This window comes from Notamacropus eugenii, chromosome 2 (genome assembly GCF_028372415.1).
Source record: "Notamacropus eugenii isolate mMacEug1 chromosome 2, mMacEug1.pri_v2, whole genome shotgun sequence".
Taxonomy (NCBI): Eukaryota; Metazoa; Chordata; class Mammalia; order Diprotodontia; family Macropodidae; genus Notamacropus; species Notamacropus eugenii.
In genome coordinates, this window is record NC_092873.1 from 349,716,787 (window position 1) to 349,788,875 (window position 72,089).

A 72,089-nucleotide genomic window follows, 5' to 3' on the forward strand; every position below is an offset into this window, starting at 1 on the left:
CCTCCAGGTGCTAGCCCTCTCACCCTCCCCCAGGCACACATTTCTTTACAAATGTACATGTTATTGGTTTTCTTCCTATAAAACGTAAACTCCTTGAGTTCTTTCTTTTTTCCTTCCTTCCTTCCTTCCTTCCTTCCTTCCTTCCTTCCTTCCTTCCTTCTTTTCTTCCTTCCTTCCTTCCTTCCTTCCTTCCTTCCTTCCTTCCTTAATTCCTTCCTTCCTTCCTTCCTTTCTTCCTTCCTTCCTTCCCTCCTTCTTCCATCCGTACCTCTCTACCTTCCTTCCTTTCTTCCTTCCTTCCTTCCTTCCTTTCTCCAGGATCTAGTGCAGTACCTGGTACCCAGTAAGCATTTTTAAAATAAATGTTTATTGAATGTTTTGCATGACTGTACATACACAATCTGTATCAAATTGCTTATTGTTTCAGGGAGGGGTGAGGTGAGGAAGGGAGAGAGAAAACTGGGAACTCAAATTTTTTTAAATGAATGTTAAAAATTGTCTTTACATGTAATTGGGGGAAATATTATTTTAAAAATACAAAATTTTTTAAATGTTGAATGAATAAGTAGAAAGTTGAGATTCTTTACTCAGAATTCCCTATTTCTTGGAGCCTCCCCACCTTGCCCCACCATCTCCAAGACTCTGTCTCCTGAAATATACTCCCCTAGATGGGGAGTATATGGGAACTTGGGCAAGTTACTTAACAGCTGTGTACGTGGGATGGTAGAGAAAGAGCTGAAGACTCAGGAGTTCCATCTCCCAGTTCTGGTGAAGTACAGTTGACTCCTTTGGTCTCCTGATGTAGCTGGAAAATCAATGAGCTTGTTACTTCTCCTAGTCCTTAGGTCATGGAGCCATAGAACATAAAAACTGAAAGAGATCTCAGTCTAACCCATTCCCTGTCCCATTTTATAGATGAGAAGACTGAGACCCAAGATCACACAGTCAATGGCAGAGACCTGACAAGAATTTAGGTCTTCTAGTTTGTCTCACTCTCAGAGTGGGGAAAGGGCATCAGATTTGATGAATTCTTGGGTTGATATTCTAGGTTCTGTCACTTAGTCACTGTTACCCTCTCTGTCTGCTTTAAAATGAGGATGTTGGACTAGACCATTTCTAAGGTCCTTTCTAGCTTTAAATGCTATGATTCCATCACTCCTAGAGTTAGGCTTTTCCTACCATAATATGGTGTGTAAGAAGCCAAGAAAATGGAAAAGGAGGAAACTGCTTGAGAGTTAAAGAGGGAGAAGCATTTCTTTAGAACCCACCCTCAACCCAGGGAGATGGGATACACTTATGTTCAGTCACATGCAGTCACACTCACACATGATCCTGATCCGCACATTGTAACACATTTCCACATACATGACACAAGGTCCCACCACCCACATGTCTACACACACACACACATGTGCATATACTCAGAACCATTTCCTTTCTTTTTTTCCCCAGGGAAGAATAGTCTTTTATTTTTTCTCCATTTTTATAATTAATTTATTTGTTTCCAGTTTTCAACAATCACTTCCATAAGTTTTAAATTTTCTCCCACTCCCTCCCCAAGACAGCATGCAATCTTTTAGGGGTTCTACACATACATTTTTATTAAACACACTTTCACATTAGTCATGTCACATGAATTAAAACCAATGGAAGAAACCATGAGAAAAATCAAATCAAAACATAACAAAAGAGAAAATAGTCTGCTTCATTCTGCATTCCAATTCCATAGTTCTTTTTCTGGATGTGGATGGCATTTTGCATCATGAGTCCTTTGGAAATGTTTTAGGTCTTTGCATTGCTGTGAAGGGCTAAGTTTATCAGACACAGTCCTCGAACACTGTATACTGTGCTCAGAACCATTTCTTGGCTTAATGACAAATTCCTCTCACCTACAGCCAGCTGTGGGGCCCCTAACAAACATATGGTGCAGGAGATAGGAGTTGCTGAGGGGGACTAGCCCTGTTTAGACTTAAGGACTGGGCTGTCCTCTCAGGCCAGGCCCTGAACCTGTGCTCTCTCTCTGTTTCCTGCCCATCTACCTTAAGACTGAGGACTTTTCCAATTTTTCCAGTTGGAAGGAATGGGTTGTCTCCATCTCTACCAACCAAGCCAAGTTATCTAATGCCTGGATCAGGGATTAGAGAGGGAAGATCCCGTCTAGACTTTGACTCTCAAGGGACTAGATCCAGAAGTCCATCTCACTTCTATTAAACATTTCATTAAATTAAATTAAATTCTCAATAATAGAATAATACTATTGTGCTATAAAAAATGATGAACAGACTTCTGAGACGCCTGGAAAAACTTGTATGAACTAATGCCGAGTGCTGAATGAAAGGAGCAGAACCAAGAGAACTTTGTACACACCAACAGCTACGGTGTGGGAGGAATTTTTCTGGTAGACTTAGTACTTCATAAACATGCAAGGACTTAAAAAATTCCCAATGGACTCTTGAGGCAAAACGCCTTCCACATCCAGAGAAAGAACTATGGAATTGGATCCCAAATTGAAGCAGACCATTTTCTTTGGGATTTAATCAGTTTTATGGTTTCTCCCATTCACTAAGGTGAAAATGCATTTAATGGGAATGTATGTGTAGAACCTATATAAGGTTGTACCCTGTCTCAAGGAGGGAGTGGAGAGAGAGGGGAGAAGGAGGAGGAGAGAGGGGAAAAAATCTAAGATATATGGAAGTGACTGTAGAACACTGAAAGCAAAATAATTTAATAAAATTTTTAAAAAAGAAATGACAAACAGGCAGATTTCAAAAAAATCTGGAAAGATTTACCTGAACTGGTGCTGAGTGAAGTAAGCAGAACAGTAACGTTGTGTGATGGTCAACTATGATGGACTTAGCTTTTCTCAACAAAGTGATGACCCAAGACAATTCAAAAAGACTCATAAGGAAAAATGCTATCCAAATCCAGAGAAAGAGAAAGAAGTGATGGAGTCTGAATGCAGATCAAATCATATTATTTTCACTTTTGGGGGATTTTTCAGTCACATGCAGTCACATGCAGTCACACTCATATATGACCCTGGTCCGCAAGGTCCCTTTTGTTCTGTTTCTTTTGTTCTGTTTCTTCTAACACAACATGATTAATGTGGAAATATGTTTTACATAATTGCACTTGTATAACCTACATCAGATTGTTTGCCATCTTTGGAAAGAGGGAGAGAAGGGAGGAAGAAAACTTTGGAACTCAAAACCTTTCAAAAAATGAATGTTGAAAATTGTCTTTACATGTACTTGGAAAAATAAAGAACTATTAAATAAAACTGTAATAATAAAAAAGAAATTAAATTCACTTCAATTAAATATTTCATTCTATTTAGAGCAGCGGTGTATCACTACTATTAGGGCATACAAAGATAAACTAGGGTCGTACTTGGTCCCAAAAACCAAGAAGCTCACTATGCAGAAAGTCAAAGAACTGTCATATAAGAGAGTATAGATGTCCCTTAACAAGATGAAGTTGGAAAAAATAATTGGAGCCAACCCAATACAAGAGAAATCTGTACTGGAGATGACACAGTTTTGAAAGGCTCTTGGGATCTGATTCTCAATAGATCTCAAATTGGGATCTATTCCAATTAGCATTTATGATCTTTTTACTATATGCAAGGCACTGGGGATACAAAGACAAAACAAAAAACAATCCCTACCCTCAGGGAGCTTACATTCTACTGAGAGGAAAAAACACATAAAGAAATAATTGAGACTGGTGAATTCATCAGTATGAGGAGCTCCATTCCATAAGGAAAGGAAAGATCACTTTACTTTTTACTTTAAAAAAAAAAAAAGATAATAGAGAAGATAGCAATTCTAGTCCCAAATGACTACCTTCTTGTGTCCGTGAAGCCTTTATGAGAACGATCTGCGTACACAGGATGGGTATCCGATAAAAGCTGCAAAGGGAAGGAAAAGGCAGCTTTCACAGATGGTTTCCACAGAAGATGACATCTTCCCAGGCATACAACTGACTGAGACCTATAGAAAATAAATCTTGTCACCATCTTTTTTCTTTAAAAATTTTAAGAAAACATTTGACTCAGTAGAATTTTTAAAACACAGTACTGAAAGTTTTCTTCTCAGACACGGTAAATCCCATGAACAGATTATAGGATTTGGCTCTAGGAGTCCACTCCCTTCATTTTACAGATGAGGAAACTGAGGCCCAGAAAGACGAAGTGATTTGCCCCAAATCGTACAGCCAATAAATAGCAGAGCTTATATTTAGAACTGAGCCCTTTTGACTTCAAATCCAGTGTTCTTCTCCATTTATTGTTGTTGTTCAGTCATTTTTTAGTCATGTCTGACTCTCCATGACTACTTTGGGGTTTTCTTGGCAAAAATGCTGGAGTGGTTTGTCATGACCTTCTCCAGCTCATTTTACAGATGAGGAAAATGACTTGCCCAAGGTCACACAGCTAGTAAGTATCTGAGGCCAGTTTTGAACTCAGGTCTTCCTGACTCCAGGCCTAGCACTCTATCCATTGTGTCACATCATGCCATTTTCCCATTGAATTACTCTATTATATGATTTTAAAATAACTGTCCTATGTTTCATCATAGAAGGACATGAAGTGACATATAAAACAGAGAAGCAGATATTCACCTAGGATATTTGACCCTCAGCATTTTTTTTTGAAAGATGGACTACCCTGTTCCTATTAACTGAAAACCATTTATTAAGTGTCTACTATATGGAGGTCACTAAAGACAAAACAAAACAAAAAAAACAAATTAATATTCTCAAGGAGATTTCATTCTACCATGAGGAAAAACTCATGCACAGATAGTTGGTCTGGATCTATGATAAACTCCTGTGCAAAAACTCAATCAATCAGCCTTTTTTTTTAAAGACCAACTATACGCCAAGCACTGAGTCAGACACTCAGGATACAAATACAAAGAATGAAACAATCATTATTCTCAAGAAGTTTGTTAATGGGGGAAATAACAAGGACAACCATAAGTCTATAAAGAATAAACTTAAGGAAATAAATGCAAATAAATACAAAGCAGTTCAGTACAAAGTAGCTAAGGAGAGAGGGCATTAGCTCTCAAGAAAGACTTCATATAGAAGATGGAGCTTGAGCTGCTGTCTGGAAGGAAAAGAGGGATTTTCTTCCTCCCTCTGCTGATGGACATCAGGAATTGTTACTAATGTTGTCTTAGAGAGTTGAGTGGGTCACTGAGAAGTTATTTAACATCAGTTACTAACTTATTAGTTATTAATACTTAGTTATAATATCTAGAGGTAGAATTTGAACTCAAGTCTTGCTGCCATTAGGGCTAGCCTCCATTACTTCATAAGATTCGGGATTGTTGAATGAATAAGTAGAACTCAGAATTTCCTATTCCTTGGAACCTCCCCATTTTGCCCCACCATTCTCATCATTCTCTGTCTCCTGAACTATAAGGTAACACAATATGGTATAATATGATACATGATATGACATAAATACATGATATAACATATGATTTGACATGATATGACATGATATGATAATAAAGGCAGCTAGGTGGCACTGCAGTGGATAGGATGCTGGGCCTGGAGTCAAGAAGACTCATCTTCCTGAGTTCAAATCCAGCTTCAGATACTTACTAGGTGTGTGACCCTGAGCAAGTCACTTAACCCTGTTTGCCTCAGTTTTCTCATCTGTAAAATGAGCTGGAGAAGGAAAAGGCAGACCATTCCAATCTCTTTGCCAAGAAAACTCCAAATGCAGTCAGGAAGAGTCAGACACGATTGAAAATTGACACAGAAACTAATAATATAATGTCATCTAATGCAACGTAATTTAGTATTATGATATTATATGATATAATACATATAATTTCTCAGGATAATCCAAGGAGTCAACAAACATTTATCAAGCACCTACCATGTGCAGACACTGTGTTAAGCACTGGAAAGGAGGTGATAGCACTAATAGCCAGGAAGATCAGAAAAGAATTCTCATGGGAGCCTTGAAGTAAGTCAGGCATTCCAAGAGTCAGAAATGAGGAGAGAGTGCATTTCAGATATTAATGACAGACTGTTCAAAGGTGTGGAGGTGAGAGCGAAAGGGAGAGTTTGGAGAAAAACAAGCTGGCCGGTTTGGTTGGAATGTAGTGTTCTACATCGCAAACTTCAAGCCCAGTGGCCTTTTCTTAGGCCTTCTTCTCCTTGATGTCTCTGGGGTATCCACCACTGTCAGCTACCCCATTACTTTCCTGCAACTTTTTCCTCCTTTAACTTTCATGGTTTCTTGATCCTTCCACTATCAGTAATAATCTCATTGTTACTTCTATCTTCTCTACTGGTCCCTCTTCCCGCTCTGGCTCCATTAGTTAACCAGAGTTTTGCCCTCAACCTTCTCCTCTGTCTCTGCACTCTGTCCTTTACTAATTTTGTCTTCTCCCTCAGCCTTAGCTATCACTTCTTTGCAGATGAGTCTCAAATTCATATCTACTACTGTCATCTCTCTACAGAGCTTCAGGCGCCTGTGACCAATTGCCTATTGGATAGCTCCACCTGCATGTCCCACCAGTATGTCATACATCTCTGTAAAGGAGGTCTTCATTTTCCTCCCTCTTTTCAACATCCCTATTCTCAAATCATTTTAAATCTTCCACTTCTCAACTCCAGACACTTTCTTTCAGAATATTCTGGAATAATGCACAGTTGGGGTCTCTGGCAGGCACTGCCTATTCTCTCCTTATGCTTTGTTGTACTGGTTGTACTGGTTGTGCTGGCCCCTTTCCTTTTGGAGCTGTTTTTCTCAGTGTCTGGCCAGCGCCTAGGATGAGGAAACGGTTCCAGGAGAAGTTATTGGTGGATGCAATTCTTCAGGATTTGCTGGCCATTTCTCAGCAATCTTGCCTATCCAGCCTCTGGGTCCAGATCTTTTATGATCCATTAGAGCAATTTCCCTGAAATTCCCTCAAAAGTTGGCAGGGGGATGGTTGATGTAAAAGAAGAATTTTTCATACTTTTGTCTGTGCAGTTGGCTGGTTCATATAGGCAATGAACCTACAGTCTTGGCCTCATGGTATTTTTTTTTATCATTAATAATAATTATTGTAGTATGATGTAGTGAATAGAGAGGTAGCCTCCAAAGAAGGAAGACTTTGCCTCTGATACACACTGTGTGGTTCTCTCTTAAACTTCTTTCAGCTGAAATTTATTCATCTGTAAAATGGGACCAAGGGCAGTGAGGTGGCACAGTAGATAAGAGTGCAGACTTGAGTTCGTATCTAGCCTCAGATATTACTAGCTGTGTGACCCTGGGCAAATCACTTAACCTTGTTGGTCTCAATTTCCTCATCTATAAAATGAGCTGGAGAAGGAAATGGCAAACCATTCTAGTATCTTTGTCAAGAAAACTCCACTTTTTTTCTTTTGCTCTATTTCTTTCACAACATGACTAATATGGAAACATGTTTTACATGATTGCATATATATAAAACCTAGGTCAATTTGTTTATCATCTTAGGGAAGGGGGGAAGTAAGGGAGGGAGAGAGAAAAATTGGAACTAACTTTTTTTTGATGAACATTAAAGCTTATCTTTACATGTAATTGGAAGAAATAAAATATTATTTAAAAAAAGAAAACCCCAAAAAGGGGTCATGAAGAGTCAGACAACTGAAAAACAACTAAATAACAACCAAAAAACTGAGACTAATAATAGTAACTACCTCCTAGAATCTTTGTGGGGATAAAATGAGATAATATTTGCAAACCACTTTGCAAAATCTTGAAGTCCTACATACATGCCAGCTATTATTATTAAATAAGGGAGTTATAAATGGAGGAACCACACCTCCTTCATATCCATCCTCCAGTCACCAGCACAGAATTCTACCCGCAGTGGCAGCTTGATTCCTTCCTTCTGACTGCATTATTTTAAAATTATCAGGTCAGAATCAACCATGGAAGACTTAGGTACTCTGATTAATCCAATGACCCAAGACAATTCTAAAGGACTCATGATGAAAAATGCTATCCACTTCCAGAGGGAGAACTGATGAAATCTGAGTGCAAAGTGAAGTATAATTTTTTCACTTACTTTATTTCTCTTGCTGTTTTTGGCAACATGGCTAATAGGGAAATTTGTTTTGCATGATTCCACACATAAAATTGATATCACATTACTTCCCTTCTCAATGGAGTTAGGGGTAGGGGAAGGAACTGGAGGGAGGGAGAGAATTTGAAACTCAAAAAAATTTTTTAAATCTTTAAAATAGAATGGCTGAACAAGTTGTGGTATGTGAATGTAATGGAATACTATTGTGCTATAAGAAATGATGAACAGGAGGACTTCAGAGAAGCCTGGAAGGACCATACGAACTGATGCTGAGTGAAATGAGCAGAACCAGGAGAACATTGTACATAGTAACAGCCACAGTGTGCGAGGACTGTTTCTGATAGACTTAGCCCTTCGCAACAATGCAAGGACTTAAAATATTCCCAAAGGACTCTTGAGGCAAAATGCCATCCACTGCCAGAGAAAGAACTATGGAACTGGAATGCAGAATGAAGCAGACTATTTTCTCTTTGTGTTATATTTTGTTTTACTTTGTTTTTTCTCATGGTTTCTCCCATTCATTTTAATTCCTCTATGCAACATGACTAATGTGAAAAAATTAAATTACCAGGTCCCTTGAAATCTATAAACCTTCCCACAATCAGGCATGTCAATCTATGAACCACATTGCACCAAGAAGAGCTAGAACTCAGTAAAGACAGAAACCTCTGGGGCCAATGATGTGGCCACTCTCCAAGGAAGGAAGATGAAGGAGATACTAGGAGGAAAAACCAAGTGGAAATGAGTAATCAATTCAGGGACTCAGACACAGTTAACTGGTGCTAACCAGTTGAAATCGGCAATATAGAATATGGAAATCATATCAACTCAAATCAAATCAAAAAGTTTCTTTTTTTTCTTTTACAAAGGAATATTTGCTGCAAAGATTTAGCAAGAACAGAATTAGAAAGTTCCCATACACACACACACACACACACACACACACACACACACACACATATATACACTCCCCTCTACTACCTTAGTTTCTGGGGAGGGTGGATTCAATCAATCAATGAAGATTTAATAAGCATCTACTCTGTGCCAGGCACATAAAGCAGTTTCTACACAGCATTAGTTCTACCAAGTTTACTTACACATGTGGCATCCAGAAAATCCTAGCATGCACCCTAGTTCCTTGACTTATGAAGGCTTACTCTCCTGATCTTTTGAAGAACACAAGATCGTGGCCATCTCCAATACCCATCACCTACAATCATGAAGGAATACACATACCAGGCAGAAGCAGCAGGAGGGATCATACACTTACAAGCCATATAATACCTATGGGGAAATAAAGGCCTGAGACCTTCTCCCTCCCTCTAGTGAGAATTTAGTCCTTGCCTCCTCATATGATCATAACTAAGCTAGAATGAGGACCACAAAGTTTCCCAAATTAGAAATAATTCTCCTCTATTGTTCCAAATTCTATCTGCTCTTAGGCCCACCTCCTTCCTGAAGCCTTCACTGATTCCCTGAACGCACTGGCATCTCTCATCCGAACACCATTGTGCTCACTGCTTTGAATCCCCCTGGGCCACTCCCAGACTCCCATTGCTTCTCTGCAGTAGTGTCCTCTCCCCAACTATGCTGAGAGCTCTTGGAAGGCCCACACCATGTACAAAGCCTGCTTGGTACCTACAGCACCAAGATGATTTTGTTCATTGACTTCTCAGGACAGTGGCATGGTCTCAGACCAACATTTCTCTTTGAGGGCACTGTGAAAACTCCCTTACTTTAGGTTCCATGACACATGAAGGGACAGATAGAAGAGAGAGGCAAAACTGAGACTGACTCAGCTTTGAAAACGTTTTTCACTGTCTTCCTGCATTCTGAATATTTTTGTCCTTGAGTGAAGCCTATTTTCTAATTCCTAGCTCCCTAAGCAGTCTGTGGGATTTTTTTTGGTCTCTCCATGTCTCTGTTTCTCTCTCTCTTTTGTATCTTTACGTCTCTATCTCTGTCTCTCTGTCTCTCTCCATCTCTCTCTTTCTCTGCATGGGTTGGGAGGGATCTCTGACTCTCTACATAAAATCTTTCCTTGGGTCTACATCTCTCAGTATCTCTGCCTGTATCTCTTCTTCCAATGTCTCTCTTTGTACCTCTGGCCCTGTCTTGTCTCTCTTTGTTTTGGTTTTTCTGTATTTCTATTTATTTGTTTCTGTCTTTCTCTGATTCTCTATTTCTCTTTTCCTGTCTTTGTCTTTCTCTGTTTCTCCTTAAATTCCTGTCTTTTCTCTGTGTTTTCCTCTTTCTCTTTTTTCTATTTGTCTCTCGTATTTATGGAGAACTTAGGTTTGCCTGAGGGTACTATATTGCCATACTCTCTTCCTTAAAGGACTTTCAGAGAAGGTTCTTGTCCACTCTTTCCATCCTATGCCTCAGCTCAAGCTGAAGCAGGGACAGCAACCATTTCTTTAAAAGCATCAAAACCTCTTATCAAATCTCTACGCTTGCCATAATTAACCACAGGGTTGTAGGCCAGGCCTGACTCAGGCTAGTCCAGTGTTTCAGAGTTGAGACTGGAACAAATGAGATACTCATACCATCCAGCAGTTCACAAAAGAAGGTTTACTTAGCCGTAGCGTGGAAAGATTGTTCAGCAAAGATACAGCATTGACACAGTTGAGCACAGACAGCTGCCCTGACTTTGACTCTCATTCTGCGTTACTAAGTCTTTCACAGTTGATTATCTTTACAATATTGCTGTTCATGTATAAATTGTTCTCCTGGTTCTGCTCATTTCACTTTGCATCAGTTCATACAAGTCTTCTCAGGTTATTCTGAAACCATTCTTTTCAGCATTGACTCTGGCACAATAACATATCGTAACTCACTTAGCCATTCTCCAATGTGATGGGCGTCCTCTCAGTTTCTAGTTCTTTGCCACCACAAAAAGAGTTTATATATGTGTGTGTATGTGTACATATTTATTTATTTACATCTGGATCTTTTTCTTCTTTCTTTGCTATCTGTAGGTTATGTGCCTAACAGCAGTATCAATGGATCTAAAGGTATGTACAGTTTAATAGCGTTTGCAATTTAGTTCCAAATTTCTTTCCAGAATGGTTAGACTAGTTCACAGCTTCATCAGTAGTGCACTAATATACTTGTTTTCCCACTCCCAGTATTTCTCTTTTTCCCTTTTTCTTATCTTAGCCAAACTGATGGGTATGAGGTGGTACCTCAGAGGTGTTCTCATTTACATTTCTTCCTCTGAAAACTGCCTGTTCCTATACTTTGACCATTCATCAATTGGGAAATGACTTTTTATAAATTTTACTCAATTTCCTACATATTTTAGAAATAAGACCTTTATCAGAGAAACGATGCAAAGATATTTTCTCAGTCTCCTGCTTTTCCTCTCATTTTAGCCATATTGGGTTTGTTAATGCAAAACCTTTTTCAATTTTATGTGGTCAGAATCATCCATTTTGTTTCCTGTAAACCTCTCCAACTCTTGTTTCGTCATAAACTTTTCCCTTATCCTTATCTGATAGATAATTTCTTCCCTGCTCCGCTAATATGCTTATAATACCACCCTTTATGTCTAAATAATGTGTCCATTTCAAGCTTATCTTGGTACACAGTGTGAGATGCTGGGCTGCCAGACTACTCATGAGCAATTAAGATTTCTCCAGTTATTTTACGCTATCTTTATTTGTGTGAAGAGCGTTGTGTAATTGTGTTCATAAAGCTCCTGTTTATGTCTTGACACGTAGATTCCCAAATATTTCATATTGTCTAGTTATTTTAACTACTGTCTAGTTTTACTTTATTTATGGAATTTTTCCTTCTATCTCTTCCTACTGAAATTTGTTGGTAACATACAAAAATGCTGAAGATTTATATGAGTTCATTTTACATCCTGCAATTTTGCTGAAGCTGTTCATTGCTTTGATTAATTTTTTAGTTGATTCTGTAGGGTATTCTAAATAAACCATCACATTATTTGCAAAGAACAGTAATTTTTTTTCTCATTGCCTTAATCCTTTAATATCTCTTTCTTTTCTTATTGCTAATACTTAGCATTTCTAATATAGTATTGGACACTAACACTGATAACAGTCTTATTTCACACATGATCTTATTGGGAAGGTTTTTAGCTAATGCTTGCTTTTAAATTCAGATAGATGCTACCTGTCATTTTAAGGAAATTCCACTTGTTTCTGAGTTTTCTAGTGTTTTTAACAGGAAAGGATGCTATATTTTGTGAAAATCTTTTTTCTGTATGTATTGAAATAACCCTATGCTTTTTGTTGTTAATGTGATCAATCATGCTTATAGTTTTCCTAATATTGAACCAGACCTGCATTCCTGGTATAAATCCAACCTGATCATAGTATATGAACTTTGTGATATATTACTATGACCTCTTTGCTAAAATTTTATTTATATTTTTGCATCAACATTTATTACAGAAATTGATCTAAAGTCTCCTTTTTGTTTTGACTCTCCCTGGTTTAGGCATCAAGAGCATATTTGTATTATAGAATGAATTTGTTAGAATTCTTTCTTTACCTATATTTTCAGTTTGTGTAGTATTGGAATTAATTGCTCTCTAAATGTTTGGTAGAATTATTTTTGCAAATTCATCCAGTCCTGAGCTTTTTATGCATTTAGGGCTTGTTTGATTTCTTTTTCTGATATAGGATTATTTAAGTATTTAAAACATGTCACCAACATGTCAAGAAGGCAGCTAGGTGGCTCAGTGGATAGACCACTGGGACTGGGAGTCAGGAAGACCTAAGTTCAAATCTGGCCTCAGACACTTACTAATTGTATGACCCTGGGCAAGTCACTTAACCTCTGTTTGCCTCAGTTTCCTTTACTATAAAATGGGGATTAATAATAATACCTATCTCATAGGGTTGTTTTGAGGATGAAATAAGATAATATCTGTAAAGCACTTAGCACAGTACCTGTCATATAGTAGGGTCTTAGTAAATTTTTCCTGTTTTAGTCCCCTTCTCCTTCCCCTTCCCTTTCCCCATGCATGTTGTCTTCCAAGCTGACACTCTCTCAATACTTCTTTCTCTCTCGATTCCCACAACTCTGAATTCTCTGAATTATAACAACAATCCCCAAAGTCTCCAAGGGAGACAGAAGGAAAGCAGCAGGTGTCTGGGACAGATTCAGTATACACCTTGCCTGTTCTTCTTACTTCCACAAGTTCAAAAAGTCTTCTGGCTTTCTCTTCCCAAAATCAATCAATCAACAAGTATTTGTTACTTACTCTGGGCAAGGCGCTGTGTCAAAAAGGAACTGTGATAAGAAATACAATAAAAAAATCCCCACCCTCAAGGGGCTTATATTCTAATGGGGAACACCAGATGTACAGAATTTGGTGCATACAGGGTAAAATACAGAGTGGACTGAAGTTAGAGGAAGGCACTAGCGGTCAATAAAGGCAGGCTGTAGAAGGTAGGATTTGAGCTGACTTTTGAAACTCGTATCCTAAGAGTTAAGTTAGGAGTGAGAACATTCCAGATGGAGATGGAACTTTATGTATGAGGAACATCGAGTAAGCCTATATGAGTGGACTATAAAGTGTGTGGATGAGAGAAATGTGTTAGAAGACTCTAAAGAAATGACATGGTCAGATCATGAAGAACTTTACATGCTAAATAGATAAGCTTACATTTGACCTTGGAGGTCATAGAAAGACGTTGTAGTTTATGGAGTAGGTAAATGACATCATGAGGTCTATGCTTTATGAAAATCATTTTGTTAATTGAGTAGAGGATGAATTAGAGTATAAAAGAGGCTTGAAGCAAGGGGTTCAGTTTTGTAATTAATTTTTTTCCAATTAGCAAAAATTTGCCTTCCTTCCTCCTTCCCCACTCCAATTGAGAAAGTAAGAAAAATAAAACCCCAGTTACATGTATGTGCAGTCAAGCAAAACAAATTTCTGTGTTGGTCACATCAAAAAAACACCATTTTTTATATGTTGTATATATATGCACACACATACACACATATGAGTGTACATGTATGTGCATGTGCATATGTGTGTATGTATATATTTACATGCATACATATGTGTGCATATATACACAGATGTCTCATTTTTTTTATTCTCAGTACAGCACTTTACTTCTCTATCAGGAGATAGGTATTTCATCATTAGTCCCCTGGAATTGTGGTTGGTCATTATGATGATCAGAGTTCCCAATCTTTCAAAGTTGTTTCTCTTTACAATATTACTGTAATCGAATAAATTGTTTCCCTGATTCTGTTCATTTCACGCTATATTAGTTCGCACAAATCTTCCCAAGTTTCTCTGAATCTGTACCCTTCATCATATCTTACAGCACAACAGTATTGCATCACATTTATATGCCATAAGTTTTTCAGCTGTTCTCCAAATGATGAGTGTTTTCTCAGATTCCCAATCTTGGCCACCTCAAAAAGAGTTATAAATATTTTTGCACATGCTTTATTTGTTTGTTTTGCTTAAGACTAATCCTTTCCTTAGGGAAGCTAAGTGGGGCAATAGTACCACACTGGCCCCTGGAGTCAGGAGGATCTAAGTTTAAATCTGGCCTCAGACACTTACTAGCTGTATGACACTGGGCAAGTCACTTAGCCCTGTTTGGCTTAGTTTCTGTAAAATCTGTAAATTGTAAAATGAACTAGAGAAGGAAATGGCAAACTATTCCAGTATCTTTGCCAAGAAAACCCCAAAGGGGGTCATAGAGAGTTAGACACAACTGAAATGACTCAACAAAAACAATCCCTCCCTTAACCTACCCTACCTCTAATTCCCTCACTTCTCATTTCTCCCTTTTCCTTCCTATTTCCTTGTTGAGAAAAGTATATTTCTGTACCCCATTGTGTGTGTGCACACGTGTGTGTGTGTAATTTTCCCTCATTTGACCCATACAGATGATAACAAGATTAAAATATCAGCAACTTGAACAAATGCTATCAAGTGTAATGTAAAATCCATAGCATGAATCCTGGTGGAGCAACCTTATGTGCTAGATATGTTAGACGTTGTTTCCACTGAGATTTTAATTGTGACCTCAGAGCTCCTCACACGTTTAACTGTGTGCAGCCAAAACACTACAGCTGCCGATGGTAAAGGTTCATTCTCGATGCCTTAATACCTGCCAAAGTTTGCCTTTCCTTGAATAACTTCTTCTCAAAGTCTCTGCCTCAGTTACAATGGATTTTGGGAAGGACTCCATATGCAAAGGAGTAGTACCCCAGCCCCAGCCCCTAAACTTTAGATGCTTCCTCACTGCTGGTTGGAGATTTGTGTAAAATAATCAGTCTTCCCTAAGACTTACATTCTTGCGAGGGATGCTTCTTCTAGAGATTTAAAAAAAGGTCAATGCAATTTAATCCCAAAGGTTTGTTAATGCTTATATCCCACAAGTATGTAACCTAAGTTGGCATTGTTTGTGTTTACACTTCTTAGTGATATCTGCTTCCATCTTCGACTAGCAAAATCTATTTTTTTTAGTAGTTCCTTTCTTGACTCATATGGCCAAAGTTATCGCGTAGGGCTTTCATAGCCATAGAGTAATATGCTATGGATAATCAATCAATTGATCAATCAATAAGCATATATCAAGTGCTTCTAATGTGCCAGACTTCCAGATCTTGCCAGGGTCACACCATGCAGATGCTTCTAGAGCCACAACTCAGCCAGGCCCTGTAACAGGTTGGAATGGGAGGTGTCGAGACAATGGCGTATGGGGGGCCAGCAATAGAGAGACCTGTGAAACAGTGGGCACCCCAATGCCTGACCACTGAGAAACCTCCATGGACTCCCACATCGCCAGGGTATGAGTCAAACTCTGGCTCCCCTCAACCTATTGCAGGGAGGAGGGCTGATTAGGGAGCATCCAATCAAGACTGGGGCACACCATGGTCCGAACTGCCTACTTTCTTCCTCCAGCAGAGCTTTTCCTGTATGGCTTGTGACCAGGGCCACCATCAACACTGGGAAGGGACAGGTGCCACTGAAAAATCATCTGGTATAGAGGGGAGGCAAAGAGGCCAAGAGACCCAGTGCTCTTACTGTGCCCAGACCCACCCTCACACTCATTCAGTGACAAAAATCTCCATTCTGCCATTCACCTCCAAGTGGGAATGTAAATTTTCTATGTTAATCTCATTGTTATTCATTTTGATTTGAACTTTGTTTGAGGGGTGGGAGAGTGAATGCATTTATGTAGGAATTATACTGGAAAATATCCATTAATTTTGGACACTACTTCATGTTCCCAGGATGATCTCATGCCCTTCTGTGGGGCCACATCCTGAAGTTTGGGGAACTCTGCTGCAAACCTATCATCTATTCCTAGTCATCAGGTAACACCCAAGTAGAATCAGTTGATTGACAGCTAGGAGCAAAACTAGGATATAGGAAAAGATCATAGAAAGGGGGAGGTACGCCATGGGGCAGGATAAGGTGACTTAGGAAGAAAAAGATTCCTGAAAGAGGAGCTGACTTCACCATCTCAGCAAATTTGTTTGACAAGCCCTTCCACCAAATATTTATCCAGTTCTTATATTACACCTAGCCCTAAGCCCAGAGGAGAAATGGTCATGAAGAAGGAAAGGATGGGATCTCTAGTTGGGGACTCCTAGGAAAAATCAAATTCACTGGACTGGGAATCAGGATACCTGGGTTCTAGCCCCAGCTTGGCTACTCAGCTGCAAAGTGAGTCACTCTCTTTTTCAACTAACTATTTTATTGGAAAGTTAATACTGAACATCGATACAACCATTCAAACTTGTTTTGTAAACCAATTGCTGTTTAATTTATCTCAATGAATAAAATATTATGACTTTTTTGTCTATTAAACTCTCAACCGACCATTCCTGCCCCTTGCTCCCAAAACCTCATGTAGATGTGTTCTACTACAAAACAGCATTTGCCTTACTTGAGAATTCATGTCTGGTTCTGTGCCTCATCATCTCTTTGCCAAGGAACAAAAGATACATTTCTTCCTCAGTCTTTTGAACTCATGAATGATTGCTGAGATCAGCTTCCCCTCACGTTATTGTGGTGGTAATCATGTAAATTGTTTTCCTGGTTCTGATAACCTAACTATTTATCAGTTCGTGTCAGTCCCTCTATACTTTTCTGAAGTGCAAAGGAATAGTTCCCCACCCCATTCCCTGTATTTTTCTGAATGTCTCATATTCTTCATTACTTGGGGCACAGTCACATTCTTTTATTTGTACCCCAATTTGTTCAGCCTTTCCCTAATAAATGGAGATGTATTTTGTTTCCAGTTCGTTGCTGTGAGTGTGTACACACACACACACACACACACACACACACAAATATATCATGTATATATATATGTATATATATACACAATATATACACAACAATATACGTATATGCATATAAGGGTTGTGTATATATATATGCATATATGTATCTCACAACTCCTTGGACCATGTGCTTAAAACCAGTATAACTAGAGTGTGCACATTTTAATGACTTTTGGGGTATAATTCCAAATTGTTTTCTAGAATTGCTGATTCAATTCACAGCCTCCCCAGAAATGAGCTGGTGTGTCTGTCTTCCCACAACCATTCCAACAATTGCTATTTTTTTGTCATCTTTGCCAATCTGATGGATATGAGGTGGAACCTCAGAGTTGTTTTAATTTGCATTTCTCTTATTAATGATTTAAAAATTTTTCAAATGGCTGTTGCTTTTTTTCATAAGAGAACTACCTGGTTACATCCTTTGACCACTTATCTATTAGGGAATGAATCTTATTCTTATATACTTGTATCAGTTCCTTAACTCCTGATATAGCTTGGACTTTAATTAGTAAAACTTAACATAAAGATTTTTTCTAAATTGTGATTCTAACTTTATTTATTGTTTATTTTGTCTTTTATGATCAAATATGTCCATTGTTTAGGCAAGAATTCTGCCCCTTCCCCATAGTTGCTATTTCTTTTCTCAGTACTTCAATTTTTAAAGATGTTGTAAACTTTTATGTTTAGGTCTTATATCCATTTAGAGCTTATTGTAGCATATGGCATAAGATGCTAGCCTAAATTTAAATACTGTCAAATTGATTTCCAGTTTTCCTGGAAATTTTAATCTTAGAAGTCTTTACCCCAGTAATTGGTGCCCTTGAGGTTATTAAATACAATATTACTATGTTCAGTTGCTTCTGGGTCTTATTTACCTATCCTATTCTATTGATTCACTTTTGTATTGCTTAAGTAGTACCAAATGATGCTGACATTGATACTTTACAGCATAATTTGGCATTACTAGGTCTCCTTCATTCCTACTTTTAAACATTATTTGCCTTGAGATCCTTGACCTTTTTGTCATACTATCATAACACTAATGAATTTTTTATTATTTTGTTTTGATTTATAAAATAGTCTTTTGTGGTTTGATTGATATCAAATTAAATCCGTAAAATAATTTAGGCAGTATTAAAGTTTTTGTTGTATTCATTTGTGGACTTTAAAGAGTTATTCAACGATTTCTATCCACTCTTCCTTACTGTGCAACTAATTCATTTGCCTAGAGAGGCTTCCTTTCTTCTCTTTCTCTGCTCTGGAAAGTTATATCAAAGAATATATAATTCTCTCTCTTTTTTTTTAACCTCTGAGACTCCATTTAAGTGTAGGGCTTCTGACAAAACACTTCAAAGTTAGATCTTTGTCTCTCCTTAAAGGGGATGGCTTCCCCTTCAATTGCTTCCTCTCAAAAGCATTTCCAACAAATATACAGAGGTATTAATATAAGCAAAAGAAGCTTTTGACAAAAGGCATCATTCATTAATACTAAAAACAGGAGGAAGCATAGGACTAAATGATTTGCTTTAAAGTGGTTAATAATACCTACTAAAAATGAAGAATTAGCTTATTTGTAACAGAGAAACATAAAAGGCCTTTCCACAGGAATTAAGCAAGGTTGTCCATTACCACCATTATCACAGTTTTAAAAATGTTAGTTATTACAATAAGACAAGAAAAAGAAATTGGGGAAATAAACATTAAAAAGTAACAAAATTATCACTAATTGCAGATGACATGTTGCTTTATCCAAATGATCCTCAAGATTTTACTTAAAAATTAGCCAAACAAATTACAAATCAAAATAGCAGAATGTAAATCCACAAAATCAAATTATTCCTAGTTGTAATGCTTTTTCTTTTGCCTTTTGGTATCTCATATTGCAAGATTTCCTTTCCTTTATGTGAATTTCACCAAAGTCTTATATGATCCTTTTGTGATTCCTTGGTACTTAATCTTTCTAATCCTTTTGCAATATTTTTTCTTATCTTGAAAACTCTGAGTTTTGATTATGATGTTTCTGTGTCCAATTTGAGGTTTCTTTTGGGAGGGGACCAATTAATTCTTTCATTTTGTACTCCAGTTCTAATAGCTCTGGTCAATTTTCTCTCATCATTTTTTGAAATTTGGTATCTTGTTTTTGGGTTGAGGGGATTTTTTGTGTCAGTTTTAAAGAAATTCAGTGGTTCTTAAATTTCCTCACCCCAGTCTTTTTTCCAGAGAAATTATCTTTTTACAAAAATTATTGATGTCAAGGTGGAGCCAAGATGGTGGAGTAAAGGCAGAGACTTGCTTGGACTCTCCCCCAAACCCCACCAAATACCTTTAAATGATGACTCTAAACAAATTCTAGAGCAACAGAACCCACAAAAAGACAGAGTGAATCAATTTTCCAGCTCAAGACAACTTGGAAGGTCAGCAGGAAAGGTCTGTTGCATCAGGTTGAGAGAGGAGCATAGTCCTACACAGATTGTTCTAGCACACACCCAGCTCCAACAAATCAGGGGCAAGCCTTGGGAGCCACTGAATTAGCAATAGCAGTGGCTACTTCCAGAGCTCTCAGCCCACAGACGGTAAGGGGGTGGAACAACTTGTCAGAAGATTACAGGGATCTCTTTGCTAGCAGTGGGAGCAAGTCTCTGTTGCTTTGCCTATACTCAGATCTAGGTCACAGTCCTGGGGGTAGTCCTAGGGCAAGGAGGAGTAATAGCGTAGCAGAGCTTGTGGTCACAGTGGAGCAGAGACTCTCATCACAGTTCCAGGACAAAAACGAGTACCTGTGGTCACTCACAAACCAGTCCAGGAAAGTAGTAAACACCTCTATTTATATCATACCACCTTGGAAGAACTGAAATCTTAACAGGTTCCTAGAAGTATCTCTGAAAACAGTTACACAAAACCCCTGAAGTTTAGGACAGTGTCCCTTCCACCCTGGAAGCAGAACCCTACTTTCACAAAGAGTTTAAAAGTCAAAAAATGGGTTGGAAAAATGAGCAAACAAGATAAAAATTCTGAGTATGGAAAGTTACTATGGTTACAAGGAAGATCAAAACACACACTCAAAAGAAGATAACAAAGTCAAAGCTCCAACATTCAAAACCTCCAAGAAAAATAGTGGATTGGTCTTTGGCCATGGAAGAGCCCAAAAAAGATTTTGAAAATCAAACAAGAGAGGTAGAGGAAAAAATGGGGAGAAAAATGAAAGTGATGCAAGAAAATCATGAAAAATGAGTCAACACATTGGTAAAGGAGACACACACACAAAAAAAATCCTGAAGAAAATAGCTATTTAGAAAACAAACCAGGCCAAATGACTAAAAAAAAAAAAGAAAAGTCAAAAAAGCTCATGAGAAGAATTGGCCAAATGGAAAAAGAGGCACAAAAATTCACTGAAGAAAAATACTCCTTAAAAAGTAGAATTGGCCAAATGGAAAAGGAGATACAAAAGCTTACAGGAGAAAAATTAATGATGTCCTTTGTTTTTATATCACCTAAATTTCTCCTGGTATTCTCTCCCCTCCAGAGAGTTATCCCATATAACAAGGAATATTTTTAAAGAAAAAAGAAGAAAAAAAATCAACAAAACTTAACAATGTATCAGAAAATTCTGAAAGTACATGTAATATTCCATTGGATATTCTTACAAAAGAGTGGAAGGAAGTGTCTTCTTGTATAAAATTTGTTCTGTAAAAGTTTGTAGTGCTCCCTTTCAATTCTTTTGTGGTTGTTATCTTTTCCATTTACATTGTTCTACTCATGGTGTATATTACTTTCTTGGCTCTATATCAGATTATGTAAGTCTTTCCAAGCTTTTTCTTTTATTCATCGTATTCATCATTTCTTACAACATGGAAATATTTCACTATATTCCACATATATACCACAATTTTACTATATTCATATACCACAATTTGCTTAGCAATTTCCCAACCAATGAGCATCTGTTTCCAGTTCTTTGCTACCACAAAAAGCAATACTATAAATATTTTGGTGAATATAGAACCTTTCTTTCTATCTTTGATTTCCTTGTAGCATAAACCCTGGCAGCAGGATCTCTGAGTCAAAAGTCATGGGTATTTTGTTTTATTTTTTTAAAAACCACATTCATTTACTTTTTCCTACAGAAATAAAATAATTTATTGATAAGAATTATCTTCATTTCATATTCTAAACTACAAAAAGTGCATCTGATTTAATTGTATTTAATTGGACTGAATTCCAATTAGTTATATTAAATTATTTAATATACTTAAATGTAATACTAAGTAACAATATATATTGAATATATAACCAGTATATTGTTACTGATGCCCAATTCTCAATTTATTTTCAATGAATACTTCTTTCAAAATTTAAAAATTAATATCTTTTGTTTTTACATCATCTATATTTCTCAATGTATCCCTACCTTCTTCCCCTTCTAGATAGCCATGCCTTATAACAAAGAATATAAAAGGGAAGAAAAACTATTTCAGCAAAACTAACACTTACTTTACCTCTGTTGCTATCTTTTGTTTCCCATCTATAGAAAATGTTTCCTTCTTCTCCATCTGTATTCCAGACCATAATATGTCGGGGGAGGGAAATCTGACATTTCACACTCATAATCCCTAATACGTGCAAAGATGTGGGGAAAAGTGTCTTCTAATAATTCTTCTTTAAAGTCAAACTTGATGGCTATTATTTTGCAGTCTTTGGTTTCAATCGCTTTCTCATTGTGGCTCTTTCCGTTTACATTCTTGTGTTGTAGTCTTTGCATATATTATTTTTCCTGGTGCTGCTTCCTTCATTTTGTATCAGTTCATAAAAATTTTCACATACTTCCCTATTTATCATATTCATCATTTCTTACTGCATAGTCATATTTAATTATATTTATGCATAACAGTTTCTTTATCCATTCCCTAGTCAATAAGGAATTTTTCCTCCCAGGTTTTTGCAACTACAAAAAGCATTACCGTAAATATGTATGATACAGTTCTCATCTCCAACTCAGCAAACTCAGGTGATATAATCGTGGAATTTAAAGGAGAGGTTTTAATGTAGGTTTTTATGTTAAATTTGAGCTACACCTAGAGAACTATCCCTTACAAAGTTTGAAAATCTCTTTAATTGAGTGAAAAGATAGCAACATGACTGATCAAGGCTCTCATCTACAAAGAAAATAGTCACTCCCATTTGGGGGAATTTTGAGAGAGAAACAGTATATTTATAGAGGAGGCCTTAGCAAAGGAGGAGGATGTGAAGAGTGATACTTCTCTGCTCCTCTCCATCAGTCATGCTGTCTAGCAGGGACTTGCACAGAGGGAGATAACCCTATCTATCAGTTCAAGGACATTTGTGGCATAATTTAGGGGCCAGAGATGAAGACTCCAAACAGACACATATAAAAAAATAAGGTCACTGGAAGGAGAAAGAAGATTAGAGAAGCAGGGATCCTTGAAGCAGAAAAGAAAGTTGATGATGAAATGAAGATAGGGTTAGACCTGGCAATCAAGACTCAACCTGTGGAAAGGAGCAGAGCCTGGGAACTCAATTACAGGACACTTTTTGCACATCCAAGTAGAGATAAGAAAGAAAGTCTATGTAGTTCTGATGTTGTAGGCTGTCTTGGTACATGTGGCTCTCTATTATTGTACTTTAAGTTTGAGCCCATGGATTCTTCATATATTTGTGGGAGAGTGTGAATCAAGTAACTGTGGAGGAGAATGTTTTGTAGCTCTTGTTTTTACTATGCCATTTTAGGAAATACCTTTGCTAAATTCTAATTGTGCCCGCTGGATGATTGTTAATAGAAAACACATCAATGGGGATAGTTGAGCTATAGTGTAATGAGTGTAGTCACACCTTGTTAACCCTATAACCCAGAGTAGTTTCCCCCTGTGACCTAACCAGTCAAATCAATTGTCAGTTGGAGTATTACAGATATTGATGGTGTGTATATAGGACCTTTCTTTCTATCCTTGACCTCCTTAGAATTTATGAGGAAGGAAGAAAGGAAGCAGGCAAGAGGGAGAGAGGGAGAGAGGGAGGAAGGAAAGGAGAGAGAGAAGGAGAGAAAGAGGAAGGACAGAAGGAAGGGAAGGAGGGAAAAAAGGAGAGAGGGAGGAAGGAAGGAAGGAAGAGAATGAAGGAGATACAAAGGAAGGAAATAAAGGAGAGAGAAAAGGAGAAGGGAAGGGAGGGAGGAAAAAAGGAAGAAAAAAGAAGGAAAGAAGGGAGGGATGAAAGAAGAGAGAAGTTTGACATTCAAAACCCTTCATAACCCATTTAACAACCCCCCCACATACACACACACATACACACCATATATTTCCAGTTTTCTTACACCTTACACTCTCCCTTCCCCACACTCTTTACTCCAATGATACTGGCCACTTTGCTGTTCTATGAGGAAGGCATTCTATCTCTTGTCTGGTTTTTCCCATGCCTAGGATGCTACCCCTCCTTATTTCTACTCTTGCCTTTCCTGGCTTCCTTCAAATCCCAACTAAAACCCCATCTTCTGCAGGAAACCTTTCCCAACCCCTCTTCATTCCAGTGCCTTCTCTCTGTTAATCACATTCTATGTATCCTGTACATGGCTCATTTGTACATAGTCGTTTGGATGTTGTCTCCTCCAATAGACTGTGAGCACCTTGAAAACAAAAACTATCTTTACCTTTCTTTTCCTTCTCAGCACTTAGCATAGTCTATGGCACATGACACCTAGCAGGTGCTTAATAAATCCTTATTGAATGATTGATCAGTTCCAAGGATATGAACTTTTTGGTCATTTATGTTATCAAATTCCAAACTGCTTTTCTGAATGGCAGAAACAATACAAAACAACACCAAAGGCATATTAGTGTGACTGCAGATACGGAATATGACATCTGTTGTCAGGTATACATACCTTCTTGGTCTCTTTGGTTTAACTATTTCTCTTTGTTATAAGAGAGGGCACAGTGTTAGGGAGGTATATTATGGAAAGACTGACATGAAAACAAAAGACATCAATAAAAGTTTCAAAAAACTAATAAATTAAGTAAACCGCTTCTACAAACCCAGTGTGTTGGTGTTCTTGCCTTTCCACAACACTTCCAGTATTGACTCTTCCCATCTGTTGTCATCCTTGAAAAGTTGATTTAATATATTTAACTCCCTCTGTGAAGACTTGAGCCTTGGGACTCTACTTCCTGGGGCACAAGCTTCTCGTTCGGTAACTGATCTCTAGAGCCCTTTCTCATTGGTACTAGGCTTTAATTTTTCACTGTTTTCTAAACCTCCCTCATCACTGAGTTCCAGTGCCCAGCACTGAGCCTCTTCAGCCTTCTGTTCTTTAACCTGTTTGTCTCCCTGAATTCAAAAATCTGCCCCACCCAGTGTAAAATGACCTTCCTGCCCCCACTCCACTTCTGCTGCCATCTTTTATTGTCCATCTCCAGAAAATGATTCCTTCTTCCCTGTCTGTATTCCAGACCACAAATGTATTTTTTAAAGCGTTTATTGACAAAGGAATATATAAATGCAAAGCGACTATACAAAAATGATATACAGAAAGAATAGACAAAGGAAATGAATACACAAACTCTAAAATCCATGGCAAATTTAATTAGAAGTGCAAATAAAATAAATCTACTCAGGCACAGACTGAGGAACACTTAATCTGTCTCAACATCCTTAATTAAAGTTCCTCAAGCCAAACTTGGCCCAGGGTCCTCTCCAGTGTCTGTGTGCCTAAAAAAGAATGGCATCTCTACTCCTAGCACACTCCTGATAAAAGAAAACACCCGGCACCCCCATCCCTTCACTCGCTCACAGCCTATTGGGAAATTCCTTGACTGCCTCAGAGGGGTTTCTGGGTATTCCATTTATACATATTACTACAGGCTCACTCAACTAACTGCCCAAAGTAGAGAAGTGAAGAGAAAATATAAATTTTCATAGAAGTCCTGGCTTCCAATTTACTTTCTCAGCCAATCTTAGGTTCCCTTCTTGACTCAAAAAGGTAAAGTATTTCACATCTCTTTAAAGGCTTAGGTATAGAGACATCTCTACAGCTGTTTAACACTTCATTACCACCTATGACTACATTCTACAACTTCTCTGACTACATCAGCTGTGGCTTTGTGTCAGGATGGGAGGAAAGGAGATCTAACAAGAAATCCGCTCCTTTCTCCTCCTCAAAGAACAATTCAGATACCTCCTTATGCCTAATACCTTTTCTAGTCCTACCAGCTGATATTCTCCTCCCTCTCCCCTCTTCTCTCTCTCCTTTTTTACACAATCAGCAGTAGGCTTCTCCAGAACAGGGATTTTTTCATTTTTCTCTTTGTAGCTCCAGTCCCTAGGTCGATGCCTGACATATAGGAGACATTTAATAAATATTTGTTGAATTGAATTGAGGTTTCCTCCACCACTTCAAAAAATCAGAATTATTCAACCAAATTGATCAGTCACAAAATTCACAAAAGATTCTTCCCCTGAAAGATGTTATCATGTTGGTGGTTCATCCAGAAAAACAACCCTAATCTCCAGGGAAGGACTGTAGAAACCAAAATGAGATGCTAGGGAGGGAGCTGTCTATGGGATCTTTTGCTCTCAATATGGTTCTGAAAGAGTCTGGGAAGCCCTGATCTAAGCAGCCCTGACTGCTAGATCTTTAGCTTAGCCCAGATCAGCCCAGATGAGACCAAACCAACCTAACTCAAGTGAATGGACTAGAACAGTGGTTCTCAAAATTTTTGGTCCCAGGACAGCTTTATACTCTCAAAAGTTATTAAGGACCTCAAAGAGTTGGATTTTTTTTAATGTGGCAGGTCTACTGATATTCATAGAATTAGACATTACAAAAATGAGTTTGACCTTGAAGACCCCCTGAAAAGATCTTGGGGACCCCCAGGAATCCCCAGACCACATTTTGAGAGCTGTTACACGGTCCTTTGAATTATATCACCCTCTCAATTCATCCTGTGCACATATGCTCGAAAAGAGGAATTTGCTCATTTACCCTTATCAGTCATAGAAGCACAATTGTATACATTTCAGACATTCAATTCAACCCCAACTAAGCACATCTTTATTCAAGGCACCATACTAGATTCTGGGAATACCATGATAAAATTTGGATAAAATATGATCCACTGGATAAAACACTGGACCTGAAGTCAGGAAGACCTGAGTTCAAATCCAGACTCAGAAATTTAGTAGCCATGTAATCCCGGGAAGTCACTTAACCTCTATTTGCTTCCGTTTCCTCATCTGTAAAATGGGCATAATAATAGCACCTACCTTGAAGGGTTATCAAGGGGATCAAATTAGGTGATAATTGTAAAGCTCCTGGAACATTTTAAGTACTTTGTTGTTGTGGAGTTGTTTCAGTTGTATACAACTTTTTGTGACCCCATTTCTTGGCAGAGATACTGGAGTGGTTTACCATTTCCTTCTCCAGCTCATTTTACAGAAGAGGAAACTGAGGCAAAAAGAGTTAAGTGACTTGCCCAGAGTCACACAGCTAGCTAGTAAGGGTCTGAGACTGGATTTGAACTCAAGACCTCCTGACTCCAGGCCTGGCGCTCTATCCTCTGTGCAACCCACTGCTCTTATATTAAGCACTATAGAAATATTAGCTATTTTTTTTTAACAAAATCTAGGTGAGAAGCTAGAGGTTGTAGTAGAGATGGAGAAAGGGTAGGAAGAGAACCAGAAAAGAGCAATGCCTTCCTTGCAAGCCAAAAAAGGAGAATCAAGGAAGAGCTGGTCAAGGGTTGGCCATTTGTGACTGCTCTATTGTGGTGAAGGAGGCTGAGCACTGAGAAAAAGCCATTGGATCTCGCAGTTAGGAGGTCATTCGTGAACTTGGGGAGAGCAGTTTCAATAAGGTAAAGGGAACAGAAGGCAGATTTCAGAATACAAGGAGTGAGTGGCTGTTAAGAAAGTAGAAGTAAGTGTAGACTTCTTAGTTTGGCCATGAGAGTGAGAAGAGAGATAAGGGGATAGTCTGAGGTTAGTAGCAATATCCAGGACAGGCTAGAGCATCTCTGTAGTCAGAAAGAAGGAAACCAATAGAGAATTTCTGGTTTGGTTGTTTTTTAATTTTTTAATTCACTGAGCTCTTGAATATTCTATAGATAAGAAGCTCCATCTCTTGGCTGTGGGCTTTTTTTCTGGCTCTCCCCCAGGCCTGGAATGCTTTCTTTCCTCTGCTCTGCCTACTGACCTCTCTGGCTTCCTTTAAGTCCCAACCCAAATCCCACCTTCTATAGGAAGCCTTCCCCAACACCTCTTAATTCCGGGGCCTTCCTTGTCTTAATTATTTCCTATTTATCCTGTATATAGCTTGCTGGGTATATATTTGTTAGCATGTTATCTTCCTCATTAGATTGTAAGCTTCTTTAGGATAGGGACTAATTTTTTGTCTCTTCTTGGATCCCTGATCTTAGCACTTTGTAAGTACTTAATAAATGATTGATTGAATGATTTTCAGTTCCAAATTCTCTTCCTACTCTATCCTCTCCCTTATCCTTCAAGAAGGCAAGAAATATAAAACTCATGACAAAAATGAAGCAATTCAAAACAAATTTAGTCCTCATTAGTCCATGGGTTGAGGTAGGGCAAGAAAAAGAGGGAAAAAATATGCATCAATCTGCCCTCCAAGTCTGTCAGTTCTGTCTGGAAATGGACAGAATGTTTGATCATCTGTTCTTTGGAATTGTGATAGGTCATTGTGCTGCTCAGTTACTAAGCCTTTCACAGTTGATTATCTTTACAATATTGCTATTACTGTATACATTGTATTCCTGGTTCTGTACACTTCATGTTGCATTAATTCATACAAGTCTTCACAGATTTTTTCAAAACCATCCCCTTCATCATTTTTACAGCACCATAGTATTCCATCACTTCCATATATCACGATTTGTTCAGTCATTCTCCAGTTGATGGGCATCCCCTCAGTTTCCAATTCTTTGCCAACACAAAAAGAGCCACTATAAATATTTTTGTACATATGGGTCGCTTTCCTCTTTCTTCAATCTCTTTGGAGTATAGATCTACAATAGCATAGCTGCGTCAAAGAGTATGCACTGTTTAATAGCTTTTGGGGCATAGGTCCAAGTTGCTTCCCAGAACAGCTGAACTCGTTCACAGTTCCACCAAAGCATATCAGTGTGCCTATTTTCCCACTCCCCCTCCATCATTTGCTCTTTTTCTTTTTTTGTCATCTTAGCTAATCTGATGTTGTATTAATTTGTATTTATCTAATTATTAGTAATTTAAAGCTTTTTTTATATGCTGACTGATTTCTTCTTCTGAAAACTATCCTTTTGACCATTTTTCAATTGGAGAATGGCTCTTATTCTTGGAAATTTGGCTCAGTTCTAAATATTTTAGAATTGAGACCTTAAATTTGTTGCTAAAATTACTTCCTTTGGGAAGGTTTGACAGAAAAGAGGAATATTACTGATGGATTAAAGTTGTGATAGGATCAGTTTCTTCCAGGGCTACCTTTCATCCTGACATATAAGCTAGGCTAGTTCTTGCCTTTAAAGACAAGGAAGTTATTCTCAAACTTGATTGGCCCAAGGTGGCCATGGCAATTGAAGCAACTTCCTGATGGCCTCAGTCCATGTCCTCATGGATTCTAGTCACCTTAGGGCAGAGAGAGGCTCACACACGTGGGGTTGGGGCCTTTCAGATTTGGCAGATGACCCAAAGTGGAGGGGGAAGGAGTCAACACATCCTGCCCAGCTGATCAGACACTACCTAAACTAAGTACTATATCCTTATTGAGTATTTCTTCTATGCTATGGTTATGTAAACCTTCTTTGATTAACTGTTGAATGATCTATGAGTATCTTATTTCATCCCAATATCAGACCTAGACTACTAGTGGACTGACTTAATCTGGTCCAGTACACACACACACACACACACACACACACACACACACACACACACACACACACACATACACACAAAGAACATCTAGAAAGAATTGTAAAGGAATGTGTTTTTGGGCGCAAGTACATGAATAGTCTTGGCAAAGAGAAGGTCATATCTTTGAAAATTTGAGGAAGGAGAAGATGGATAAAAATATGAAAATATTTTGAGAAATGACAGAGGGTTGATGAGGGAGCTCATCTATGTAATGGCCTCAATCTTTTTAGTTATATAAGGTAATAGGTAAGGTCATCTGCTGAAAGAGCAGGGTAGAGCAGAATTGGAGGCTTGAGGAAAGAAGAAAAATTTTGCAACAGCCACTGTGGAGAACGTTAAGTTCCTTGAGGGCAGAAACTGTTTAATCTTTTTTTTCTTTGTAGCCCCTAGCACAGTACCTGGTATAAAGAAGGCATTCCTATGCTGGGGTGCCAGTGTTCTGACTGAGACCAAGTTGGTATGGAGAGAATATGCCTCTAGGCGTTAGGAGAAAATATTGTTTAACTTCTATACTTGCTGTATCATCTCAATAAAAATTCCTTTGTAAAAGCTTATTGATGTTAATTGGTTAAATAATAGAAGAATTGTAAATGGTGATTGCTAATGGGGAGAATACACCAGGATGAGAACCAGAGCCAATAAAATTAGAAGACACTCCACAGTCTCTCGGTAATACCCCCAGACATTTGAAGCAAAGGTGTAGCTAGTCAGCCTTGCTCCAAGGAATCCAACTTGTCAGTGCAAGTGGCAGTTAGGATAAGGACTTCCAGAGTTTATAAAAGGGTTACATGCAGGAGAAGGTGAGTTCATACGTAAAGCATTTGCCCTATCAAGTTCACGTTCAGATAAGACCTAGTTGATCCCATGCTGTTAATAGGACAAAGAAACTTAGAACCAATCTGCTAGTTGGCTGGGTCAAGCAGGTTCCTCCTCACTACCTCCCTGATGCCTCACCTGGCTTGGCTGCTGACAAACTCCCTTCTGGAATCCAGTTCCTGTACCCCTGATGTTTCTCCCAATCTTTTGAAACTCACAAAGTCAAAACCCGAAACTGATCCATCTCAAATACTGCTTCATCTCATAGCAGAAAATAACAAAGACAAAGAGACAAAGAACAGAAGGAGCAGCTTGGGTGGGGAAATAGGCAGCCTATAGAAGCCTACACCACTAAAACCATCTCTCTCCTCGCCCAGGGGCTTTCTTGGTTCTTGTTCATCAGGCAAGTGAAGATGCCTCTATCTACAATGTGGCAAATGGATAGGAAATATTTGTGTCCATAAGGACTGGTTCTCATTGGCCGTTCTCCTGTTTGAGTCAATCAGAAATGAATGGAAGGATTGCCGCTAAAACATGAAAATGAGTTTTTCCAACAGAAATAAGTTTCTTGAATATGGAGACTATTCTTTTTTTATTTAACCTTTGTATCTCCAGCACCAAGTCCGGGTTGGGATTTTGTTTGTTTATTTGTTTGTTGCTGCATATGGTAGACATCTGATAAGTGTTTTTTAAACTTCATGAAGTGCTTTTTAAAAAAATTTTTATTTTACTTTTTAAAAAATAGACAAGCATTTCCTCCCTTGCACTCCCACCTCATTGAAAGAAACAAAACCCCTGGAACAAATGCGCATAATAAAGCAAAACAAATTCTTTCATTAGCCATGTCCAAACTATAAAGGATTTTACATACTTCCTCTCACAACATTCCTGTGAAAGTAGGTTCACCAGGTTATTGAGTCTATTTGACAGACGAGGAAACTGATACTCAGAAAGATTAATTAGCTTCACCTTGGTCACAAAACTAATGAGGATCATGGGCAGGATTTGAATTCAAGTTCTTCTTGACTCTGAGTCAAGTACACTATTGCCTTGTGTCCTTCTAGGGGACATGATCTTTAAATAGATCTTTCCCCCCGACAGTCATGTGTGTCTGCCCTGTCAGGAGATAGAAAGATGCTTCAGAAAGCTTGGAGATTTCCCTTTGGGCTGGGGTTTTCTTCATTGCTCCCATTCCCTAGTAGGAATGAAGCCATGTTTCTACCATCATGGTTGGCCAGAAGACAGAAGTCAATCTCACTAACATTTGAGGGGTGGGTGGGTAGGTGAGGAAGTTTCTCCAGGGGCCATCTCATCCAACCCCCTCCCCCTAGGCAAGATTAAACCAACCCCATGAGTAATCCTTAGCCCAAGGGCCCAGAGTCCTCAACCAAGATAGTGGCCTTCAAGTCCCCACTGCAACTGGATCTCCTCCTTCCATTTCTATTTTCTTTGTCAATGGGTTGCTTTTTACACATGTTGGTGTGTACGTGTGTGTGTATGTGTGTGTGTGTATGTGTGTTTGCTTGTCCATCTCCATCTTCGAGTTCCTACCTTGCTAACTATGCCTTTCTCTCCACTCTTCTTTTTCTGAGTCTTCATCTTCTGTCTGGATTTTCCATTTTTTGTCAACATTCCTGTCTGTGAATAAAGTCAGAGACAAAGCTAACTTCTCTGTCTCCCTCTGTGTCTCTGTCTCTGGATCTGCCAGTACTTCTCTGGGGACTGTGGGGGTGGAGGTAAACACTAAATGAAACTAGGGACTAAAGAAAGCCCCTGTCCCAGCTATGTCCTTCCCAAAGGGTAGAAGTGAACTTCAGACACCAAGCAGAGTATAGAGAAAAGTAAAGCATGTGTAGGTATATTCAAATGAAAATGCAAACGTGATATTGTGTTGTATGGGGGGGGCTGCATTGGGCAGCTCTTGGATGCCTGTGGGTACAGTGGGGGCCCCAGGAATGTCAACCGACTGGGCTGGGGAGACAGTGACAAGATACCTGACAGTGGAGGCCTGTCCCACACAGACATAGCCGGCATTGTCAGCCGGGTGGGTTGGGATGTATTGTGGCTGTTTTTTGTCACTGTTTCTTGAGTTGATTGAGTGCCAACAATGTCCTAAGTGCACTCGGAGACCAGCTGAACTCCCAGGGTTTGAAGACTGAGCACTCCGTAAGAGGAGAGGCAGGAATTAAGGGAAAGTAAAATTGCTTCCCAGACACTTGACTCTCACAACCTCCAACTTCGAGGGACCAGGCACTCAGATGACCTTGAGAAGGGTCAGGACTGTTGGGAAAAGAGCTAAAGGAAAAGACCATGGAAGAGGGAAGGACAATGAATGAATTGATAGCAAGAAGAGCATAGCACACAGGATGTGGCATAGAAGAGGGAGGTGAGAAGATGATCAAGGCGATGTAGAGATTTGTATAGGGTTTGTAGAGACTGTCAGAGGAATCTTTGTGATTTCAGAACCAAAACACCACCGTAAGAGGGAGATCTAGGATACAGAGTTTGCGGAAACCTAGGATGTGGGAAGTTATGATCAGCTTTGGGGGCTGCAGGAACCAAGGGTGGGGTAGACAGCTGTCCAGATGTGGGTCCATGATAACTCTGTTTACTGGGCATTGGACTGAAGTGGGGTGGGGTGGGGAGGTGGAGAAAAAGGGCGCCCAGGGCCCATGGGCGGGCAGATTAGGAGGCGGGGGCATGAGTCAGGGGTTTGTGAGCTGTCCCAAGGGCACAGGACAGAAGGCCAGGTACTGTCGGAGAGGGTGTGAGATTCATCTAGTCTGAACGGACACCTGGCACCCCAAGATCTCACCAAAGGAACCTAGCCAGCAAAATAGCAGGTAAGTAAAGTGGGGAAGGAGGTGGGAAAGGGTAGGGGTACCATGTCACCACTGGTCCCAAAGGGTTTCTAATGGTTCTGGGTCAGAATCCATGTCTTGGCATGTCTGACTTGATTTCTAGCAAGCATAAGATTCCCCTGCCTGATTTTGGATCCCAAGGAGAGATGGGGGAGACATCAAACCATCAAGGCCAATAATACCTCCATGCCTCGATACCTACATGGATCTAAGATTGAGTGGTACCAGGGAAGAGGAAAACTAGAAGTACGGAGCATTGAAATTGTAGGGTGCACATAGAAGAAGAGGGGACTGTGAGAACTCTCCAAATTTGCTATCTCCCCTCATCCTAGGGCACGGCAACCACGCTTGAGACACCATTCAATAGTCTTTCTGCCTCCAATAGGATTCTCCTAGGTTGGTAGTCCTGCCCCACCTCCCTCTCCTCCAGCATTTCTCTCTCAAGGTGACACTAGTCTCTCCAATAGGCTTTGGGGAGCAAAGATCACCTCCAGTGGGCTTCTATGTTCTTTCACATGCAGCTGCTTCTGGGGAGTTTACTTTTTTTTTCTATTTTCTATTTAAATATATAATTTATTTATTTATCAGTTTTCAACATTCACTTCCACAAGAATTTGAATTCCAAATTTTTTCCCCATCTCTCCCCACCGTCCACCCCAGGACAGCATGCACCTCATTCACCCCTCCCCCCAATTTGTTCTCCCTTCTATCACCCCCTTTTTCATTCCCCTCCCCTCTATTTTCCTATAGGGAAAAATAGATTTCTATACTTCATTGTTTGTACATCTTATTTCCCAGTTACATTTAGCTCTACTCTCTTGAAAAAGTCATCAGCTGGTGCTGTCCCTATCCTTGGGCTCATCTAGGGAGGGAGCCTGGAGTCCCTCACATGCCCTGAGGGAGAGGACTTATGGAGGGAAAACTATTCTTGGCAGCCCCAAGTATGATCTCAAGTCTCTTCATTCAGATTAACTATAATGGGAATGGGTCCATGAAATGAGATGAGGGTCTCTGCATGACCAAGTCTCGGGCTGGGATACTGGAACATCCCTGAGTGTTCAAGGCAGGCTTCTCTAGAAAGAATCATTATAACATCATAAGATCATAGGTTTGGAATTGGAAGGAACCTTAGAAACTATTCTCCTTATTTTACAAAGGAAGATGCTAAGGCCTATAGGAAGTAACTTATCCAGAGTCACACAGATAGCTTCTAAGACAGTATCTGAACTTTCCTGAGTCTAAGTTCATTACCCTATCCACTTTATTGGGAGCTCTTAAACTGGGACCTAATTTGCTTTTAAAAATATTTTGATAACTGTACTTTAATATAGTTTCCTTTGCAATCTTGTGTGTTTTATTGTATGCATTGAAAAATATTCTTCTGAGAAGAGATCCATAGGTTTCACCAGCTTGCCAAAGGGTCCAGGACACACAAAAAAGGTTAAGAATTTCTATCATGATTTAGAGATGGAAGGGACATTAGAGATTATCTAATCCATCTCCCTACACTCCATTTCATAGATGAGGAAACTGAGGCCCAGATAGGTTAAGCAACTTGCCTAAAGTCACAAAGATACTATTAGATTTGAACCCAAAGCCTGTGACTCCAAATGCAGTGCTCTTTCCATTGTGCCATATTGCTTCCCCTGGAAAAGGGGATCCCTTGTCATATTCCCTCCCTTTCATTGTTCACACCTGCTAAAGCACTTCCCACCCTTACCTAGAGAGGTAGGTAAGTATACTTTTCAGTATCAACAGGCCCTGAAAACCTCAGGCTCCTCCTCTTATCTGGCTTGGCCCTGTGGGTCTGACTGTCTAGGAGCAGTGGGGTGGGGCAGGGGTATTGACAGGAATAGGGCAATGATAGAAGCTGGGAGGCACCTTATCTCCATAAGAGCAACAAGGGGGCCCCAGTGGCGTGTGGCAGGATAGGCGAGATAGGGAGGAGAGGCAATCTCGTTCTAGGGGATGTGAGCCCGAGGCCAGAGCTGCGGAAAAGTTTCCCTTCTCCTCTCAGACTCACAGCATATCAGAGCTAGAAGGAATCTTATTAATCATTCCATCCAACCATGCTCCTTGTGTTAGAGGAGGAAAGTAAGTCCCTAAGAAAGAAAGGACCCAGCTGCAAGCACAGCCAGAATTAAAATGCATGTCTTCTTATCCCGCTGTCCAAAATCTTTCCACTCATCACATTGCTCTGATTAAATTTGGAAAAAACAATGTTAGTGGGACCCAGAATGTGTGTTGGGGGCAGGGAGGGACAAACAGTGGGAGTAAAGGGTGATCATTTATGGAGGAACATTGCCACCCTGGGAAGTTTCTAATGTGGAGCCCAAGGCCATGACAGGGGAATATTGTCAAGATAAAAGGGATGCACCCAGGAGTGAAGTCAGTCCTTCAAGATCACCATTGTCCTGGACATCATCTCCACATCCTGCATCTGGATAGAGATGTTTGGTTATGCCTCACTGGATGAGAAGCTGCCACTCTCCAAAAAAATTGCTAGCTTTTATAGATAGCATTTTAAGGGTTTCAGAGTTACATATAATAGCGCATTTAATCTTCACCATAAATCTATGAAGTAGTTGCTATCCTCATTTTACACAAAGGGAAATTGAGGCTGAGAAGTAAAGGACTTGCTTAGAGTAGATAGTGTCTGAGGCTTAAGATTCAAGCTTAAGTCTTCCTGACTTCAAAGTTCAGTGTTTTCTCCATTGAGCTACCTCCAAACAAAAAGCATTCAGTGGAAAGAGCATTGGACTTTGAGTCAGGAGACCTGGGCTTGACTCCCTCTCAGAGACTGAATGACCTTGAGTAAATCATTTCATCTCCTTAAAACTCAGTTTCCTCCTCTGAAAAATAGGGTAACAGTTGAACTACCTACCTCACAATGGTGTTGTGGGGACAGTGCTTCGTTAATCAAGCGGAAATATTTTTTTTGGTCAGGACCTATCATTATGTCTGGGTGATGGAACTCCTCTTGAGGTAGAAACTCATTCTAGTGATATAGGTCGTTAATTCTCATCAACTCAGTATTTATTTGCAACTGTCTGTAATTTATTCCATGGAGGCACCAAGAAGTTAAGCGAGACAAGACTTAACTCGAGTCTTCCTGACATCAAGACAACCAGGCCTTCTATCAACTCTCTCATGCTGCATATCCCAATTGTAGATAAGCTTGAGTATTATCATCCTTCCACCAGCCTTAGGAGATCAATAGGGCAGGGTGGGGATTGTCTCTATATTACGGATTTGAAAATAGGGCAGAAATAGATGAAGTGACTTGCCAAAGATCACACTGAACCCTTAGGAAGCAGCCACACCACAGCCCAGAGTCTCCCAGGTGACTAGTGATCTCTCTTTCCTTGGGCCCCCAGGGGGATTGAACTAGACTGGTGGGTGCCACTAGCTAGTCTGAAGTACAAGCAAAGGATGTAAAAAAAGAAAGGAGAAAGAAGAGAAAAGAAAATGGAGAATGGAGAAAGGGAGGTCATAAGGAAAGTAAAAGAACAAATGAGAGGAAGAGATGGGGAAAAAAAGAGAAAAAAAGAAGTTTGTGTTGTGATTCTTTGAGCTATTTGGAAAATTACAAGCTGATGACCCATGGGTTATGTGGGTCATTGCACAAATCTCTCTGCAGAGGATTCCCTAATGAGAAGTCCCAAAACATAGTCCTTAAACCAGTTTCCAAGATCTAGAACCTTTCTAAGATTTCTTGTCCTTTCTTCTAGCCTTCTAGTTTCCTCAGCCTAAGTGGGGGAAGGTGGGGAAAAGGGGAGGATGTATTATCAACCCTACCATCTCTTCTTCCCAGTTTAGAAAGTGCCTCTTGAATTCTTGATTTGTTCATTACTTGCCCTGTACTGACACAGTCCCGAACTTCAGTTTGACGTTGTCCCACTTCCACACTTTTGCTCCCTAAGTTTGTACTCTCATCAGGAATGTCTTGACCCAGCTGCCATCCAACCTTCAAGGGCCTGCTTGTTCCACATTCCCCAGCCCAGGGAAACATAGCTCTCTTCCTTTGTTATCCATTTGGCACTTGGTCCCATACTGAGCTTCTTATACTATTGTGTAACTCATCCTTAGATATTTTTTTGTGTCCTGTCTCTCTAAAGAGTCTGTAAGCTCTTTGTGGGCAGAAACTATAGATCCTACTTTACCTTCTCCATGGTGCCCAGAACTAATGTCACACTCTTAATTTACACTCAATATATACTTGTGAATTGGATATGAAATGGTCTCACCTTAATCTCTAATGTATCAGTAATTTCATTCTGTTTCCTTTGACCCTATCTTTGGAGTAGGTAGACAAAGTCAAGTTCTGCTGACCCCATCCTTTGCTGTTCTCCTCTGACCCCACCCTGGCATTTCCCCAAACTGGTATCTATTATCCAGTTTCTAGATTTCTCTTATCCATCTCTCAGCATCCAAATAAAAGGGTTTCTTTTCAGATAAGCACTCCTTCCCAGACCCCCAGAATGAGGATGGAAAAAACTGAGGTCTGGAACTTGGCAGAGTCAAGCCCTAGACTCATTTTCTAGCTCTGGCTCTACCACTAATTTACTATGAATTTGGACATCATTTGTTCTTTATGGGCCTCAGTTTCCTCCTCTGTGAAATTAGGGGTTTAAGGGGTTAGACGATCTGAAGTCCCTTCCAACTCTGATGGATTGATATGAATTGATGCCCATGGTGACACAAACCCTGGAATAAGGGCACTCACTCCTACAGTCTTAGGACTTGTGTGGTGATCACCCAGGATCCCAGTTCCATGACACCCTCCTCCACCCTTAAGGAAGTAAAAAATAGACCTCTGTGAACACATGGGACCTGCCCTTTCCAACTCCCTGTCTATCACCTTTGACTCTAAGATTCATCCAAATGCCTCTGTATGTATGCAGCCACTTTTTTGATCGGGGTAGGGGGAGAAAAGTAGTCAATTGGAAGATGATCCTACTCACCTTGAGACTATTTCCCTTAATAGGTACCCCTTGCACAGGGTATGCTGGGGCCAAAGGTGACACTAGAGACTTGAACACCTAGAACCATACCATGGAGGAACCACAGGTGGGTCCTTTCTACTCATCCATCCATCCCCCCAGATCCTATGTCCCTAATTGGCTCAGAGGACCTTTGGCTGGGACCCCAGATTTCTGTGGTGGGAATTTGGAAGAAGCACCAGAAAAGAAGTGATGCTCACTGTATTCCCCCAAACTCTTATTGGCAGATAGATGAATTGGTATTGGAGGAGAGGCTGGAGATTGACGACTATGATGACCCTGGGGCCCCTCCTCCACAGGAGATTATGGAGGCCCTACCAGGTGAGTCACCCCCATGCTTGAATATCTGACCTCCCTCCAACTCCAACTGCTACTCATTCTCCACTCCCTTCTGCTCAGTGCAACTGGATACTATGGTAGCACCACACATGGAGAATATGTTTCTCATCCCACCTCCTCCCCTATCCTCCTTCCCCTAACCTTCAGTGACCACTCCCCCCCACCCCTAATTGAGATTGATTGAAGGGTAAACAGAACTTTGTTTGCAATGACCACACATGAGGGGGAAGGAGGACAGGGGGCTATTAGGGAGAGAGTGAGTCACCCGTGGGTTTTTAGGTGTGTGAGAGGGCAGCCCCAGGGATGCAACAGCCTCTTTCCTACCTAAGATGAGCAAGTATGATGGCCTCACTGTGGGCTAAGGAATATGGATATGAGTCTATCTGCCATCTTTGCCTGTCCAATGATGGCTTCTAACCTGGGCATTGAGGCCTGCACCCGGAACTGGGAGCTAGAGAATCCTAGCATCTGTCTCTTAGGGGTGTCATCAGTGTGGGAGACTAGAAGGGAGGGAAAGGTTAGGGCAGTGTACCCTTATGTTCACTGGAGGGAATAATTTGCCCTCTACTCTTGCCACACACACACCCAACCTTTGATGAGGGGGGGAGGGGGAAGGAGGAGGGGAAAGGGAAATTGTCAAGGGCATAGAGATCCAGCATCCTCAACCACACCCTCTGCTTAGCCAAGGTTCCAAGTGGGGAGTGCAGGGCAGGTACCTGTTTACTGTCAATAAAACTTAAGTGCCAGCAATTTTTAGTAAAGACAAAGGGCCCCATTAAGTAAGTGGGGTCCTTTGGGGGGGAGGGGGAATGGGGACAGAATATAAGGAACTGGTCCTGTGGTTCCCAGAGCTTGATGCAGAAGGCGGTAAGAAGCAGGTCTTAGGTTGAGTAAGGGGTAGGGGGAATAGAAGGTCAAAAGGGCAGGAAGTATGTGTGTCAGGAAGACTTAGCATCTGGTCAAATACCAAGAAAGGGGGGGCCTACAGTCAAAGTCACTGTGATAGTGACTGTTCAGTGATCTCTAAGCATCTTAGATTATCTACCTCTTCGGTCCAAAATCGGAATCCTGGCACCTTGGTCTGAGAACTGGGCATCTCCAGTGCATGTCCCTCATAGATATCAGTTTGGCAACATGTAGGGATTTAAGTATTAATGACTGTCCTGGGTCCCCAAACAAAAGTCCATCACGTAGGCGTTGCAGTGGAAAAGTGGGTAAGGTGTTTTCTAAACTCTTTGGTTGCTGGGCAGAGCAGCAGAGTGAAGGATCCAGAAGGCATCTTCTAACTGTAAGAGGCCTGGGACTCTGCCTGACTTGGTGAGCAAAATCTACTTACCTTTGTTGTCTTTAGATCACGAAGAGCAGCCAACAGTCGCAGACTATCAGACCACATCAGACCCAGGCACCCACGAGGTGAGCAGTACCAGCATGAGGGGTTTTCCCAGCCCCTTTGGGGTAGGAGCTCCACACATTCTTTCCCATCATGAGGTGACAGAGGAGGGGGAAAAAACACCTGTTTTCCTCTCCTATCCCAGAAAAGCAGAAAAAGGAAAAATAAAAGAGAGAACATGTGAGTGGAAGGGGAAGATGAGACCCCTGAAATCCCCAGACAGGTATATGAGGAAAAGAAACAGGTAGAGAAGGAGAGAAGATCCTTCAGAGAGACGGAATAAAAGGGGAGGGGCAGGGAGGAAGGAGAGAGGAGAGAAGAAAGGAAGGAGAAGAGAGCAGGAGGGAAGGAGAGTAGAAGAGGAGAGAGGGAGGGGGAAGAGGCAGAAGGAGAGAGGAAACAAACACATGCTCCTTTCCTTTCCCTCTTCCAAGAGGCTGGCAGAGGAAGAGAGGGAACCCTCGGAATGGAGAACAGGCCAGCAAGCCCAGAGCACCTTCAGGCATAGATAGGAAGCTTCTACATCGGTTCTGATTAAGATCCAAGGGCTTCCTTCCTCTCCCTGGCCAGAATCAAGCTGCCTGCATCTCCCCCACCCAGAACAGGAATGGACCAAGGCTAGGAGAATTTTGTCCCTTCTTTTCCTTTCTAGCTTAGGTGCAATCACCCACTTGTTACAATAGTTGATCTTCTTCCAGTCCTGTCCAGTTAAGAAAGCTGGCTCTTGGCTTTGGACCCAGCACTGCTGGGCTCCCCCAACCCTCACCTTGGGGTACCCAGGGAAAGGAAGTTCAAGAAAGGGAAAGAAGACACAGCTATTGTGTACACACACACACACACATACACACACACACAGCCAGACACACAGGAGTACATACATTTTCACTCTTAATGGGTCTCACTCACAGTCTGACATATACACAAATACACTCATTCTACCGGCAGACTTGGACACATGGAGGCAGGGAATGAAGCCCCTGATCTCTTCTGACTCCTCCTTTTATCCCAATCCTGATTTCCCCAATCCCAGATCCTCTTTCATCTACACTTCATTCTTTCTCCTTCCCTCTATCAGGCTCTCTTGTGTCTACCCAATATTATTCTTAATTAAATTAAATTTTATTTTATTTTTTTATTTATTCTTTTTTAAAAATTTATTTTATACTTTTATATTTATTTTGAATTCAATTTTATCACCCAGCGCTTTTCTTGATAACAGCCCCAATGCCCCTCTGGCTCAGGATAGGAAGATGATATAGGAAATCCCTTTTGCTTCAAGAATCTTTGAGTTCCTTCAATGATGAGAGAAAGACCCAGGTTCATTCCTTGACTGAACAGTGACCTTGAGAATAAGCAGATGAATAGAAGCAGGGGATATTTCCCCTCCACAGATATTTCCCCTACTTCATTCCTTCTTCTTTACCCAGTCCAGGTAGCATCCCCCCTCCTCACTTCAAGCCTCCTTAGATTTATATTTCTCATTTTCTTTTAATGCCCACCTTTCCTCATGCCTGCCCTTCCTAACTCTAGAACCCGTTACCCCCAATTTTTATTTACCACAAGCCCAGGACCTGCCACGGCCCCATTGTCTGCTCTCTCTAACCTGCCTACTATCCCGGATTCCTATTAGGTCTATGTGGAGCTGCAGGAGCTGGTGATGGATGGTAAAAACCAGGAGCTTCGATGGATGGAGGCTGCACGTTGGGTTCGAATGGAAGAGAACCGGGCTGAGGCTGGGGGCTGGGGTCGCCCTCACATTTCTTGCTTAACCTTCTGGAGCCTCTTGGAGCTACAGAAAATGTTTAAAAAGGGTGAGCAGGGGTGCTGGGTTCTGATTCCACTTCCGCTGAGAACTGCTTCTCCTGTTCATAGCCAGCTCTCCTAGGAATGCTGATTGCCCTTTTGCAAGGCCCATCAAGGTGGTGCTTGGTGATCTCCACAGGGGGATGTTGAGGAGATGGAAGCAAAGGCATTTTCTTTTTATCTGTTTGTTTTTAGCATTCTTTTGTTGTTTTGGGTTCCAAATTCTCTTCCTCCCTCCAGTCTCCCCAACTGAAAAAAGGTGATATGATACACAATGATACCCATTATACAGGTGAAGTCAGGGCAGGCCTTTTCTTAACTGCTAAAGAGAGAGAGGAGAGCCCCTCTTAGTTTGATTAGTGTCCCTGTCCCCCACTTCCATTCTGATCCTGCCATGCTGTTTGCTAGGCACTATGATGCTGGACCTGTCTGAGACTACCCTGCCTGGGATTGTCAACAGCCTTCTAGACCAATTCATCTATGAAGATCAAGTGAGGCCCCAGGACCGGGATGAGCTGCTCAGGGCCCTCCTGATGAAACACAGGTAACCTTACCCCTCTCCACCACATACATATTTACACATGCATCTTCCTGGCACTAGAAGCCTGATCTGTAACTAGAGCAAATCTATCAGAGCTCTGCCTCAGGGTAGAAAATTAGGAAAGCCCTGATAGCACCCTCAAGGCGCTTCTTCTCAACCCCAGTTCCTCTCTTGCTTACCTAGATGGAAGCCTCAACCTGGACAGTACTTCTAGCATGGAAATTTTATTTTATTTTTTTATTTGTTTGTTTGGAGGCAATCAAGGTTAAGTGACTTGCCCAGTGTCATACAGCTAGTACGTGTCCATGGCCTGATTTGAACTGAGGTCCTTCTGACTTCAGGGCCAGTGTTCTATCCACTGGACCAGTCAGCTACCCTGAGCATGGAAATTTTAGAGGGTACAGATAGCACCATCCAGAACTTTCTCTAGAATAAGCTGACTTTAAGGGGGTCAGGAACCTCAAAAAGTTATTCATCTATCCCTCTGCCTCCAGACAGTACTATCTCCATCACTTCATGGTGGAGAAATAATCTGTGCCCCCTCTTCAAATCATATTCTTCAGAGCTGCAGAGGACCTCAGAGGTCATATAGTTATACACATATCCACTCTCATTTTATAGAGGAAGAAACTAAGGCCCAGACAAATGGACTTGCCCTATTAAGTTGTAAATAGAAGAGCCAGGATTTGAACCCAGATTTTCTGATGCTTCTAATTCTCTTCCTACTGTACCAAATACACTGCTCTGATTTGATCACCAGGATATCCTATCTCAGGGTTGCCACAGCAAAGCCTCTTAACACAGGGCCTAGAGTAGAGTATGTACTCAATAAATGCTTTATCATTCATCCTTTTCATTCATTCACTCACTCATTCATTTATTGTGGAAATTCCAGGGAGTAGCTCACTTGTCCCAGTCCCCATTTAGCTCCTGACCTCCTCTATGTCTTCCTTAGCCATGAGGGAGAGTTGGAGGCTCTGGAAGGTGTGAAACCTGCTGTGCTAAACCGGTCAGGAAAACCCTCTCAGCCTCTGCTGGCCCAACACCCCTCCCTGGAGAACCAGATCTACTGTGAGCAGGTATGGCTGGGGAGAGGACCAACAGAAAGAACTGGAGAACCAAGGAGGTCAGAGGATCCTGGGGCCTAAGATTTTGAGCTGGAGGGAGTGGAGGAAAAGGAAATACTTTGGGGAGAGACTAGAAGTTCAGATTTCCAGAAGTCCAGGATATCCAGATGACACAATAATTTGGGGAGGGCAAGGTAGTGAGGAGGCCTAGAGGGAAAAGATATTAAATATAGCTCAGAGCCCCCTGTCATCATCCCTTCCCTCTTAGCAGGGAGAGGGTTCCTCAGACCAGCCAATGACATCTCACATCCTGGAGAAGATCCCTCCTGATTCAGAAGCCGTACTGGTATTAGTGGGTGAGTTGTGTCTCCTCCCAGCTTCTTTGCCCCCATTCTGGCCCCACCCCAGGCCCCATATTCAGCCTCCTCTCTGCCAGCTACATAGCACTGGATTTCCTATCTCTTTATCCTATCTCTTCCCTACTGCCTTCCACTCTCCTTGTCACAAGCCCTCCTCTGTCCCTAAATCCTACCCCAGCCAGTCAATCCTGTGCCTCTTCATTCCCACAAAGAAAACAAATTGCTGCCTCGCCTGGCTTCTAACTCCTCCTCTCCTCTCATCCCTCAGGTCGTGCCTCTTTCCTGGAACGTCCCATCCTGGGTTTTGTGAGGCTTCAGGAGAAAGCCCATCTGGAAGCAGTAGAACTCCCAGTGCCTGTCCGTTTCCTCTTGGTGCTCTTAGGACCTGAGATGCCCCACGTTGACTACACCCAACTTGGCCGGGCTGCTGCCACCTTAATGTCTGAGAGGGTAGGTGTGCATTCCTGGAGAACATTAGAAGGATTTGTGGGGAGAGCTAAAGCCAAGGGGTCAATTAGGCGTAATTATTAGCCTGGCTGGCCTTGTTTAATCCAGTCTTTCCAAAATGGATCTAGTTTAATCAAAATTGACCTATTCAACCCAATTTAGTCTATTTCAGTCTAGTTTGGTTTCATTTGGTGTGGCCTGCTTTATTCTGCTTTGACCTGGTTCAATAAACCAACCAACCATCCAACCAACCAAGCAATCAACAAGTACATGTTGTTGGTGTTCATGACTCTTCATGATCCCATTTGGGGTTCTCTTGGCAAAGATGCTAGAGTGGCTTGCCATTTCCTTCACCTCATTTTTTTACAGATGAGGAAACTGAGGCAAACAGAGTTAAGTGACTTGCCCAGGGTCACAAAGCTAAATAAGTGTCTGAGATCATATCTGAACTCAGGAAGATGTCTTTAGGACTCCAGATCAGGCACTCTATCCACTGCTCCACCTGGTTGCCCTAAGCATATATACTAAGCACCTGTATGCCAGGCACAGTGCAAAGCCCTGGAGATATAGAGACAAAGATGAAAGGGTCCTCGCACTCAAGAAATTTGTATTCTATGAGGGTGGCATCACATACACTTATAGGTACATGTAAATAACCATATGCAAAGGTGATGGAGTGAGGAGGAATCAGGTAAAGGCATTATGTAGCAGGCGGTCCTGGAACTGATTTTGGAAGGAACCTCCAGATCAAGGTAAGAGGTGCGTACATTCCAGGCATGGGAGTCAGATACAATATAGCCTGGTTTGGCCCAGCTTGACTTGGTTCAGCCCAGATCTGTGTGGTTTAGACTGGTTTGGCCTTGATCTGGTCTGTTCTGGCCTACTTCAGTCCTTATGGATTATATCAGCTTGGTTCAGTTGGTTTGAACCCCGACATTCTGATTTAACCTAGTTCAGTCTGCTTCAGCCTCTCCTGCTCCTTCTGATATCCTCCTTGGTCCTAAAATGAGGCCCTTGCAGGGGTGGGGAGGGCAGGACGTGGAGGGGAACGGAAAAACCCCTCCACTTGGTGTCACTGAACCTGAAATGGAATCCCAGTCTTCACTGTTTACTAGCTGTGTGAACCTGGGCATATCATAGCCTCTCTGGGCCTTCCTTATCTTTGGGGTTTTTTGGTTTTTATTTTATTTTCAGTTCAAGGGGGAAAAAACAAGCATTTCCATAACACAGTACAATAAGAAAGATGATGATTTCCTCTCAAACTGCAAATCTATCATATACTACTTGCTATTGCCTGCAAATATACAACAGAGTTATTGTGCAAATCTCTTTTTCCTTCCCGTTCTCCTCTTGCCCCAGAGATGGCTACCCCTAGACACAAACAGGCGATGTTTGCAAAATTATTCCATACATACTCCTATATAGCAGTTCTTTCTCTGGATTCGAATAGCATTTCTCTACATATCAGTATTTCTCCCTCTCTGGGTCTTCTTTATCTAGAAAATGAGCTTAGACCAGATGACCGTTAGGTCTCATCCATCTCCAGATGTGTGAGCTTATAAATCTGGGAGAAAGCCTGCTCCTAGGGGCAAGGAGAGAGCTAACTCAAAAAGTTCTAAGCTGCCAGAAGCTCAGGAACTGGGACTGCTTGGCCCCTGCTGGGGGGAGGGGGGGCTATACCATATTCACCTCTCTTCCCTTCCTCTCCAGGTGTTCCGAATGGATGCCTACCTAGCCCATGACCGCAAGGAGCTAGTTCAGTCTCTGGAGGGTTTCTTGGACTGTAGTGTGGTACTGCCTCCAACAGATGCCCCCTCAGAGTCAGCCTTGCGTACCCTGGTACCCATGCAGCAAGAACTGCTTAGAAGACGTTACAAGCTCAGCCCCTCTAAACCTGATCCTGACTTCTACAAGGGGATAGGTGTGCACTGTGAGATCTTATTCCTACTCCTAGATTTACCCTTCAGTGTCACCCCTAAACACCGCTGTCCTTCTGCCCCTCACCTGATGGAGTCAAGAATACTGACTTTGGGATCAGAGAACCCGGGAATGAGACCCACTAATTCCCTGTGTGACCAAGTCACTTTACCTCTGTGAAATGTGGGGTTTGGGTTGGATGCTCAAAGTCTCTTTGAGCTTCTAAATCCTATGAACCTCCCTCCCCACTCTTCAATTTCCTCCTTCTCTCCAGGGCCCCCTACATCCTGCTAGATAGCTCATTCCACAGTATCTTCAGCCCCTGGGTCTCTCTTCTTACCCCAGCCAACCCCACCACCTTAGCCCCATCTCCCCTCCAGGGAACCAGAGGAGAAAGAATGAGGACCTGAAGTAGGGAGAGAGACAAGTGTCTCTGAATGAGATTCTCTCTCACCTTTCTCTTCAGATTTGAATGGGGTTCCAGTGGGCCAGGATGATCCCTTACAGCGGACAGGCTACTTCTTTGGGGGTGTGGCCCGGGATGCTCGGCGCCGGTACCCCAAGTACCTGAGTGACATCACAGATGCGCTTAGCCCTCAGGTCCTCGCAGCGGTGGTCTTCATCTACTTTGCTGCCCTCTCACCTGCCATCACCTTTGGTGGCCTCCTAGGTCAGTGCCATCCAACCCTGGTCTTCCTGCATCCAGGGGTCCTCTCTAACAACACCACCATCAGGGTTCAGAGCCCTGACCTCTGACTTATTCCTAGCAACTGTGGACCCCTTGACATGTTGACCTCATCTAACTCCTACTTCTATCTGACTTCTGATTTTGGCCCTCAGGAGATAAAACTCAGAACATGATGGGGGTATCGGAATTACTCATCTCCACAGCAGCGCAGGGCATCCTCTTTGCCCTGCTGGGTGCCCAACCTCTCCTTGTGCTTGGTTTCTCAGGACCCCTGCTTGTTTTTGAAGAGGCCTTCTTCACGGTAAGAATACCCTTTACCCATGACCTTGCCCCATTCCCTTTCCTATACCTATGTGCCACCCCTCATCTCTCTCTGATGGAGTCTACACACATTTCAGCCTGACTCCCACATGACGCTCAGCTCTTCTTTCCCCAGTCTTTCCATTCATTTCTTCTTCCCTCGATCCTCCCACTCATCTCTGTGCTTCCCTTCCCCTCCCCCCTCATCCTATCTGATCCATCTCTGTGTCTCTACCCACAGTTCTGTGAGAACAATGACTTCGAGTACATCGTGGGCCGGGTGTGGATTGGCTTGTGGCTGGTGCTGCTGGTGCTCCTGGTGGTGGCCTTTGAGGGAAGTTTCTTGGTGCGCTACATCTCTCGCTACACCCAGGAGATCTTCTCCATCCTCATCTCTCTCATCTTCATCTATGAGACCTTCTCCAAACTCATCAAGGTCAGGGCATTCTGTATGTGTGTGTGGGTGCATGACTGCCTGTGTACATGGCTATCTTTGCACCAAGCTGTGGGACACCACATGCCCTTGGATGAATAGCTGAGCACATTCTCTCTGTGTGTGGGTGCATGCCTTCGAGGCTCCTGTCCCTGAGTGGGCAGGTATCTCCCTTTGTACTAAAATCATCCATGCTTCAGCTCAAATTCCACAAATCAAGATTTCAGCTCAAATCTTTCTTCAAGAGTCCTGCTGATGTCATCTCCTCTGAGATGACCTCCCATGTATACTATATAGATCTTATATATACACAGCTTAGCTATATAGTCTCTCCCATTAGAACATGAACTCCCTGAAGACAGGGGCCAAGTTTTTGTCTTTCCTTGAATCCCCAATGCTTACTTTAATGCCTGGCACACAGTAATGTTTGTTAACCGTGTTTTTGTTGTTCAGTCATGTCCAACTCTTCATGACCCCATGGACCACAGCATGCCAGGCCCATCTCTCCTCCACTATCTCTCAAAGTCTGTCCAAGTTCATATTCATTGTTTCCATGACACTATCTATCCATCTCATCCTCTGTCATCCTCTTTTCTTTTTGCCTTCAGTCTTTCCCAGCATCAGGGTATTTTCCAGTGAGTCCTGTCTTCTCATTATGTGACCAAAGTATTTCAGCCTCAGCCTCAGTATCTGACCTTGCCATGAATTGCCTGTGTCTATAAGTATTAATGGATTTGATCCCCTTCTACCCAAGGGACTCTCAAAAGTCTTCTCCAGTGTAGATACCAGCAAAAGCCTGGCATTTGGGGGCATTTTTGAGAGTCACTACCTTCCTTTGTTGTGTTTTCCTCCTATTCTGTTTCTTTGTTCAACTCAGGCTTGTGACATATGGAGTGCCTGGGTGCCTCTATCTCCACTCTCCAGATTGCTGTCTGGAGAATGGGATTGGATGTCCAGGTGTCTCTGCTGCTGTCTGAATATCCTTTTTGGCTGGGGTGGGCTCTTTCTGGTGCCCAGTCTTCTCTGAACTGATCCCTCCTCTTGCTACATCCCCCATCTTTCATCTTCACAGGCTTCACCCTCTCTCTACCCCACCCCTCACAACTTAACAATGAGGGAGAGGGGAGGTGGGACCCAGGATTCCCCCAGCCCTGTGCCCAGCAATATCTTCCCTCTCCCTAAAACTGAGCTGTGAAACCAGGAGACCCACCATAACCATGGTGACCAAAGCGGGAACAAGGGACGGATGTGGGGAGAGGGGTTGGGCATAGAGGGCCTGGAAGGAGCCCAGGGCAGGCCTAGAAGCTGAAGGAAGAAGGGTAGGGAGATGGGAGTGGAGGGGGTAGACATTCTAAGCTGAGGCCCTCTCTTTTCCCTTTTCCACCTCACTCCAGATATTCCAAGAACACCCACTGAGGAGAAACTATAACTACAACGTGAGTTGGGTCCCCCAGCCCCAGGAGGCCCTGCCCAACACTGCCCTCCTCTCCCTCGTGCTCATGGCTGGGACATTTTATTTTGCCATCATGTTTCGCAAGTTCAAGAACAGCTCTTACTTCCCTGGAAAGGTCTGCTCCTGCCCCAGCCCCCTCACCACCTGCCAGCTGTCATCCCTCCCGCTCTGCCATCTACCTTAACTAGATTTGTTCCTCCATTCTAGCACCTTCCCTGCTTTTTGCTTCTTATTCTCCCATCCTCTGCACTATCCCTGCCAACGCAGCCCATCTGATTCCCCCTGCCCTTACCCTCACCCCTTTGGGGTCCCATTGCCTTCAGATCTGGCTTACCACTGCTAGGCCTCTGGAACCAGGAGAGGGGCGAAAGGAAGAGAATCTCAGAGGAGGGAAAATACCTTTGTGGAGGGAGAGAGTGTTGGGGCTTCTACTGGGAAAGGGGGAAGGATGGTGTGAAGGGCTGAACCCCTAGAAGTAGCAAGAACCTATAAAAACAGCTGATCAACAGAAAATGGTAGGGGGGCAGGAGAGAAAGAGAGAGAGGAGGGAGAGAGAGAGACAGAGACAGAGACAGAGATAGACAGACAGACAGAGACAGAGACAGAGAGAGACAGAGACAGAGAGAGACAGAAACAGAGAGAGAGAGAGAGATACCACAAAGACATGAAATAGGAAAGAATGGGGTGTCTGGCCCTGACAGGTCTGAATTCTGACAGTCTTTCTATACATCCACCCCCATAGCTCCGAAGAGTAATTGGAGACTTTGGCGTTCCCATTTCCATCTTCCTTATGGTCTTGGTAGATGTATTCATTAAAGATACCTATACCCAGGTGAGCTCTTTCCCCCAACATCCTTCCTAATACACCCCCTAAGACTTTATCTTCTTCAGATATCTCTCCTTATTCCACTAGAATTTGAGAAGCCTTCATTAGACACCCCACCACAAACTACATTCCTATTGCCTCTTCCAGCTCCCCAGGATGTCCCCCCTCCCCCCCAATTCCTCAGTTTTAGGACTTCCAAGATCCATCCCTGCAATACACACCCTTTTTGCTGAATTTCCTCTTGACCCAGAACCTCTCCTCCCCACTCCCTCTACCTCAGTTCCTTTAATGTCTCCTACAACCTCCTTCTTAAGGCCCCAGTAGTGCAGCCCTGGGACCTTTTTGCCCAAGGACTCTCACCTGCTTTGTGGATCCCCAAGGTCGGGGTTCTCTGCCCCCTCAGAAGATACCAAATTCCTCTCCCTTTTCAGCTATAGAGGAACTTAATTCCACCATCTCAGCAACCTTGATTTCCCTCTTTCTCCCTTCCCACAGAAACTTAAAGTGCCCAAAGGCTTTTCGATTTCTAACCCAACCGCCAGAGACTGGTTCATCCACCCCCTGGGCTTGTACAAGTCTTTCCCCATGTGGATGAAGTTTGCTTCTGCTGTGCCAGCTCTGCTTGTCTTTATTCTCATCTTCCTGGAGACACAGATTACCACGTATGAGCAGGAGCCAGGGGCAGGGGCAGGGGCCATGAGCTAGGGGTAGGGGCTGGGTCAGGGGCAGAGTCCATGAGCTAGGGGTAGGGGCTGGAGCAGGGGCAGAAGCCATGAGCTAAGGACAGGGGCTGGGGCAGGGGTTAGGACTGGGACAGGGGCTAGGTTTGACCTGTAGCAGGGAAGCTAGTGAAGAAAGGTTGACAAATGACAGAGCAAAAGTGAGGAAAATGGAACAACAATGGAGTCTTAAGGGTCCTGGACCAAGAATCCTAGCCTTACATCTCTGCCCTTAACTTATTGTAGAAGATCGGGCAAAACATGTTTCTTGGATAAGTCACTTACCTTTCCCGCTCCTCCATCTCCTTAGGCCATGGACTAGATGGCCTAAGAGTGCAAGGTTCATTCCTTCTTTGGAGCTATGAGAATGACAAGTAATAGCTAACATTTTTAGAGCATGTTAAGGCTTTCACAATACTTTATGCATATGATCTCACTTGATCCTCACAACAACCTAGGAGGTAGGTGCTATTACTATGTTCATTTTACAGAAGAGGAAACTGAGGTTACGTGATTTGTCCAGAGTCACCCAGCTAGCTAGTGAGTGGCATGAGGCTGGATTCAATTGAGGTCTTCTCAACTCCAGTGAGCCACCTAGTGGCCTCTAATCCTGTGACATTTCAATTTTCCCATCTGTAAAATGCAGACATGGTCACTTCCTGACAGAAAGGTGATGGCTTAAAGGGGAAGAATGAGACACATATTTTTGGACAAGGCCAATGCAAGACTTTGTCTCGTTTAACTATGAATATTTGTTACCAGGATTTGGGATTTTTTTTTCTTTTTTCCCCTGGGTGAGAAAAACCAAAAAGAGAAAAAAAAATTTATTAATTGAAAAAAATGAAATTAATTTTTTTCTTTTGAATGAAAGGATTGTGACCAGTTAGACCAATTAGACTGAACTGGGGCTATTAGATGTGATGTCTAAGGCCAAGAGGAAGACAGACAGACAGACACACAGCACAGAAAGAATGACACAAAGGGACCAGAGAGGAAATCAGAGAGACCAGAAAGATGCAAAGACAGAGACTCAGGAAAAAGGGAAGGAGGGTGCCAGGAGACAAGGAAAGTAGTAACAGAGAGATGAAGGAGGCAGGGTTAGAGGGGGCTAGCAGAGCTATGGGGAGAGGCTCAAGGCCTCCACTCATACATTCATTCCCTGACTCCCCTTCCAGGCTTATCATCAGCAAGCCAGAGCGGAAATTGGTCAAAGGCTCAGGTTTTCATTTGGATTTGCTGCTAATCGTGGGCATGGGAGGAGTGGGTGCCCTGTTTGGGATGCCCTGGCTCAGTGCTACCACTGTGAGGACCGTGACCCATGCCAACGCCCTCACTGTCATGAGCAAGGCCAGCGCTGCCGGTGACCGGGCTCAAGTCCAAGAGGTGAAGGAACAAAGACTCAGTGGACTCCTGGTCTCACTGCTTGTTGGTGAGCAATATCCCCTGAGGGCAGCTTCCTCTTAAACCCTGTTCCCTCCTGTCCCTTTAACCCCTACTATATCTAATTCCCTGCAGTTTCTACCCAAATACTCTTCTCCCCATCCCTACCATAATTCCACCAATTCAAGAATTCCTGCATAGTCTGATAAAGGAACCATACAGAAATCGCGGAATTTGCCTTTCTTTGTATCCCAAGCCCTTAGCACAGTGCCTGGCTTGTTGTAGCATTTAATAACTGCTTGTTGACCAAGTAACTGAATTACACATAGTGAGACCTAGGCTCCAGCTCTGGCTACGCTACTGACTTGCTCAGGTTAATCATTTCCCCTTTCTGGGTTCAGTGTTTCTATCTGTAAAATCAGGAGGTTGAACTACATAATAATCTGAGGGAGATATCCCATCTAAATAATAATTTATTAATATATTATATTGATTATATTGTGATATAATAATATTTATATATATATATATATTATCACATTATGAACTTAATATTTTTGTGATATTTAGCCTATTACTAAATATTCTTTTATATTATTAAATTAAACAAGCATTTAAGTAAACATTAAATTATTAAACACAATGTTAAATTATATTATTAAAATATTACATGATATTTTATTAAATGTAGCATATATGCTTAGTAATATATTAACTATTATTATCTAGTTCAGTCCCTACCTGATTAATATAGAATGCATTTACTATTCAAAAAGCACTTTACACATATTATCTCATTTAAACCCCACCATCACCTTGTGCAACAGTAAGGTGCTCTACGTTTCAGAGGCAAGCTTCAAACCCTGGTCTTCCTGATTCCAAAGGATGCTAACCACCAAACCAGACTACTTTTCTGAGTACTACAGTCCCTCTTGGCTCTTAGATACTATGCTTCTCTGCTTCTGTCTTGACTGCGCTGACTTGACACTATAGTGGACACCCTGTCAGGTGGGGCTCCTGACCTCAAGGAGGTCATGAAGAAAGAAAGGGCTCACACAAAAAGACAGCTGATTCTGTGGGGTAATAAAACCAAAAGAAAAGGTGTAGACAGTAAAGTCTATGATAAACTCAGAGGAGGGAGAAAGCATTGGGGGGGGGGGGGATTAAGGAACCCAGGTAGGGGAAAGGGGGAATGATGGGACATCTCCCCAGCCTCTTTCTCTCCTCCCCTATTGTTCCTCCAAGTCCCAACTCTGTCAGGTTAGCCTGACTTTACATGGAAAAACATCAGATAGATCTCTGCCTCAGTTTTTATGCCACCTGGGATTTGGGTACCTGGTTGTCCTTCTTCCTCCAAACCCAGGAAGATCAGTCAGTCAATCAACAAACATTTACAAAGCCCATATACTGTGCCAGCCACAAAGATAGACAAAAACCATCCCTATCCTCAAGAAGCTTACATTGTAATAAGGGATACAACACCGTACCTGTCTAGGTACATTCAAGATGTCTTCAGGGTAGATGGAAGATAAGTTCAGAGAAGAAAGCATTAGCAGCAGACAGTCCAGGAAAAGTAGCCTCTGGACTGTCTTGAAGGTGAGCAGGGCAGCTAGGTGACTCAGAGCACCAGGTCTGAAGTCAAGAAGACTCCTCTTCCTGAATTCAAATCTGGCCTCAGACACTGACTAGCTGTGTGACCCTGGACAAGTCCCTTAACCCTGTTTGCCTCAGTTTCCTCATCTGTAAAAAGAGCTGGAGAAGGAAATAGCAAACTACTTCAGTACCTTTGCCAAAAAACCCCAAAAGGGTCACAAAGAGTCAGACATAGCTGAAGATGACTGAAAAATAACGTGGGAGCTGAAAGGAGGAGGACAGGAGAGGACATTTCAGGCACAGGGAATGGCGAGTGGAAAAGTCTGGTATGTCATGTTCAAAGACCCTGAATCCATACCCTGTCCAATACTCCTGCTCAGCAGCTCCCTTCTCCAATTCTCTCACCCCTCATCAGGACTCTCCATCTTCATGGAACCCATTCTGTCAAAGATCCCCCTGGCTGTACTTTTTGGCATTTTCCTGTATATGGGAGTCACATCGCTGAGTGGCATCCAGCTCTTTGACAGAGCTCTGCTCCTCCTGAAGCCTCCTAAATACCACCCTGATGTGCCTTATGTCAAGCGGGTAAGAAGGGGGAAAGATGACTGGCGGTGGGGAGAGGGAAGTGGCATGAGGGAAGATACCAAGTGTGTTGGGGGAAGGGTCTACGGGGCCCTGACTAAGCTAGCCTCTTACCCCCCCAAACTCTTCCAGGTGAAGACTTGGCGTATGCACCTGTTCACTGGCATCCAGATCATCTGTCTGGTGGTGCTGTGGGTAGTAAAGTCGACACCTGCGTCCCTGGCACTGCCTTTTATCCTCATCCTCACTGTGCCCCTGCGCCGATTCCTGCTGCCTCTCATCTTTAGGAACTTGGAGCTCCAATGTGTAAGTGGGACTGTGTAGGTTAGGATGAGGGGCTAGTCTTCAAATATCTTCTACTGGTCCTTCCCAGTAAGGGGAGGAACGGATGAGAGGAGAGTCAGGTCAAACTTGTATTGGGGAGGTAGGGGGTTGGGGAGGAAAGAGTTTCTGAGTTCCTTCCTTCCTAGAGCAGTGTAGTCTGTCTAAGAGTATTGGCTGTAGAGTCAAGACACATGGGTTCAAATCCCACTTCCAGTATTTACCAGCTTTGCACCCATGGACTCTGACCATGAATAAATAGGTCATCCTTCTGAGGCTCAATTACCATTGTAAAATGAAGATAATTTTTTCACTACCTACCTCAATGAGTCATTGTGACAAAAGCACTTTTCAAAGTACTATAGACATGTGAGTTATTATTTCTGAGGATGGGTGAAAGAACTAGGCCAGAATTCTCTCCACCATAATTGCCAGACTCCAATTAGACACTGTGGGGCATCTTAACAATGTGAGGTTGGGTGGGTGTTGTTTGGAGGGGATTTGAGAAGAGTACCTGAAGTGTGGAAGGGAATCTTGTGACTCAAGTACCTGGCCACCCTCAAGACCCTTTTTTCCCCTCTCTCACATCCCTTGATTTCAGCTTGATGCTGATGATGCTGAGGTTACCTTTGATGAAGAAGAAGGCAGAGATGTGTATGATGAAGTACCCATGCCAGTGTGAGCCAGAAGATGAAGCTGGATCCAAGACCACCCCCAAAATACTCCCCTACTCTATCAGGACATGGACACCTCCTTCATTGCTTCCAGTGTTAGGGAAGTCCATACCTTCTCTGTATGTAAACAGGGGATCCTGAGATGGCAAAGCATTCGCTTTGGGCCCTATTACTAGGGTGGGAGCTAAAGATATGGAAGGGGGTGAAGAGGAACCACTAGAGAAAGCTGTTATTTATAGGTTTGTTTTGTTTTGTTACTTGTATATTGTACCCTAAGGAATTAAGAACAACAGGGAATCTCTCTGGGCCTCAGTTTCCTGATCTGTAAAATGAGGGAATTAGACTAGATATCCTCCAAGATTCCTTCCAACTCTTAATCCTGGGATTCCTCAGTTTGTTTCCCTTAGTCACACGTCCTTAGACACACACACACACACACACACACACACATCACCATCACACAGAGATATATATACGCACAGAGATATACACTCTCTCACATCTTCCTACCATTATAAAAACATGGACTATTGGAAGGGACCTTAGACATTATTTCATTCAAATCTCTCATTTCCTAAAGGAAACTGAAGCTCAGGGAGAGAAACATATAGTTAGTTAATGGAAGAACCAGGCCAGACCTCTCCACTCTAATTGCCAGACTCCAATTATATACACTGTGGAACACCTTAACAATCTGCCACCAGCTGTGTGGCTTGGGATCAGACAGGAGTTGGGTAAGGGGGGAATCTTAGCCTTCCCACTCTCCTGTTTCCCCAATCTTCTGCAACCCTTCCCACCACTCCTGGCTCTCCATCCTATCTGATGAACTTGGTGATAAAAAGGCTTTGCTCCATGTCTGGGAATGGGGGAGTTGAAGGGAGTGATCAGGGCAGGAATCTGGAATAATTTCACCACTTTCCTACACATACTCTAGCAAAAAGTCAACTGAGTCTCCTCCAAGTAGCCTCAGTCAATAAGATTTAAATGAGTGTGTGTGTAAGAGTGTATGTGTGTGTATGTGTGTGTGTGTGTGTGTGTGTGTGTGCGTTGGGGGTAGAAGATGGGGGGAGGAGGGGGGCAAGGAACAAAGATTTGACATTTGGGAAGAAAGAAAATTTGATTAGTAATAGGTGGTCAGAAAGAATAGTGAAGGGGAGGTAGGATTTATAATTTATTGTGCATTTTATAAGAGATGTAGTCACATTTTAGCCTTAGTATTTGGGGAATCAGGGACCTACCCCCTTCTCCTCAGCACAAATATTTGGGGAGACAAAGAACTGGGTGAGGAGAGGGTAGGAATTCCCCCAGGAAGTGGGGAGGGACAAATCTATTTTTTTACAAAACGAAAATATAAGAAGAGTCAGAAAAACCTATCATTGGGGGTACGGGCGACTCAGAAGAAAGAAATGGTGACCTGCGGATGGTGATGATACACTTGGCTCCCATTCCTGGAAGCTGAGCCCTCGTCCTTCCCATCCCCCTTTCCCTGCTACTGCTGGGAAAAGGTGATTGAGGGGATTGCCCAAAGAAAACAACAAAAACCAAAAAATCCTCTCCCATTGCTTGTAAATTTGTTTTGCCAATAAATCAACTTTTAACTGCCTCTGAATAATGCTCAGCACAGGTTGTTAGGACACGGGTGCCAATGCAGACAGCACTGAATGCTTGGGACGTGGGACTTGGGGGCTGAGGTCCGACCCTGCTTCTAGTGTTGGGGAAGGCCTAGAGCAGATGTCTAAGGCAGCCGCCTTCAAAACTTGGGGAGAGTGAGGAAAGGAGCCAGAGCAGAGAAGGAAATGAGAACCAGTTGAAAAAAGCCAGGACATAACCACTGTGTCTCCAAGTTCGATGCCCTAATCCCTTTTTTAATCAGGCTCCTCCTTTTCTTTAAACCACATTTCATAGAATGGGAAAGCTAGGCAGGGCATTAAAGACCATAGTGTAGTGTATCTCTTCCATTTTACAGATGGGGAAATCAAGGACAAAAGCAAGGAAATGATCAGCTTGAGGTTATTTACACAGCAAGGCACTGACAAAGCTGGGACTCGAACCTGTATCTCTTGACTCTTGGTCCAAGACTCTCTGTCTCACCTCTGTGTATTTTGCAGAGGAGATGTAAATTCTGGCAACCAGGATTACAACAGCGGCTAGACAGTGTCTCATCCTGTTCTCCTGAACTAGGGAGCAGGGACACCAGTTCAATGTCCTCCAAACCCAGCCCTCCTTCCCCCTGCATCAACCCTCCCCTCCCTTCCTGCAGAAAGCACCCAGGACAAGGCTGTGGCTGCCTGGCTTCTTTTCCTCCCATCTATATTTACCAGCTGTTTTTGTCCCCAACTGACCCCTCCCTAGGTAGGGCTGTCTGCCAAGGGGTCTGGCTGGGACAGTCAGATGCAGCTTGCGAGATTGTAGCTCCCCTGGCTTCTTCCCCTTTCCTCTACCCCTGCAGCTGCTCCTTCCCATCTGGCCCTACATTTGGTTCCCCTGCCCCCCAGGGTCGGACACTTAGGTATGACTCTATCAGGTTCTGCCAGACCAGACTTCAGAATGTCCAGCAAGGGCTCAGCTCATTAAAGTTCCCTACCCCCTCCCCCATCGCTTTCTTTGTCTGGACATCAGTTTCCTTATCTATAATATAAGGGAATTAAAATAGACCATCTCTAAGGTTTCTTCTATATCTAAGATTCTATGAGTCCATGAAAGCAGGCAGATGCCCTCAAGGATCAGGCCCTGTGGGCACCTAGGGAGGGCAGGCAGGTGGCTTTCCTGGGAAAGGAACTCCCCACTGACTCCACCCCTTCCCAGTTCTCCTACTCAAAGCCCTATTGCCAAGTAGAACAAAATGGGAATTCTGAATTTCATGGGCTTCAGGCCTTACTTCAGAAGAAAGGCATGACTGAATCATTGATACTTGTTTAGACAAACTGTTCAACCTCTGTGCGACCCATTTTCTTCATTTGTAACATAAAGGGATTGAACACCTCAGCAGTTCTTTAACCTTTTTTTTATACCATAGACCCCTGTGGCAACCTGGTGAAATGTATGACCTCCTTTTCAGAAGAATGTTGGTAAATACATAAAATAAAATACATAGGATTCCAAAAGGAAACCAAAGATATTGAAATACAGTTATCAGGTTTTTTTTTTAATTCACAAACTCCTACTTAAGAACCCCTCATAGATGATTTCTAAAGTCTTTTCCTGTCTTAAATTTGAGTCAAACAAATATTCACTGTGAGTAGGGGGAAAAAGCCCACCCTTTCCCAACCTGGGAGAAACTCATTGTATGTTTCCTTCTTACTCAAAGAAGGGCTTCCTGTCTTTGCCTGGTGAGAGCGATATAGAAGAAATCTCTTCAAGCATTTATAAGGCTGTCCTATAGAAGAGGATCCCAAGAGGTATAACCAGGAGTAGTAGGATATAGGAAGAAGGAAAGAAAGAAAGAAAGAAAGAAAGAAAGAAAGAAAGAAAGAAAGAAAGAAAGAAAGAAAGAAAGAAAGAAAGAAAGAAAGAAAGAAAGAAAGAAAGAAAGGAAAAGAAAGAAAGGAAGAAAAAGAAAGAAAGAAAGAGAGGGAGGGAGGGAGGAAGGAAGGAAGGAAGGAAGGAAGGAAGGAAGGAAGAGAGAGAGAAAGAGAGAAAGAAAGAAAGAAAAAGAAAGGAAGAAAGAAGGAAAGAAGGAAGGAAGGAAGGAAAGAAAAAAAGGAAGGAAGGAAAGAAAGGGAGGAAGAGAGAGAGAAAGAGAGAAAGAAAGAGAAAGAAAGAAAGATAAAGAAAGGAAGGAAGAAAGGAAGAAGGAAAGAAGGAAGGAAGGAAAGAAGGAAGGAAGGAAAGAAAGAAAGGAAAGAAAGAAAGGAAGGAAGGAAAGGAAGGAAGGAAGGAAGGAAGAAGGAAGGAAGGAAGGAAGGAAGGAAGGAAGGAAGGAAGGAAGGAAGGAATTTGTTTCAACAGCCCTGAAGGTGGTTTAAGCAGGAACTGTGGAGTACTTAGAGCTTAGTCAGACACTGAAGATGCCAATGTCATCCATTGCATCCTGGGCCAGCACAGTCATCTTGACTTTTGTCTTATCACTGGACTTTGATGACTCTGGAAGAAAAAGTGAGGCTAACTACTTTGTGCAACTCTGACTTTCTTAAATCCAATTCACAAGTGAGTCAAGACATCACCCTGCAATGTCACTGGTCCTCTTTGTAAACAAAAGACAAACAGAAGAACAGTAGAAATGACCAAACTGGGAGGTAAACACTTTGCTCTACATACTCATTCAGGGAGAGCAAACTCAAACTTAAAGGGATTGCTACCAAATAATTCTCCCTCCATAACATGGGCATACTCTCTGGCCCTGGGAATCCTTTTCTTCTTTCACAGAGTCCTTACCAAGTTCATTTCTGGGTGTGGTATAACCAATGAACCAGACACTTCCTAGCTCAAGGACATGGTACCATGGCTGCTACCAAATGCTGGACCTCTGATAGTTCTTCCAACCATTTTGACATCTACATGTTTGGTTGTCATGTGGTCGGTTTTGAGTCATTTACCTAAGATGAGGAAGAGAAAAAATAAACAAAAGTGCCAGACCTCTGTCTTAGGAACATCACTTTGCTTTTACCAAGTAACTGGAGAGGAGTGGAGGTATGAAAGGAAGGTAAAAGCAAATCCTATAAAGCACATAGAACACGAGTTAAATTAAGTTGTCCCCTCGCAGGAGGCATGTGTGGGAATAGGCCTATATGGTCATCCTAGGAAGCATGCACCAGAGCTCCCATAGAAACTTCCAAGGACTCCAGGGATGTGGAGTCCTCAGTACTGAGTGGCTTGTGCTTTGAGCTGATTAAGCAATTTTTTATTGGAGGATGAGCAGGAAGAGCCAATGACTCAAGGGATCTTTTAAAAGGGAGTGATCTGCCATTTGAAAATCCACTAAACCACTTGCAAGTAGCTTCACTTCTACAAGCATAAACATTAAGTCTATCTACTAATCTGAAGACAAATCAATTTATTAGTTTTATGTTCTCCTTATTCTTACTATTAGTTTATTTTGTAAAACAGCACAAAATATCATTTAGCTCAAATATGCAGAAAAAATTTATTTGTAAAATACCAGTATTTTTTAAAAATACCAAATGGTTACATTTTCATTGCCTAAATGATTCATTTAATATGACATTTATTTTTAATAATTTAATAGAATATTTATAATTTGCATTTCAATGTTTATATTAACTTAAAACTTAACATTACTAGATTTCTTTTGGCAGAAACATTTTAAAGTAAATTTGAAGCTTTTTCAATTAGGAAAATTATGCATTGTAGTTTGAACTACCATTATGATGTGCAGATACTGACAGGATAAGACAATATTTTAAATGTGTTTAATGAATCTTGATAATAAATACATTTTCTTTAAAAAAGGGGAGGGGCAGAGTGACCTGTCTCTCTTCCTATCTACAGATCAGGTCAGTACTATTCAATACTATCCTTGAAGGAGTAGAGGGAAGAAGGCGTGCCACCCTTAACCCCACACCAGCAGCATGACAACTGCCTGGGATGGCATCTAAGGCAGGGGGGGCTCTACCAGACAAACTTGGGATTGGACCCCTGGCTGCATGCTGTGTGTATCTTTGCTTGATCATGGATGATCAAACAGCAAAAAGTCCCAGTATGGAAGTATCCAGTCTCGGAGGCAACCTCATGAGTTTGAGAAATTGAGGATGCTAGGTTCCTCAGCTGAATCTGACTGGCAGCAAGGGGAATTTGTTCTTTTTTTTTTAATCTTTAATGATTTCCTTTTATTTCTTTTGGATATTTTATATTTAATTTTTAAAAATTAATTTATTTGTTTTCAGTTTTCAGCAACCACTCCCATAAGTCTTAAATTTTCTCCCCCTCCTTCTCCCCCCCTCCCCAAGGTAGCATATAGTCTTACATGGGTTCTACATACACATTCTCATAAAACACATTTTCATTCTGTGTTCTGATTCCATAACTCTCTGGGTGTGGATGGCATTTTGCCTCAAGAGTCCTTTGGGAATGTTTTAGGTCTTGCATTGCTGTGAAGGGCTGTCTGTCAGAAACAGTTCTCACATACTGTGGCTGTTACTGTGTATAATGTTCTCCTGGTTCTGCTCATTTCACTCAGCATCAGTTCACATAAGTCCTTCCAGGTTTCTTGGGGAATTTCTTTATAGAAGAAGATGACCACTAAGAAGACCTGATCAGATTTGCAAGAAGACATGGACATGGAGGGATTTGTTTGGACAGTGAAGAGTCAAGGTAAAATATAAGATATCTAGTCTCACCAAATTCTTTATTCTTTGATGGTTTTAAAACTCCTCAAGACACAGCACAGCGTGTCCCTGCCACCACAGGGATGAGCAGGAAACCCCCAGGGCAGTCTGAGGTAGCGACAGCACAGCAGAATCTGGAGCAAAACAGCCCAGGACGGGAGTCCAGCGGAACCAAGTGAGTGAGAGCTAAGGAGCTCCTCATATCTGCATCAGCTGCTCTTGAGACTATCAGCCTGCAGATTAAATGTCTGTAAGTCTCCTACTTGAACTTCTGGGAGCCAAAATGGTGGAGTTATTGGTAAATGCTCTCTCCCTCTCCCCTTGTTGACCTTGAAAGAACCATAAAATATTTCCCCAGAAAAATCCTGGAACAGTGGGATCAGCAGAAGAGGCAAACAGTCTCGTAGCACATGAGGCTAGGAAAATCACTAAGGAGTATTCCTCTTACTGTGGCAGAGGACTGAAACTGTCCCAGACAGTCGCACTTCAGCAAACCAGGAGGAGATCTGGAGCTCCAGGAGGGTGGAGCCTCGCAACCACCAACACCAGGACCAGTGCCTCAGTGTTCCAGGGGAAATGGGAAGACACTATGGCAGCTAGGATCACCAACCTCTAAGCTTGTCTTTGCTCTAGCTCAACTGAGGAGATCTCCAGTGACCAGATCACCACTCCCCAAAACTTAACAAGCTAGCTCCAAGGCTAATCCGGGGAAAAACAAAAGAGAAAAAAAGAATTCACTTGGCCTCTGCTTTCTCACAGTCAACTCAGCACTAGGTTCGTTATCTTCTAGCTGAAAGAATCAAAGGCCACAATACACAAAGCATCACCATCATGAGTAAGAAGCAAAGCAGGAAGGAAAAGATCACAGAATCTTTCTATGGGCACAAGGACCAAAACACAAATACCAAAGAGGTCAGTATTGAGACTGTACTCTCATCTGAAACTTCGGAAGGGACTATGAACTGGTCGCATGCACAAAGAGCACTCTTGGAAGAGCTGAAGAAGGAAATAGAAGAAAAACTGGCCAATGATTTTAAAAGTATGAAAAAAGAATCCACTGAAGAGAACAGCTCTTTAAAAAGGAAATTGAGCAATGGAAAAGAAAGTACAAAAGCTAACTGGAGAAAATAATTCCTTAAGAGGAATAATTGGACAGATGGAAAAGGAGATGCAAAAGTTAATTGAAGAAAACAATTAGATAAAAACTAGAATTGGGCAAGTAGAAGCTAATGACTCTATGAGACATCACGAATCAGTCAAACAAAATCTAAAGAATGAAAAGATAGAAGAAAATGTAAAATATCTAATTGGAAAAACAACTGACCTGGAAAATAGATCCAGGAGAGAAAATTTAAGAATTATTGGCCTACCAGAAAGCCATGATGAACAAAAAAGCCTGGACAACATCATCCATGAAATCATCAAGAAAAACTGCCCAGAAGTCCTAGATTCAGAGGGCAAAATAGTCATCGAAAGAATCTACTGTTCTCCTCCCAAAAGGGATCCCAAACTAAAAACACCAAGGAATATTGTTGCCAAATTACAGAACTATCAAGTGAAGGAGAAAATACTACAGGCAGCCAGAAAGAAACCATTCAAATATCAAGGAGCTACAGTCAGTATCACACAGAACCTTGCAGCTTCTACATTAAAAAATTGAAGGAATTTGAATATGATATTCCATAAGACAAAGGAGCTGGGACTGCAGTCAAGGATCAACTACCCAGCAAATTTCAGCATAACATTTCAGGCAAGGAGATGGACATTCAATGAAACAAGGAATTTTCAGACCTTCCTCATAAAAAGGCCAGAACTCAATAGAAAACTCGATCTTTAATTCAGGTCTCAAGAGAGGCATAAAAAGGTAAACAGGGTAAAAGAAAAACTTGTTACTCAAGATGGGCAAACTGTTTACCTCCCTATAAGGGAAGATGATACTTGATAATCTTGAGAATTGTATATCTATTATGAAATATAAAAGGGATATACATAGATAGAGGGAGCAGATATAAAGTAAATGATGTGATGACAAAAATGTGATTTAAGAATGCAAAGTGATTGTAACAGGAGATGTGAAAAGAAGGAAGCAGGAAATGGTAAATTATATCACAAGAAGAAGCACAAAATTATATTACAGTAGAGGGAAAGAGGGGAGGGAGGTGAGCATTGATTGAGAGTTACTCTCATCTGATTTGGTTCAGGGAGGGAACAACACACTTAAGTACAAAAATCTAACTAGCTCCATAGGCAGTAGGAGGGGAAGGGGGAAAGAAAGGGGAGAGGAGGCTAAAAGAGAGGAAAGAAGTAGTAAGGGCAAAGGGGAGTAAAAGGGAGGGGGGCTGAAAGAAGGAAAGGAAGACTGCAGGAGGTGGTGGTAAAAAATTAAACCTATTGTGGAGGGGAAGGGAGAAGGGAGAACTAAAAGCACAAATGGTGGGAAAGAGGATGGAGGGAAAGACACTGATAGTAATCATAACTGTGAATGTGAATGGGGTGAATGCTCTCATAAAACAGAGACAGATAGCAGAATAGATTAAGAACTATAATCCAATCTTGTTGTTTACAAGAAATACATTTGAAATGGGGGGATACACACAGGGTAAAGGTAAAAGGCTGGAGCAGAATATATTGTGCTTCAGTTAATGTAAAAAAAGCAGGGGTAGCAATCCTAATCTCAGACAAAGAAAAAGCAGAAATAGAGCTAATCAAAAGAGATAAAGAAGGAAACTATATCCTGCTAAAAGGCACCATAAACAATGAAGCAAGATCATTACTAAATATGTATGCTCCAAGTGGATAGCTTCCAAATTCCTAGAGGAGAAGTTAAGGGAGTTACAGGAAGACATAGACAGCAAAACTACACTAGCAGGGGACGTCAACCTTCCCCTCTCTGAATTTGATAAATCTAACCTTAAAATAAACAAGAAAGAAGTTAAGGAAGTGAATAAAACTCTGGATAAGGTAGTTATGATAGATCTCTGGATAAAATTGAATGGGGATAGAAAGGAACATACCTTTTTTTCAGTGGTACATGCCACATATACAAAAATTGACCACATACTAGGGCATAAAAACCTCACAATCCAGTGCAGAAAGGCAGAGATAGTCAATGCATCCTTCTCAGATCATAATGCAATAAAAATTATATGTAATCAAAGGCCATGGAAAGATAGACCAAAAATTAATTGTAAACTAAATAATCTAATCCTAAAGAATGAGTGGGCTAAACAACAAATCATAGAAACAATCAACAACTTCATTCAAGAGAATGACAATAATGAGACAACCTACCAAATCTTATAGCAGTTCTTAGGGGAAGCTTTATATCTTTGAATGCCTACATGAATAAAACAGAGAAAGAGGAGATCAATGAATTGGGCATGCAGCTGAAAAAGCTCAAAAAAGAACAAATTGAAAATGCTCAAGCAAATACCAAATTAGAAATACTGAAAACCAAAGGAGAGATTACTAAAATTGAAATTAAGAAAACTATTGAACTAATAAATAAAACTAAGAGTTAGTTTTATGAAAAAAAAAACAATAAAATTGATAAACCTTTGGTCAATTTGACTAAGAAAAGAAAGAAGAAAACCAAATTACCAGTATCAAAAATGAAAGGAGTGAACTCACCTCCAATGAGGAGGAAATTAAAACAATAATTAGAAATTACTTCACCCAACTTTATGCCCATAAATTTGACAATCTAAATGAGATGGATGATTGTTTTTAAAAATATAAATTGCCCAGATTAACAGAAGAGTAAGTTGAATACTTAAATAACTGCATCTCAGAAAAAGAAATTGAATAAGCCATCAATGAACTCATTAGGAAAAAATCTCCAGGACCAGATGGATTTACAAGTGAATTCTATCAAACATTTAAAGAACAGTTAATTCCAATACTACATAGACTATTTGGGAAAATTGGGGAAGGAGTCCTCCCAAATTCTTTTTATGATACAAATATGGTTTTGATACCTAAACCAGGAAGAGCCAGAGAAAGAAAATTATAGACCAATTTCTCTAATGAATATAGATGCAAAAATTTTAAATAAGATTTTAGCAAAGAGAATACAGCAACTTATCACGAGAATAATACATTATGATCAGGTAGGATTTATACCAGGAATGAAAGACTGGTTCAATACTAAGAAAACTATTAGCATTATTGATCATAGCAACAACAAACCTAACAGAAACCACATGATTATTTCAAGAGATGCAGAAAAAGCTTTTGACAAAATACAACACCCATTTCTATTAAAAACACTGGAGAGCGTAGGAATAAAGGAAACTTTCCATAAAACAATAAGAAGTATCTATCTAAATCCTTCAGCAAGCATTATATGCAATGGAGATAAGCTAGATGTATTTCCAATAAGATTGGGGGTGAAATGAGGATGTCCATTATCACCACTATTATTCAATATGGTACTAGAAATGTTATCTGTAGCAATAAGAGAAGAAAAAGAAATTGAAGGAATTACAACAGACAAAGAAGAAACTAAGTTATCACTCTTTGAAGATGATATGATGATATACTTAGAGAATCCCAGAGATTCAAGTAAAAAACTGCTTGAAATAATAAACAACTCTGGCAAAGTTGCAAGTTACAAAATAAACCCACACAAATCTTCTGCATTTCTATATATTACTAACAAAGTCCAACAGCAAGAGATAGAAAGAGAAATCCCATTTAAAGCTAGGGTAAACACTATAAAATATTTGGGAGTCTACCTGCCAAAACAAATCCAGGGACTATATGAACACAATTACAAAATATTTTTCACACCAATAAAGTCAGATCTAAGTAAGTGGAAAAACATCTGTTGCTCACAGGTAGGCTGAGCCAATATAATAAAAATGACAATTCTACCTAAATTGATTTACTTATTTAGTGCCATACCAATCAAACTATCAGATAATTATTTTATAGAGCTGGAAAAAATAATATCAAAATTCATCTGGAAGAACAAAAGGTCCAGAATATCAAGGAACTAATGAAAAGAAATGCTAGGGAAGGTGGCCTAGCTCTATCAGACATCAAATCGTATTATAAAGCAGCAATTACCAAAGTCACTTGGTACTGGCTAAGAAACAGAAGGGTACACAAGTGGAATAGACTAGGTACTCAAGACACAGTAGTCAATGAATATAGCAATCTACTGTTTGATAAACTCAAAGATGTCAGCTTCTGGGATAAGAAAATTGTGGGGGGGAGGAGCCAAGATGGCAGAGTAGAAAGATACACATATGCTAGTTCCAAACCCACAACCCATAAAATATCTGTAAAGAAGAACTCCCAACAAATTCTGGAGCAGCAGAAGCCACAGAACAACAGAGTGGAGGAGATTTCTGTTCCAGAGAGCCCTGAAAAACCGACACAAAAGGTCCGTGGTGCACTGGACCCAGAGCAGAGCCCAGCCCTGCCTTGGTCACACACAGCACCAAGAGGAGCAGATCCCAGCAGGCTTCAGGGACAGAATCTCCAGCAGCCACGCAGGTCCCAACACCCACAGGCAGCAAAGGTCAGTTAGAGAGTCTTTTTGGCTCGTAGAGAGGCGGGCAGGGTGTCCCCCATAACTCAGGCCCCCTCGGGAGGTGGCAGCAGCTGAGGCGGCAGCAGATAGGGGCTCCCAAAGCAGGCAGGAGCTCAGATCCATTGTTGAAGGTCTCTGCATAAACCCCCTGAGGGAACTGAGTCCCGTGTGGCTGCCCTACTCCCACCTGAGCACCTGAACTTAATCTCACACTGAATAGCAGCCCCACTCCTGCCAAAAGCCCTGAGGCTGGGAAGCAGCATTTGAATCTCAGATCCCAAGCCCTGGCTGGGCAGATCTGGAGGCGTGGTGGATGTGGAGAGGACACTCAGAAGTCAAGTCACTGGCTGGGAAAATGCCCAGAAAAGGGAAAAAAAATAAGACCATAGAAGGTTACTTTCTTGGTGAACAGATATCTCCTCCCTTCCTTTCTGATGAGGAAGAACAATGCTTACCATCAGGGAAAGACACAGAAGCCAAGGCTTCTGTATCCCACACATCCAAAATAAATATTGCATGGGCTCAGGCCATGGAAGAGCTCAAAAAGGATTTTGAAAATCAAGTTAGAGAGGTGGAGGAAAAGCTGGGAAGAGAAATGAGAGAGATGCAAGAAAAGCATGAAAAGCAGGTCAACACCTTGCTAAAAGAGACCCAAAAAAATGCTGAAGAAAATAACACCTTGAAAAATAGGCTAACTCAATTGGCAAAAGAGGTTCAAAAAGTCAATGAGGAGAAGAATGCTTTAAAAAGCAGAATTAGCCAAATGGAAAAGGAGGTTCAAAAGCTCACTGAAGAAAATGGTTCTTTCAAAATTAGAATGGAACAGATGGAGGCCAATGACTTTATGAGAAACCAAGAAATCACAAAACAAAACCAAAAGAATGAAAAAATGGAACATAATGTGAAATATCTCATTGGAAAAACAACTGACCTGGAAAATAGATCCAGGAGAGACAATTTAAAAATTATGGGACTACCTGAAAGCCATGATCAAAAAAAGAGCCTAGAGGAAAGAATAAAATGCACACTCATTTTGATAGGAAAACCTATCTCATAATACAGGAGAGTGGGGGACAGGGGCACAAGCAGGGTGGGGGGGAGGATGGAGGGGAGGGCATGGGGAGGAGAATGCAATCCGAGGCCGACACTCATGGGGAGGGAAAGGATCTTAAGAGAATAGAAGTAATGGGGGACAGGATAGGATGGAGGGAAATATATAGTTAGTCCCATACAACACAACTAGTATGGAAATCATTTGCAAAACTACACAGATTTGGCCTATATTGAATTGCTTGTCTTCCAAGGGGAAGGGGTGGAGAGGGAGGGAGCTAAAGAAGTTGGAACTCAAAGTGTTAGGATCAAATGTAATGTTCTTACCACTGGGAAATAAGAAATACAGGTTAAGGGGTTAAGAAAGCTATTTGGCCCTACAGGACAAAAGAGAAGACGGAGACAAGGGCAGGGAGGGAGGATAGAGGAGAGAGCAGATTGGTCACAGGGGCAACTAGAATGCTTGGGTATGGGGGGGAGGGGATAAAAGGGGAGAAAATTTGTAACCCAAAATTTTGTGAAAATAAATGTTAAAAGTTAAATAAAAAAAAAAAAGCCTAGACATCATCTTTCATGAAATTATCAAGGAAAACTGCCCTGAGATTCTAGAACCAGAGGGCAAAATAAGTATTCAAGGAATCCACCGATCACCACCTGAAAGACATCCAAAAAGAGAAACTCCTAGGAACATGGTGGCCAAATTCCAGAGTTCCCTGGTCAAGGAGAAAATATTGCAAGCAGCTAGAAAGAAACAATTCAAATATTGTGGAAATACAATCAGGATAACACAAGATCTAGCAGCTTCTACATTAAGGGATAGAAGGGTGTGGAATATGATATTCCAGAAGTCAAAGGAACTAGGACTAAAACCAAGAATCACCTACCCAGCAAAACTGAGTATAATACTTCAGGGGAAAAAATGGTCTTTCAATGAAAACAAGGACTTTCAAGTATTCTTGATGAAAAGACCAGAGCTGAAAAGAAAATTTGACTTTCAAACACAAGAATGAAGAGAAGCATGAAAAGGTAAACAGCAAAGAGAAGTCATAAGGGACTTACTAAAGTTGAACTGTTTACATTCCTACATGGAAACACAATATTTGTAACTCTTGAAACTTTTCAGTATCTGGGTAGTTGGTGGGATTACATACACACACAGACACACATGCACGCACGCACGCACACACAGTGACAGAGAGCACAGAGTGAACGGAATAGGATGGGATCATATCTTTAAAAAATGAAATTAAGCAGAGAGAGAGACATATATTGGGAGGAGAAAGGGAGAAATGGAATGGGGCAAATTATCTCTCATAAAAGAGGCAGGCAAAAGACTTTTTAGTGGAGGGAAAAAGAGGGGAGGTGAGAGAAAAACATAAAGTTTACTCTCATCACATTTGACTCAAGGAAAGAATAAAATGCACACTCATTTTGGTATGAAAATCTATCTTACAATACAGGAAAGTGGGGGAGAAGGGGATAAGCAGAATGGGGGGGATGATGGAAGGAAGGGCAATGGGAGGAGGGAGCAATCTGAAGTCAACACTCTTGGGGAGGGACAGGATCAAAAGAGAGAATAGAAGCAATGGGGGACAGGATAGGATGGAGGGAAATATAGGTAGTCTTATACAACACAGCTATTATGGAAGTCATTTGCAAAACTACACAGATATGGCCTATATTGAATTGCTTGCTTTCCCAAAGGGAATGGGTGGGGAGGGAGGGATGAAGAGAAGTTGGAACTCAAAGTTATAGGAACAACTGTCAAGTACTCTTCTTGCTACTAGGAAATAATAAATACAGGTAATGGGGCATAGAAAGTTATCTGGCCCTACAGGACAAAAGAGAAGATGGGGACAAGGGAAGGGAGGGATGATAGAAGAGAGGGCAGATTGGTGATAGGGGCAATCAGAATGCTCGGTGTTTTGGGGTGGAGGGAGGGGACAAATGGGGAGAAAATTTGGAACTCAAAATCTGGTGAAAATGAATGTTAAAAGTTAAATAAATAAATTTTTAAAAAATAAAAGAAAATAAAGAAAAAAGAAAAAGAAAAAAGTAAGAAACAATAACAAAAAAAAAAAAGAAAATTGTGACAAAAATTGCTGGGAAAACTGGATAACAGTGTGACAGAAACTAGGCGTAGACCAATGCCTGACACCTTACACAAGAATAAAGTTCAAATGGGTACATGAACTAGGTATAAAGATTGATACTATAAACAAATTAGTGGAGCAAGGAATAGTGTATTTAGCAGATTTATGGAGAAGAGAGGAATTTTTGACTAAACAAGAGATAGAAAGCATTATAAAGTGCAAAATGGATAATTTTGATTACATTAAACTGAGAAGTTTTTGCACAACCAAACCTAATGCAACCAAGCATAGGAGGGGAGCAGAAAACAGGGAAAGAATTTTTGCAACTATTGTCTGTGATAAAGGCCTCATTTCTAAAATATATAGAGAACTGAGTCAAATGTACAAGAATACAATTCATTCTCCCTTTGATAAATGGTCAAAGGATATGAACAGGCAGTTTTCAAAGGAAGAAATTAAAGATATCTGTAGTCATATAAACATGCTCTAAATCACTATTTATTAAAGAGATACAAATCAAAACAACTCTGAGATACCACATCACATCTATCAGATTGGCTAACATGAGAAAACAGGAAGATGATAAATGCTGGAGAAGATATGGGAGAGTTGGAACACTAATTCATTGTTGGTGGAGCTGTGAGCTGATCCAACTATTCTGGAGAGCAATTTGGAACTGTGCCCAAAGGGCTACAAAAACGTGCATATCCTTTGACCCAGCAATACCACTTCTAGGACTGTATCCCCAAGACATCATAAAAATGGGAAAGGGTCCCACATGTACAAAAATATTTATAGCAGCACTCTTTGTGCTGGCCAAAAACTGGAAATCAAGGGGATGCCCATCAATTGGGGAATGGCTGAATAAACTGTGGTATGTGAATGTATTGGAATACTATTGTGCTATAAGAAATGATGAATAGGAAGACTTCAGAGAGGCCTGGAAAGACTTATTTGATCTGATACTGAGCAAAAAGAGCAAAACCAGGAGAACTTTGTGTACAGCAACAACCACAGTGTGAGGATTTTTTCTGGTAAACTTAGAACTTCATTGCAATGTAAGGACTTAAAAAAATTCCCAATGGTCTTTTAAGGCAAAATGCCTTCCACATTCAGAGAAAGAACTATGTAATTCAAACGCAGAATGCAGCAGATCATTTTCTTTTGTATTATGTTTTGGTTTGTTTTATGATTTCTCCCATTCATTTTAATTCTTCTTTGCAACATGACTAAGGTGAAAATGTATTTAATAGAAATGTATGTGTAGAACCTATACAAAATTGTATGCCATCTCAGAGGGGGGGGGGGAAGTAAGGGGGAAGGAGGGAGAAGGAGGAGAAAAAAATCTAAGTTATATGGTAGTGATTGTAGAATACTGAAAATAAATAAAATTTTAAAAAATTTAAAAAAAAACTCAAGAGTCATAGAGATCTTCATGTGGGCTATTCTAAAGAACTCTTCTGAACACAACTCCTGAGACACCCCAAATTTATCATCTCTTCCTTCCTCCCTCCCCCCACAACCCCTAGACCTGGGAAATATATATATCTACTTCTCCATTCATTAGAATAGCATGATGTAATGGGTTAGGGCCTGAGCAAATCCCCTGGTGGTTTAGGTCTAAAACCGGAACAAAATGAGAAACTCATAATCTAATAACTCACAAAAGGAGGTTTATGTAGTCATTACAGGGGGAAGACATTCAGAGCAGGGAAGGAATGTTAATCCAAGACAAATCATTGATTCAACTGAGCATAGCTTCTCAGTATTGTTGGTGTTGATGGTCTAAGGCCTCAGGGAAGAGTCCCAACTCCTTGTGTACTAGGTGTTTTGTACCTACATGACCAGTAAGCTAAATCAATGGATCAAACCTTAATCCTCTAAACCAATCAAATACAAAGAACATTTCTGATATCTATTCATGAATAACTAGCCTAGGTTGCAAGGGGTAGGAATAGACTTATATGAGCAGAACCAGGAGAACTTTGTACAGAGCAACAACCACAGTGTGCAAGGAATTTTTCTGGTAGATTTAGTACTTCATTGCAATGCAAGGACTTAAATTTCCAATGGACTCTTGAAGCAAAATGCATTCCAAATCCAGAGAAAGAACTATGGAATTTGATCACAGAATGAAGCAGACTATTTTCTCTTGTGTTATGTTTTGTTTTGTTTTGGCTTTTCTCATGGTTTCTCCTATTCATTTTAATTCTTCTATGCAACATGACTAAGGTGAAAATGTGTTTAGTAAGAATATATGTGAAGAACCCATATAAGATTGCATGTCTCAGAGGGAGAGGGAGGAAATGGGGAG

General features: G+C 41.4%; 1 protein-coding gene across 3 annotated transcripts; it reads left to right on the forward strand.

Annotated features, from left to right (window-relative positions):
* The first annotated feature begins 32,810 nt into the window (after window positions 1-32,810).
* SLC4A1 (solute carrier family 4 member 1 (Diego blood group)) lies at window positions 32,811-57,794 on the forward strand. Of its 3 annotated transcripts, none has more exons than XM_072646034.1 (20): window positions 32,811-32,956; window positions 37,962-38,044; window positions 38,205-38,298; window positions 39,668-39,729; window positions 41,337-41,517; window positions 41,918-42,053; window positions 43,006-43,129; window positions 43,386-43,473; window positions 43,745-43,926; window positions 45,634-45,844; window positions 46,307-46,510; window positions 46,681-46,829; window positions 47,070-47,264; window positions 48,656-48,829; window positions 49,457-49,546; window positions 50,036-50,202; window positions 51,435-51,688; window positions 53,648-53,817; window positions 53,947-54,120; window positions 54,737-57,794. In XM_072646034.1, the coding sequence occupies exons 2-20, from the start codon at window positions 38,030-38,032 to the stop codon at window positions 54,815-54,817; spliced, it is 2,751 nt and encodes a 916-aa protein (XP_072502135.1). In that variant the 5' UTR covers window positions 32,811-32,956; window positions 37,962-38,029; the 3' UTR covers window positions 54,818-57,794. The 3 variants fall into 3 exon arrangements, with proteins under 3 accessions (XP_072502135.1, XP_072502137.1, XP_072502136.1); XM_072646036.1 differs by having other exon boundaries at window positions 43,389-43,473; XM_072646035.1 differs by lacking the exons at window positions 32,811-32,956; window positions 37,962-38,044; window positions 38,205-38,298 and adding an exon at window positions 39,179-39,530.
* Window positions 57,795-72,089: the final 14,295 nt, after the last annotated feature.

What these genes read in the sequence shown, in the direction of transcription:
- SLC4A1 (XM_072646034.1), top strand. An exon ending in AGCCGTACTGGTATTAGTGG is followed by an intron (nt 43,474 to 43,744) that starts GTGAGTTGTGTC and finishes CTCATCCCTCAG; the next exon opens with GTCGTGCCTCTTTCCTGGAA. An exon ending in ATGTGCCTTATGTCAAGCGG is followed by an intron (nt 53,818 to 53,946) that starts GTAAGAAGGGGG and finishes AAACTCTTCCAG; the next exon opens with GTGAAGACTTGGCGTATGCA.